The sequence below is a fragment of the Cornus florida genome, unplaced genomic scaffold, assembly GCF_030987335.1.
Source record: "Cornus florida cultivar Cherokee Brave unplaced genomic scaffold, ASM3098733v1 CherokeeBrave_3.0.0_Hap2_Chr03, whole genome shotgun sequence".
NCBI lineage: Eukaryota > Viridiplantae > Streptophyta > Magnoliopsida > Cornales > Cornaceae > Cornus > Cornus florida.
This window is the reverse complement of record NW_026775573.1, coordinates 52,228,355-52,300,443: the sequence shown is the minus strand read 5'-3', so window position 1 is coordinate 52,300,443 and position 72,089 is coordinate 52,228,355. Positions and strand designations below refer to the sequence as shown.

The window sequence follows — 72,089 nt, the reverse complement described above, 5'->3', positions numbered from 1 at the left end:
CATTGACTACCGGGCGCTCAACAAGGTGACTATCAAAAACAAGTACCCCATTCCTCTCATTGCCGATCTCTTTGATCAGCTTGGTGGAGCACGCTACTTCACTAAGCTTGACTTGCGCTCGGGGTACTACCAGGTGCGGATAGCGGACGGGGATGAGCCTAAGACTACGTGTGTGACGAGATATGGCTCTTATGAGTTTCTTGTTATGCCATTTGGCCTCACCAATGCACCTACTACTTTCTGTACTTTGATGAACAAGCTCTTCCATCCCTACTTGGATCGCTTTGTGGTGGTGTACTTGGATGATATTGTTGTGTATAGCACCACTCTAGAGGAGCACGTGCAGCACTTGAGGGCGGTCTTCCAGGTCCTACGGGAGAACGACCTCTATATGAAGACTGAGAAATGCTCATTTGCCCAAGAGGAAGTGTTGTTCCTAGGGCATAAGATACGGGATGGCAAACTGATGATGGATGAGGCAAAGGTGAGGGCCATTCAAGAGTGGGAGCAGCCCACTAAGGTGACAAAGCTACGCTCATTTCTTGGGCTTGTCAACTACTATCGTCGCTTTATTAAGGGTTACTCGACGAGAGCATCCCCATTGACAGACCTTCTCAAGAAGGCGCGTGCTTGGAGTTGGACAGAGTCATGCTAGGGGGCATTTGATGACTTGAAGAGAGCAGCTACAGAGGAGCCAGTACTTAGCTTGCCCGACCACTCCAAGCCATATGAGGTGCACACAGATGCATCAGACTTTGCTATTGGGGGCGTGTTGATGCAGGAAGAACACCCCATAGCTTATGAGAGCCGCAAGCTCAATGACACCGAACGGCGCTATACGGTGCAGAAGAAAGAAATGACGGCGGTCATCCATTGCCTACGTACTTGGAGGCACTACTTGCTCGGGGCATAATTTGTGACCAAGACGGATAATGTTGCCACCAGCTATTTCCAGACACAGAAGAAGCTTAGCCCCAAGCAAGCTCGTTGGTAGGACTTCCTAGCGGAGTTCACTTATCATTTTGAATATAAGCCGGGCAAGGCCAATGTTGTGGCGGATGCGCTTAGTCGCAAGGCCGAGCTCGCAGCTATTAGTCGGCCCCAGCACTCTCTTGTGGAGCGGATCAAAGAGGGGTTGCAGCATGACCCTTTAGCCAAAAGCCTTATTCAGCTGGCTAAGGAAAGGAAGACTCGGCTCTTTTGGCTAAGGGATGATTTACTTCTCACTACAGGGGACCGACTATTTGTGCCCAGGTGGGGCAACTTGCGAAAGGAGTTGATACGGGAGTGTCATGACACCAAATGGGCTGGTCACCCAGGTATGCGGCGCACACTAGCACTCCTAGAAGATTATTACTATTGGCCTCGGATGCGTGATGATGTGGAGACATATGTGAGGACTTGCCTTGTGTGCTAATAAGACAAGATTGAGCAACAGCATCCTACAGGCCTATTGGAGCCATTGCCTATTCCAGGGAGACCATGGGAAAGTGTCTCTATGGATTTCATTACTTGCTTGCCCAAGTCAGAAGGTTGTGGGAGCATTATAGTGGTGGTAGATCGGTTCAGCAAGTATGCCACCTTCATACCCGCACCAGTAGACTGCACAGCAGAGAGGGCAGCAGAGTTATTTGTTGACCATGTGGTCAAGCTTTGGGGAGTTCCGCAGAATATTGTCAGTGATAGAGACCCGCGTTTCACGGGTAGATTTTGGACGGGACTCTTCAAGAAGATGGGGACAGATCTCAACTTCTCTACGAGTTTCCACCCCCAATCAGATGGGCAGACGGAGCGCATCAACGCTCTCCTGGAGCTTTATTTGAGGCACTATGTGAGTGCTAATTAGCGAGATTGGGCCAAACTCCTTGGGGTGGCACAGTTTTCTTACAACTTGCAGCGGAGTGAGGCTACCAATCACAGTCCATTTGAGGTTGTTACCGGACGACAGCCTATGACACCCAATGCCATTGCTTCGACTTGCGATGGTAAGAGTCCGACGGCCTACAAATTTGCCAAGAGGTGGCATGAGCAGTCCGACTTGGCTAGGGCGTACCTTGACAAGGCGGCAAAGAAGATGAAGAAGTGGGCCGACACCAAGCGAAGGCGGGTGGAGTACATTGTGGGAGACCAGGTGATGGTTAAGCTACTGCCCTAACAGTTTAAGTCCTTCCGGAGTGTGCATAAGGGGCTAGTAAGGAGGTACAAGGGCCCGTTCCCCATCGTCAAGCGGGTGGGCAAGGTCTCCTACATGGTAGAGCTTCCACCGAAGCTGAAGATACATCCAGTCTTCCATGTCAGCATGCTCAAGCCTTATCATGAAGACACGGAAGACCTTACTCGGGGCATATCGCATAGGGCACCCACGGCCGTTGTCACATCCTTTGACAAGGAAGTTGATTGCATCCTTGCAGATCGTGTGATGAGCAGGAGAGGTGTGCCCAAATATACAGAGTATTTAGTGAAGTGGAAGAACCTGCCAGATAGCGAGGCGAGCTGGGAGCATGAGGATACACTATGGCAGTTCGCGGAACATATCCAGCGGTTCAAGCAAGAAGACGCGCAACCAAGAGGCTATGCCACGCAGGCGCCACGCAGACGCCCAGCAGACGATGACATGGAGCCTGCATGGACTGGAGCTTTCTAGACTTCTCTACACAAGTATGGAACTTTCCGGAATTCTCTAGATTAGTGTGGAGTTGTCTAGCCTTTTCTAGACTTGTCTAGAGTTGTATAGAATTCTCTAGAATTCTCTAGACTTGTCTTGTACATAGTAGATAGTTCTAGAGTTGTGTAGATATTTCTGGAGGATTCTAGACACTAAATCTAGGCCACACATTTGTACACATCTAGAATGTTCTTGTAAGGCCAAAGGCCTATAAATAGGCGGTGGGAGTTCATTTGCTCCTCACCAAGCAACCAAGTTGTAATCTCTCCTCTCAAGCAATACAAGTTCTATACATTTCCAAACTCTCTTGCTCACTTGCCTAACCTCTTCCTACACACCCAAGTAAGCAAAACACTTGTCTAGCCTTAGTCTTCACTAAGCTAGCACACTCGGGTAGGCTGACTTAGCGCTTCAAGGGGGCTTGAAAGTGTCTAAGGCCGCACAGGAGCTTGAAAAGGTTCAAGTCCGTGACATTAGGGTATTGTTGGTAAAGAGGTAACTCTTGCCATTAAGAATTTCTTCCGATCTGGAATGATTCTTAAACAGGTGAATGCCACTTACTTGACTTTGATTCCTAGAACTCTAAATCCTTCTCTTCCCTTTGAGTATAGGCATATTGCTTACTGTGATGTCTTGTACAAATGTATATCCAAGCTCATTGCTAATAAATTGAAGCCTATCATGCCTTCCCTTGTGGATAAAGCTCAAAATGCATTCATTTCTGGGAGACAAATTGGGGATAATATTATTCTTGCCCAAGAACTACTTAGAGGTTATCATAGGGAGCTTTACCCTCTAAGATGCACACTTAAGGTTGACCTTAACAAAGCATATGATAACCTTTGTTGGCAGTTTCTCCTGGATGTGTTGTATCTTATGAAGTTTCCAACTGTATTCATCTCATGGATCAAGTCTTGTATCTCAACTGCTAATTTCTTTGTTTATATTAATGGTGAGCTCTTTGGTTTTTTTGACAGCATTAAAGGGCTGAGACAAGGTGATCCTCTATCACCCTATCTTTTTGTTCTTGCCATGGATGTATTATCCAGCATCACAAATAATTTTACCTCCGAGAATCCCACCTTTTCATACCATTGGAGATGTAAAGCTACCCAAATTTCACACCTAGCATTGCTGCATCCTTATATTTTGTCAGGGAAATACCACTTCTGCCCAAATCATTAAAAACTCCATTGATTTATTTTCCAGTTTCTCTGGCCTTACACTAAACCTAAACAAAAGCAATCTGTTTCTTAATGGAGTCTCACCAACGATCAGAGAGGACATATACAACATATTTCATTATCCTTGTGTCACTCTACCAGTTAAATACGTGGGATCACCATTGATTACTTCTAGACTCACGGCCAGTGATTGCCAATCTTTGATTGATAGTATGCTTTCCAAAGTTTCTACCTGGATAGCAAGATCATTGTTATATGCAGGAAGACTTCAACTCATCCAAGCTACCATATTCAGCTTACACATTTACTGGACCAATCTTCTTCTCATCCTACCAGCTAAGGTGTGTGAGAAGATAAATCAAATTCTTCAAAGGTTTCTATGGACTGGCAATGTAATGAGTAGATACAGAGCAATGGTGGAATGGGAGAAGATATGCAGGCCAAAACAAGTAGGTGGAATAGTAATTTTTGATCTACAATAGTGGAACGAGACTGCCATTTTAAGACATATTTGAACACTTTGTTCTAATGAATCTTCAGGAATTTGGAAGGAATGGACTATACATTACTTGATCAAGCAGAAAAGTTTGTGGGACGTCAAAGTCCCAAATAATTGTTCTTGGTTTTGGAGAAAGCTTCTTCAAAATAGGTCCTTGGCTCAACCACTTGTCACACACAGCATCAACAATGGCTCATCTACTATGGTATTTTTTGATAATTGGCTTACCATGTGGTCCCTTATACCAGGTATTTTCTAACTCTTCCGATAGGCAAGGCTGGATGATCAACAAATTTATTAAAGTATTAGCACTTCTCACATCTACCTACTGGACTTAGCCTAGATACTTATCCAACCTAGTTGCCCCATACTGTGACATCAATAACCTACCCCTTCCTAACCTAAGCTTAAATGATACAATTCATTGGATACCATCCCCCACCAAAACCTACTCCCTGAAACATACACTCAATGCCATCACACAACCTATCCCACCAATTCATTGGCATAAACTGGTCTGATTCAAAAATGCAATACCAAAGCACTCGTTTTGCCTCTGGCTATCTGTTTAAGAGGGATTGCTCACCCAAGATAAGCCATCTCTCCTCTATAAAATGTAACCCAATGTTTATATACTATGCCTTAAAGATGCAGAGACCTATGAACACTTGTTTCACAAATGTGAGTACTCCAAAATTATATGGAGTGGCCTCCAACATAAACGTGGCTTGTACACTAACCCTAATTCATGGAAGGAGTTTCTGAATTGGGCATCATCTAATTGGAAGCAAAAATTGAAAAGAAGTGTGGTCATGATATGGAAGCTATCTTTGGCAAGTTCTGTTTACCATGTGTGGAGAGAGAGGAACAACATAATTTTCAGTGACAAATCCTCACCTCCTCTATATACTTTGCACATAGTAGTGAATGCAATTAGAATGAAGTTATTCTTTGTCAAAATGTGTGAGTGCCCCTTTGCTGAAGAAATTGCAACTGAATGGAGCCTCCCATCATCTTTCTTTGATATAACCCATACGAATCTCTTTTTTACATTTCCAAACAACAACCACAACCTCCCTGTACCACCTCCTCCACCCTCACAGCCACCCCCATAGCTGCCCCCACAGTACTTAGTGCTGTAATGCTTCTAAGTTGTTGATCTTTCATGCCCATGTCTTTGGTTGGGTTAATATGTGCCTGAGTGGATATATTTACTGTTGGGTTTAATCTTTATTTTGTATGGATTTATTTTCATATCTGTTGGGCCACTTTGTGGACTTCACTTCTCTCTTTTTTAGCCCAACCTCATTGAGCCGAGGGTATACCCCTCATTATCCCTGTAATTTTTTTCTTTTTTATGCAAATCCTTAATTATCGAAAAAAATAATAATTTTTATGAGAGATATGGTTATGGCATTTACCTATTTGTCTAGGTGGTTATGGAATGGAAAGCAACAAGAACCTAAAATCTCCAATGGTCTTATTTAAACTCTTCATCAGATTGGGGTTTGTGGGAGTCATATGCAATAAAATTCCATTTGGTTAATGCTGGTAGTATGGTATCCTCATCTAGGAGTGTTAAACGAAAATGGTGAAGCCGGGAAGAACACAAATTTGATAGGGAATATAGGGATATGATTGTGGCATTTACCTATATATATGTATTGCTACTTAAGTGTGACAAGTTGATACAATATCTTTAATGGATTTTTTTCAAACTTTATTTTATTAGGCATCATTAGACAAACAATTTATGCTTTCATATTTTTAGCGATCAGTCAAATTTTTTTTTTTTTTTTTTTTAATGATAATATCTTAAGCAATTTATTCCAAATGAGCCAATGAGTACAATTTTAAGCTCATTAACTGGATGCATAAGCATCTTAGGCTCTTAGACCTCTTTGAGTTCATATATGATTTATTTGTGGTAACTACATTAGAAAAAGTTATATCTTGATATGATAGAGCTTTGAAATTCCTTTCTATTATTTAGGTGGTATCAAACTCGTATTTAATATTGTCTTCTCTCTCAGTGATGGTCTGAAAAATAGAATATTAAAGAAATTTTTGTATATTACAACTGATATTTGATTTTCTACTTATGCATCCAAGGATCTAATGCTTAACATGATCTCTTAACTCATAAATTGGAAATTTAAAGAAGTTTTTGGACTTGTAAGGATATTCTTATTGTTTGTAAAAATTGTCGTGCAAATAAATTAGGACGTAATGGTGCTAATAAAATTTCCATGGTCATGAAGCAGAAGGTTTTGAGCTTCCAAATGCTGCTAAATTTGCAAGCAACCAGGGTTTTGGAGATTAAGGTGAACAATGGACCTGCTAAGTGAAGGAATAACGCATCATTGCAACCATCTTTCTATATAAGTTCTTTCTTTTTTCCATTTTTTCTCCCCACAATCTTTTTCTTCATTTTCCTAGGTTTTGGAAGGTTGCCATTTTATTGGTGTTAATTGATTATAATGTTGTAAGCCAATTCTTTATATGGTTTTGCAAGTTTGTAATGGCATTTCCGTTAGAGTTTTTACAATTTCAAATGAAATATATTGTACTTAATTATATTTAGAATCAAGAACGTTGTAACGACCCAGTCATTTGCCTTCCTTTCCTTTTTCCTGAAATTTTATGAATGAATTTTTTTCGTTTAATTTTCCTTTCTGAGCTTTGTTTCGTGTCGCTTAGTGTCATCTCGAGTGCTCGGAATTGGTTTCTAAGACTCTTTCATGTGAATTGACAACTTCCTTTGAGGACCGAGTCATTTTCGCATTTTTCGTTTTTGGACACTATGCGCTATTTCGTCTTTTTCCTATTCTGTCATTTTCCCTATTTCGTCTTATCTCCGTTTGTCAGTTTTTGGCACAACCTCACTTTTCGTGCTTGGAGTTAGTTTTTGACTTCACGTGTCTTCATCTTGAGTGATTTCCTCGAAATACGTATCTTTACTTTTGCAAGAAAGTACCTTATTGATATAGGAGCAACAAATCACATGTGTTATACTTTATCCTTATTTTCCTCTTATAAATCCTGTCCAACTCCATCTTTCGTTCAACGTCCTGATGGGTCAAATGCACTTATCACTTCATCTTTCATCCACTATTAAACTTGAGAATGTTTTCTTTATCCCCTCGTTAAAGTTTAACCTTTTATCAATGAGCCAACTTGCAAAAACTAACAATTGTTTAGTGACTTTTTCTTTTGAAAAATGTTTTTTTCAGGACTCATCAACGAAGAGGACGATTGGATAGGGTAACATTCATGAGGGATTATGCTATTTTCAAGCTGTTTCAGCAATGACAGTCATTAAACCTCCTTCCATTGATCTATGGCTTTAGCGGCTGGACACTTATCTTATCGTTCTTTGCAAAATTTAATTAAGGATGTTTCTTTTATTTCTTATTCACAGAATAAAGTTTGTGAAATTTGCCCAAAACCAAAACAAGGGCATTTACCATTTCCTTCTAGTTATATCACTACTAGTATACCTTTTACTTTAATTCATTGCAACATATGGGGTCCTTTTTCTCAACCATCTTTGAATGGTTCTCGCTATTTTTTAACCATTGTTGATGATTTTAGTAGATGCACATGGATTTATCGTATGAATGTTAAGTCTGAAACAAAAAAATATTTTACAATCTTATTTTGAAATAGTTTAGACTCAATTCCATTCTCGCATCTATTCTCTTTATTCAGGCAATGGTGCTAAAATTTTGTTACATGTACAATAAGTTCGGTCAGACAATGGTACCTAATTTCATTCCAATGATATGCAAAAAAAAAAAATTTAGACCAAAGCGTCATTCATCAACAAAGTTGTGTTGCCACTCTACAGTAAAATGGTGTGGTAAAGCACAAGCATTGTCACCTTTTTGAGGTTGCTCGTGCTCTCCATTTTCAAGCACACTTACCTTTAAAATTTTAGGGTGAGTATGTTCTTACAGAACATATCTTATAAATAAAATGCCAACTCCTCTTTTATCTGGAAAATCTCCACATGAAATTTTATTCAATTCAAAACCAAATTATTCTCATTTGCATGTTTTTGGTATTTTATGTTTTGATCACAATCATAATATTAAGCATAAATTTGACCAACATGCCAAACCTGGTATTTTTATTGGTTACCCTTATGCTCAAAAGGGTTATCAAATTTTTGACATTGCGACTAAAACTATTTTTACTTCTTGTAATGTCGTGTTTTATGAAAGAATTTTTCCTTTTCGTAATATATCTGAATCGGTTTCATCACCTTCTAATGTCACTCCTTTGCCTTTGAATGATAACCCCAGTTTTAATTTTCCAATTGGTGAGACTGATTCTTTTTATTCTCCCGTTGTACCACTTATGGGTGATACAACTATAGTTGAACAAAATAATCCATCAATTGTTGATCAAAGTTTTTCTGGTGATTCTGAGCCACCTACTGTGGAACCCAATCCCATCCTTTCTTCTGCAAGTACAACACCAGTTGCTCAACCTAGTCGCATTCGGTGACCACCACCTTACCTAGTTGATTATCATTGCTCTGTTGCCACTCATGAATGTATACTCTCTCAATCCGATTCCAAGTTGGCAGGTACACCCTATTCCCTTCATCAATATATCTCTAGTTCTAATTTTTCAGTTGCACATAGAGGTTCCTTTCTACAATTTGTTCAACAGATGAGCCTAGAACTTTCTCCCAAGCTGTGAAGTCACCACAACGGCAGCAGGCTGTGGAAAAAGAAATAGAAACTCTTGAGAAAAATTATACATGGACTCTCACATCTCTTCCACCCAACAAGAAACCCATTGGTTGTAAATGGGTGTACAAAATCAAGTACCGATTAGATGGTGCAATAGAACGTTATAAATGTCGTCTAGTAGCAAAGGGTTTTACCCAAATCGAAGGCGTGGATTATCATGATACTTTTGCTTTTGCACCTGTTGCAAAATTGGTCACAGTGCATGCTTTGTTTTCCATTGCCTTCGTCAAGAAATGGCCACTTCATCAGCTTGATGTTAATAACGCCTTTTTACAAGGCAATCTTGAAGAAGAGGTCTATATGGCGCTTCCACGTAGGATTACCCGACAAGGGGATACGAGGATTTGTAAACTGAACAAATCCATTTATGGGTTAAAACAGGCATTACACCAATGGTTTTCCAAATTTTCATCTGCTCTTCTTGAAGCTGGTTTTTCTCAATCAAAGTCTGATTATTCTTTGTTTACAAATTGCCGAGGTAACTCTTCAACCTTTGTTTTGGTTTATGTTGACGATATCATCATTACTGGAACTGATGATTTGGCTATTAAGCACATCAAACAATTACTTGAAGCCAAGTTTTTTATTAAAGACTTAGGCAACCTAAAATATTTCCTTGGCATTGAGGTTGCTCGTTCTCAGAAGGGTATTTTCCTTTCACAAAGAAAATATACTATAGATATTCTCAAGGATACCGGTTTAATTGGAGTGTGTGTCTCAGATTTTCCCATGGAACAACACTTACGGTTATCACCTGATAATGGGACATTACTTCTTGATCCCACTCCATATCGTCGATTTGTGGGACATCTTATGTAATACCCCTGATTTAACAAGGATAATTCTGAAATTTATTTAATTATTTAACTTGTGTTTTATTGATTTTAGTTGTGAATTTGTTGATTAAGTGTGACTTTATTTGTTTTTATTTATTTCGTGGTGGTTTGTTAACAAGGATAATTCTGAAATTTATTTAATTATTTAACTTGTGTTTTATTGATTTTAGTTGTGAATTTGTTGATTAAGTGTGAATTTATTTGTTTTTATTTATTTCGTGGTGGTTTGTGAATTACTTAATTAGTTTTTATTTATTTAGTGGTGGTTTATGAATTAATTAATTAGTTATTAAATTGTATTTTATTTTCTGTTTTACGTTAACTTGGAATTTTATTGTTTCTTTAATTGAATTAATAATTAAATGTTTTAATTAATGACTAGGTATAAAGGTGTGGTTAGGGTTTTAGTTCTGTTTAGGTTTAATGTAATGAGCCGACAGGGTTTATAAACTAGGTTGTGTTTATGGGCCGAGTTGCAGACTTTGGATATAATTAGACTTAGGTTTTTGGTTGCCTATAAATATGTAAGATAAGTCTGCTTAGGGTTTTAAGAAAAGTAAAACCTATACCCGTTGTGGAGACAGAAGAAACAGAGAGGAGAAAAACCAACGGGGCGCCGGGAAAACTTAGAAGAAAGACGTTGAGATTTCTGAACCGAGTCTCACAGGCAAGTTTTATAACTAGCTCTACCTCTTTGACCTGTGTTCTTTGCATCCTTAACACAATCTCAGGATGAAATAAGGATTAAAATAAATCTGGTTCGCATGCTTGCATTGTTGAATAAGCATATGTTTATGAACTGTTAAAGTGTTCGTTTTACAGTGTGTTCGTTTTACTGTTTTGTTTTACTTAATTCATGATTTTAATGGTTTCAATTGAAGGATTAAGAGTCTTATTAGTTCTAAAACATATTGGGAAATCTTAAAATTAATTCGGATCGCAAGGCTAAATACTTGAAACAGTATATGTTCTTGTACGGGTTTTAATCCGTTTTTAAATTGTTTTTGCTTGATTCTTGTTCCATATGATTTGGTTAATAAGTTATGAATTTAATTAACTTTGGAACACCCTAAGACTTAGTTATAATCAGTAATAAACTTAGTTGGAGGAATACAGATGCGGGACACCGCCGGAACTGGAGAAGACGACGCACAGGGGAAGGAGCCTGCTCTATTTCAAGTAGAACAGGCTCAATTAAAAAGTGGAGCAGGCTCTACTTTGTAGTAGAGCCAGCTCTACTTGGTAGTGGAGGCGGCTCCACTTTGTGTGGAGCCGGCCCCCTCAACAGGTTTCAGTTTTTCGCCTTTTCGGTGATGGTTTTGGCTACGGGTTTCAGAATTTGATGTTTTCAAATGCTATTAGGAGCTATGCAGGGATGTTTCAGTAGCATCTAAGTCCTATTAGAAATTCTGAATGTGTGATGATACATAATAAATTACAAAGAAATCGGTAGATTTAAGCCGTTATAGTTTCAGGTGAACTTGTGGACTGTTCTTGGAGGCAGGGGGTTTTAAGTGCATAACCCTATGAGTTGCAATTTATCTGGGAATGGTAATATTGTTAAATCATCTTTCTGTAATTTAAGTTAAGTTTATTAGATTACAGAATGATTATGTATATTCATAAGTGATAGTAAGACACTTTTAAGGAAGTTTACATGGTTGAAATTTTGTAGATGATTCAAGTTGATTAATTTTAAATTAGCAACTGAATTAGGAGTTTGATATGTAAATCATATATCAGTGGTATGGGATTAAGCCCATTAACTAACATAAATTCAGTTAATACTTAATATGAAACTAGTTGATGTTACCAAGAATCTGTTTATGTCAACTTGTGGGATGTTGTGGAGTAATTACAAGTAAGCATGTATATACTATGGTTATTATTATTATGCTTATTGTGAGTTACAGGATGATTATATTTCTTCTCTGCACTTAAAAATTTGTCAGAGAATCAGGTACTGGATGTATTGAACAAGCATGCTAATTAAACATTCTTGTTATGCTTATGATTGGATATGTTGATATTGATATGTTATGCTATCATATATATATTATCAATACTGGATGGATGGTTTGTATGCACCGGTATGGGACGGTGTCATACTAGGGGGATTAGCTCAAAAATGCTAAGTCCTACCTACTCTGGATTAAGGGACGGATTAACTACAAAAGTTAAGTCCTACCTCTATTTTGTGTCAGATCAATAAATAATTGAGTGGCACTTTGGTTTGGAATGGAATTTAAATATATTTTTATGATGCCACGATATGAGCCTGAGTCTCAGAGTCGTTGGTTAGGGAGCGTATATGCATTGGGATGCATAGCTGGCTATGATGGTTGGATGTGTACCCTGCTAGGATTAGGTAGTCATGCCCACCTTTGGGTGCGTTTTCGCATGGTGCCGACTAGTCAGGTTGAGACGGGCCTGTAGTCCAGTGAGAGTCCTGTAGTGTGATTATATATATATTTATCTACGGACTATTAGCTATTGTTGGATTGGTTAGGATGTACATGCGTATCGGGTCTCTGCTTGGGTAGTAGTAGTATAGAACTTGCATGTGGGCCTGACCCACTCATCATTTTTCAGGTATCGAACATTTCCAGTCTAGAGCTTGTTCGTGCTGAGCAGAGACGGTCTTCCATTCTACCGACGACGTAGGACTTCTTTCCAGATATTAGATTTGGATTTTATCTTTAGATATTACTTTCATTCAGTTTGGGATTTTTATTAGGGGTCTACTAGAGATGGATTCCCGAGTTGTTAAACTGATGGAGTTTTGGATTATCAGATTCTAAGTATTTAATTATAAAGGATTTTACTTTTAGTTTCTTCCAGCTTAAACTTTATTTCTGTGTTCATATTACATATTAATTGTCTGATATCCCTCGGGCTCGGGCCGGACCTGATCAACCCGTGTCTCGGATCCGAGGGGTGTCACAGTTGGTATCAGAGCACTCCAGGTTCAAGTGTCTCTAGGTTGTTTCGTATTAAGTCTTCCGCGTAGCGTTTCCTCTTGATTAAAGCTTAAGTTTAGGATTCGTCATATTCCTTTACGGTTCATTTAGAGGTCACTGATGTCAAGTTTATTCTGTAATTGCAGAATGTTTGGCACTAGGAGAAGGGTGAGGGCCGCGATGAAAACAAAGAAGGGCCCAAGGCCGAGGAAGGTTACTCCGGTAATTCCCCTACGAAGGCCGATCAAGAAGGCGAAATTGGAGACGAAGGAGTTGATTCCAATAGGTGTTGCTTCGGAGTATAAGTCAAGGAAAGTTTCTTGCGTGCGGGATTGGCCACCATACTGTGGACCTAACGCAACTTCGGTGGTGCTCGAAGCTGAGCCAAACGGAGAGGAAGACCCCGAAGAAGATAAGGATGGAGGAGATACCGGAGCATCCGAGATGGAGGGCACCGGAGTTCAAGGATGACTGCTCTTTTACGAGTACTTTTAATTACTCGTAGTGGATGAGGTATTAGTAAGAATGTAGTACGGATTTAATCACGTACATTAGGATTATGTTAAAGATCACCTTACGGTTATTTGTTTGACAGTTTTGGTTTGGAAAAGTTCTTAATAAAGTGAACTCACGGTTTTTGGTTATTTATTTTTGTGATGCATGCGTGTGATGTGTACATAAATGGTTTTATTAAACTATACTGGAATGTGTACATTGCGATCAAGAAGGAAAGTCACAGTAGAAGTGATTTGTATCTGAGTAAACATACAAAGCTTTGCTTAGAGGTTTGTGGTGTTAAAACGGAACGATTACCAAGGAGTTTATAAAAGAACTTGTAAATCTATATAGTAGGGTTGGTTTAGAAGGAGGAATTCCCAGGATAGAATAAAAAAATCTAAAAGGGAAGATTGCGGAGTATTTTTGTCTTCTTAGTGTGTTCTGCTCTACGGAGTATTTTGGTTACTTTAAGTGTTTTGCATTACGGAGTATTCAAACCAGGGATTTAGGATGGTGACATATGTATGTAATAAACCTCAATTTCTACATTTTTGGCAATACAGCCATTTTACATGGGAATAATAGGCCTGTGACACCAGATATTGGCAGACTTAGATTTCTAGCCAGTCTTTTGGTCTTGGACATGCACACTTATGATGTGATACATGGATAGATTGGTTATTTTATTACCATGCCCAAGTTAACTGTTAGGGTAGGTCTATTGTATTCACCATGCCTGGTTAGGATATGTATGTCATCGTGATGCCACGTTCTAGTGGAGGCATTAGCACTTACTTGTTCCATGTGAAGGAGGAAACGGAGGAGCAAGTTACTGTGTCATTGGATCGCATACCAATTATACAGGACTTTCCGGATATGTTTTTTTAGAGATTCCGGGGTTGCCACCTAGTCGCGAGATCAATTTGGTTATTGATTTAGCACCAGGCACTACGCCTATTGGTAGGGCACCATACAGAATGGCACCAGTGGAGATGAGGGAGCTGAGGGATCAGATTCAGCAGTTACACAGCCAGGGCTTTATTCGTAGGAGTACTTCACCCTGGGGAGCACTGGTTTTGTTTGTGAAGAAGAAGGATGGTTCGCTTCGTCTGTGTATAGATTACAGGGAGTTGAACAAGGTTACGATTCGTACCCAGTATCCGTTACCCAGGATTGAGGACTAGTTTGATCAGTTAAGGGGAGCCACATACTTCTCCAAGATTGATCTGCAATCTGGGTATCATCAGCTGAGGGTTAGGGAGCAGGATGTTCCTAAGACAGCATTTCTCATGAGATATGGTTCTTATGAGTTTCGAGTTATGCCATTTGGGACGACTAATGCACCTGCAGTGTTCATGGATTTAATGAATAGAGTCTTCCGGGCTTATTTGGATCAGTTTGTTATTGTCTTTATTGATGACATCTTGATCTATTCTCGGTCGGAGGACGATCAGGCTAGACATCTTTACATAGTCTTGCAGACGCTTCGTGAGCTCCAGTTATATGCCAAGTTCGAGAAGTGTGAATTTTGGCAGCGGGAGGTGAAATTTCTGGGTCACGTGGTGTCAGAAAAGGGGATAGCAGTGGATCCGGCCAAGGTTTCAGCGGTGGTTGAGTGGGGACAGCCTACATCACCTACTAAGATTCAGAGTTTTCTCGGTCTGGCAGGATATTACAGGAGATTCATCCAGGGGTTCTCCAAGATAGCAGGACCACTCACTCATCTCACCAAGAAGGGTGTACAGTTCGTGTGGGATGAGCACTGTCAGCGAGCTTTTAATGAGCTGAAAAGGAAGTTGACTTCTGCATCGGTTCTGGCTACTCCGCAGAGCAGGATAGAGTATCTTGTTTACACGGATGCTTCGTTGTAGGGTCTTGGATGTGTATTGATGCAGGAGGAGTGACCGATTTCTTTTGGATCTCGGAAACTTAAGCCTCATGAGCTTAATTATCCAACACATGATTTGGAGTTGGCAGCAGTGGTCTTTGCCTTACGTATTTGGAGGCATTATCTGTTGGGTGAGTCCTTCAGATTATTTAGTGATCACAAGAGTCTGCAGTACTTGTTCACTTAGCAGGAGCTGAATATAAGACAGCGCAGGTGGTTGGAGTTTGTAAAAGACTATCATTTTTCTATACAATACCATCCAGGGAAAGCGAATAGGGTGGCGGATGCGCTCAGTCACCGACCTATTGGTAGTCTTTCTACTTTATCCACCACTGAGTGAAATGCTTTGAAGAATGTGGATGAGTTGTCAGACGCTTTTATGGATTGCATGGTGGTTACACCTTCCATCATTTGCAAGGTTTATAAGCACAACTCACTGATCAGTAGTGTATCGACAATGTTGCAGAGATAGCTTCTGGGGAGGTTCCATTTTATCCTGTTGAGGCTGATGGAGGTTTAAGGTACAAGGGACGGTTAGTGGTACCTTCTGCTGATAATCTGAGGAAGGATGTGATGACTGAGACTCATCACTCTGAGTTCTCTGTTCATCCAGGAGGCGATAAGATGTATCAAGATATGAAGTGGCAGTTTTGGTGGGCAGGTATGAAGAGGGACATTGCTCTTTTTGTTTCTCAGTGTAGTACTTGTCAGATGGTTAAGATTGATCATCAGAGGCCGCCAGGAGCTCTACAGCCACAACCGATACTCGAGTGGAAATGGGAGAGCATTTCTACGGATTTTATGGAAGGGTTGCCAAATTCTTTCAAGGGGCATAATTCCATATGGGTCATTGTGGATAGGTTGACCAAGTCAGCTCATTTTTTGTTTATTTGCACTGACTACACTTCGGAGCAGTTGGCGAGGCTTTACATTTCAAAGATTGTGAAGCTACATGGCATTCCATTGTTTATTATATCGGACAGGGATTCGAGCTTTGTATCTGGATTTTGGAATAATTTTTAGCAGGCTTTAGGTACGGAGTTACACCTTAATATTGCTTATCATCCTCAGACTGACGGACAGATTGAAAGGGTGAATCAAATTATGGAAGATATGTTTCAGTCGTGTGTTCTGGATTTCAAGGGCCACTGGGAAGAATATTTGCCACTTGTGAAGTTTGCTTATAATAATAGTTTCCAGAAGATTGTTGGGATGGCACCTTTTGAGGCGTTATATGGTCGACCGTGTCGATCACCTGTTTGTTGGATGGAGGTTGGGAAAGAATCAATTCTTAGGTCCTGAGTTCATCAAGGATACCTCTGAAAAGATTGCTCTTATTCGAGATCGCATGCGTACTGCCCAAAGTAGGCAGAAGAGCTATGCTGATCGTCGCACTCGTGCTTTAGAGTTTCGGGTTGGAGATTAGGTTCTACTCAAAGTATCATCTATGAAAGGTGTTATACGCTTTGGGGAGAAAGAAAAGTTGTTACTGCGATTTGTCGGTCCATTCATGGTTACGGATCGACTTGGAGCTGTATTTTATAGGTTGGCATTGCCGGATAATTTGGATCGCATACATAACATATTTCATGTTTTCATGTTGCGGAACTTTCTGCAAGATGAGAATCGGTATCAGCATATCGATGTTGGGGAGATTGAGTTGCAGCTGGATGCAACTTATTTGGAGCCACTGTGTCGTATTGTAGCTCGTCGGGATCAAATCCTTTGTAATAAGGTTGTTTCTGTGGAGTCATCATAATGAGACTGAGTCTACTTTGGAACGGGAGGATGTCATTCGCTCGCAGTTTCTTAAATTACGGGAAGAAGGTAAGAGCGAATTCCGAGGATGGAATTCCTGTTGTTAGGGGGGAAGAATGTAATACCCCTGATTTAACAAGGATAATTCTGAAATTTATTTAATTATTTAACTTGTGTTTTATTGATTTTAGTTGTGAATTTGTTGATTAAGTGTAACTTTATTTGTTTTTATTTATTTCGTGGTGGTTTGTTAACAAGGATAATTCTGAAATTTATTTAATTATTTAACTTGTGTTTTATTGATTTTAGTTGTGAATTTGTTGATTAAGTGTGAATTTATTTGTTTTTATTTATTTCGTGGTGGCTTGTGAATTAATTAATTAGTTTTTATTTATTTAGTGGTGGTTTATGAATTAATTAATTAGTTATTAAATTGTATTTTATTTTCTGTTTTACGTTAACTTGGAATTTTATTGTTTCTTTAATTGAATTAATAATTAAATGTTTTAATTAATGACTAGGTATAAAGGTGTGGTTAGGGTTTTAGTTCTGTTTAGGTTTAATGTAATGAGCCGACAGGGTTTATAAACTAGGTTGTGTTTATAGGCCGAGTTGCAGACTTTGGATATAATTAGACTTAGGTTTTTGGTTGCCTATAAATATGTAAGATAAGTCTGCTTAGGGTTTTAAGAAAAGTAAAACCTATACCCGTTGTGGAGACAGAAGAAACAGAGAGGAGAAAAACCAATGGGGCGCCGGGAAAACTTAGAAGAAAGACGTTGAGATTTCTGAACCGAGTCTCACAGGCAAGTTTTATAACTAGCTCTACCTCTTTGACCTGTGTTCTTTGCATCCTTAACACAATCTCAGGATGAAATAAGGATTAAAATAAATCTGGTTCGCATGCTTGCATTGTTGAATAAGCATATGTTTATGAACTGTTAAAGTGTTCGTTTTACAGTGTGTTCGTTTTACTGTTTTGTTTTACTTAATTCATGATTTTAATGGTTTCAATTGAAGGAATAAGAGTCTTATTAGTTCTAAAACATATTGAGAAATCTTAAAATTAATTCGGATCGCAAGGCTAAATACTTGAAACAGTATATGTTCTTGTATGGGTTTTAATCCGTTTTTAAACTGTTTTTGCTTGATTCTTGTTCCATATGATTTGGTTAATAAGTTATGAATTTAATTAACTTTGGAACACCCTAAGACTTAGTTATAATCAGTAATAAACTTAGTTGGAGGAATACAGATGCGGGACACCGCCGGAACTGGAGAAGACGACGCACAGGGGAAGGAGCCTGCTCTATTTCAAGTAGAGCAGGCTCAATTAAAAAGTGGAGCAGGCTCTACTTTGTAGTAGAGCCAGCTCTACTTGGTAGTGGAGGCGGCTCCACTTTGTGTGGAGCCGCCCCCTCAACAGGTTTCAGTTTTTCGCCTTTTCGGTGATGGTTTTGGCTACGGGTTTCAGAATTTGATGTTTTCAGATGCTATTAGGAGCTATGCAGGGATGTTTTAGTAGCATCTAAGTCCTATTAGAAATTCTGAAGGTGTGATGATACATAATAAATTACAAAGAAATCGGTAGATTTAAGCCGTTATAGTTTCAGGTGAACTTGTGGACTGTTCTTGGAGGCAGGGGGTTTTAAGTGCATAAACCTATGAGTTGCAATTTATCTGGGAATGGTAATATTGTTAAATCATCTTTCTGTAATTTAAGTTAAGTTTATTAGATTACAGAATGATTATGTATATTCATAAGTGACAGTAAGACACTTTTAAGGAAGTTTACATGGTTGAAATTTTGTAGATGATTCAAGTTGATTAATTTTAAATTAGCAACTGAATTAGGAGTTTGATATGTAAATCATATATCAGTGGTATGGGATTAAGCCCATTAACTAACATAAATTCAGTTAATACTTAATATGAAACTAGTTGATGTTACCAAGAATCTGTTTATGTCAACTTGTGGGATGTTGTGGAGTAATTACAAGTAAGCATGTATATACTATGGTTATTATTATTATGCTTATTGTGAGTTACAGGATGATTATATTTCTTCTCTGCACTTAAAAATTTGTCAGAGAATCAGGTACTGGATGTATTGAACAAGCATGCTAATTAAACATTCTTGTTATGCTTATGATTGGATATGTTGATATTGATATGTTATGCTATCATATATATATTATCAATACTGGATGGATGGTTTGTATGCACCGGTATGGGACGGTGTCATACTAGGGGGATTAGCTCAAAAATGCTAAGTCCTACCTACTCTGGATTAAGGGACGGATTAACTACAAAAGTTAAGTCCTACCTCTATTTTGTGTCAGATCAATAAATAATTGAGTGGCACTTTGGTTTGGAATGGAATTTAAATATATTTTTATGATGCCACGATATGAGCCTGAGTCTCAGAGTCGTTGGTTAGGGAGCGTATATGCATTGGGATGCATAGCTGGCTATGATGGTTGGATGTGTACCCTGCTAGGATTAGGTAGTCATGCCCACCTTTGGGTGCGTTTTCGCATGGTGCCGACTAGTCAGGTTGAGACGGGCCTGTAGTCCAGTGAGAGTCCTGTAGTGTGATTATATATATATTTATCTACGGACTATTAGCTATTGTTGGATTGGTTAGGATGTACATGCGTATCGGGTCTCTGCTTGGGTAGTAGTAGTATAGAACTTGCATGTGGGCCTGACCCACTCATCATTTTTCAGGTATCGAACATTTCCAGTCTAGAGCTTGTTCGTGCTGAGCAGAGACGGTCTTCCATTCTACCGACGACGTAGGACTTCTTTCCAGATATTAGATTTGGATTTTATCTTTAGATATTACTTTCATTCAGTTTGGGATTTTTATTAGGGGTCCACTAGAGATGGATTCCCGAGTTGTTAAACTGATGGAGTTTTGGATTATCAGATTCTAAGTATTTAATTATAAAGGATTTTACTTTTAGTTTCTTCCAGCTTAAACTTTATTTATTAAATTCATTTTGTCATCTGTGTTCATATTACATATTAATTGTCTGATATCCCTCGGGCTCGGGCCGGACCTGATCAACCCGTGTCTCGGATCCGAGGGGTATCACATCTTATATACCTTACTATTACAAGACCTGATATTAATTATTCAATGCATGTTTTAAGCCAATTTATGCATTCTCCTCGTAGTGCTTATATGGATGCAGCGCATCGTGTGGTTCGCTATTTAAAGGGTTCTATTCGTAAATGAATTCTTTTGTCATCGTCTAGCTGTCTTCATTTGCGAGGTTATTGTGATTCAGATTAGGCAGGTTGTCCTGTCACTCGACGATCGACCACTGGGTATTGCACTTTTCTTGGTTCCAACCTCATTTCTTGGAAAACCAAAAAACAAGCTACAATTTCTTGCTCTTCTACTGAGGCCGAATATCATGCCTTGGCAACTTTAACATGTGAACTTTAGTGGTTGAAATACTTGTTAGGCGATCTTGGTATTTCTCATTCTTTTCCTATCACTTTATTTTGTGACAATCAAGTTGCACTGCATATTGCCAACAATCCTATTTTTCATGAACGCACAAAGCATATTGAACTTGATTGCCACTTTGTTCAAGAAAAGATCCCGTCCAAGCTACTTGTTCCTAGATACATCTCCTCACTGGTCAACTTGCGAATATCTTCACCAAACCGTTGGGGAAAGATCCGTTTCATGGTTTGATAGGTAAGTTGGACGTTATTTCCATACACGCTCCAGTGGAGTGTTAACGTATTACCATATATGTATTATATTTGACTTTTTTTGTAGGATTTATTTTAGGCATAATTATTTCCTTAATTGTTGAGATCTTGTTGATCAAGAATTCTTGTTGAACAAGAATAAGTGTAAATTAATTCTGATGGATTCTTTCCATATTGTAATATTTTTGTCTATAAAAAATTCAATGAATATTGATTTACTCCTCAATTGTGAAAGAAATCACAAAAATTATACTGTGTTCTTTCACACTTTCGTTTCTCTCTCATTTCTGTCTCCTCCATCTATGTGAGTTCACATAGTAATAAGATCGTACGACTCCACAATGACATTGAGAAAGACATCAAGAGATGATATTCGGATGAAAATATACACACATAATTTTTAATGTGTATAGTGTATACACGAATCTATAAATGTATATATGTATACACACACATGAATGAACAGATTTCAATTGCAATATGAAAAAGTGACTAAACTGAACTCTCGAACTAGAAAAATAATTTAATGACTTCAAAAGAATTAATCGAGGTCCAAGGAGCCATATGAGATCAAAATATCATGTTAAGTTTGAGTTATCTCTCAACTATTCCACAGTCATCTCCAGAAAAATAAAAATAAAAACTTGGTCTTCCTCAAAAGTCACAACCAAGTCAAGCACAAGTGGTATCAAAATGTTACAAGGGGAGACTTGTCCCACATCAAATCCGGATGGGAAGTGATATGGGTATAAATGGGTAGGTATGCAACACTACCTAACAGTTCGAGTTTTTGGGTAAATGGGCAAGCGCCCACCGTTTACAGTTGGTATCAGAGTCAGACCAATCCTTGCGTCTGGGTGAGCCACCCCAGGTAAGCAGGGTGGCGCGACCGCAACGAGGGCGTCGCGAGTTTGGGTGAGGGAGAATGTTACAAGGGGGGACTTGTCCTACATCGGATCTGGATGGGAAGTGATATGGGTATAAATGGGTGGGTATGCAGCACTACCCAACAGTTCGAGCTTTTGGGTAAATGGGCAAGCGTCCACCCGTTACACAAAGCATACCCATGAGTGGCTTCATGGAATCTTAATTTCATTTTTTTATTTTTTATTTTTAGCATTCCTACTAAATTAGTTTACATTTCTAACATATTTTTTTTACTAATTTTAAATATAGAAATGGATTTATTAAAACGATGTGAAAACATATTGCGTTTTGTGTGTGTGTGTGTGTGTGTGTGTGTGTGTGTGTGTGAATTCTTTGTTATTAGAGTGAAGAACGGGGAGAAAAATACACGTCCTAATCTGTATTTTCGCAATTTACTAAATCCTTTGGGAAATATGTGATTTGTAAATTAAATTCTCCATAAATATATATGTAGTATATATTGTTCAAATGGGTGTGGCACCGACACTTGCTTAGTTGCTATCAAGGAGATTACTTGGAAGGAAAAATGGACCTCAGAGTGTCGATACAAGTGAATAGATGTAACAAGAGTCATTTTTTCCACATCAGATTCGAATGGAAAAATGATTAGGTATTAATGGGTGGGTATAAAATACTACCCAACAGCTTGAGATTTTGGGTAAATAGACAAGCGTCACCCATTATAATTGGTATCAGAGTGTAACTCAGTTCTTGATCCGGTGTCACATCAAGCGTCTGGCCGGAGGGCGTCCGGATCTTCACCCCGGGTAGGCAGAGTGATTTGACCACAACGAGGGTGTTGCCTGGGTTCAGGTGGGGAAAAATGTAACAAGGGTCATTTGTCCTCCATCGTATCCGGATAGAAAAGTGATTGGGTATAAATTGGTGGGTATGCAGTACTATCCAACAACTTGAAATTTTGGATAAATGGATAAGCACCCACCCGTTACAATAAGCCAGGAATTGCATCAACAACCCACGAAGAGCTAGCTAACCCTCCTCGTGTGTCAATCTCATTGATCATTTATATATATATATATATATAACTTAAACGCTTCACCTTCAATTTTGAGAGCCAAGAAAGTAGTGGTAAATATTTTTAAAGGAGGGTTTTTTTTCTCCTTTCTTTTTTGGATTTATAATAGAGAACAATGTGAACTCAAAGAGTTTTAAAATGTATGTGAGTTTATGATGAGGATAAATGAGCTAACCACTTGTATCTATAGATTTTTTACTTGAGGAGGAGTAATTTCATTATTTTACGCAATTGAGAAATTAAAAAAATTGAGGAAAATTGATTAAATATTAAAATAAATGATGTTTTACAAACCATACATTGAGTGTTGAAACTTTCATTTTTCTTTTCTTAAATATTGGCCCAGTGTTATGTTGAGGTTCAAGTTTCCAATGGAATAATAATACATGGGTGTATGACTTACAATCCATTATGTGTGACTTCTCAATATTATATCAGTCATGTTTCTTTTTTGTGTTTTTTTTTTTAGTGTTTAATAGAGTATTTAAAATTGTTGCTCAAGCTCATGTTTATTAAAGATAAAGTGCATAGAAATAAATTAGATCAACCGAGTTTAAGTTATTCATGGAGATTTTGTCTCATATTGCAGTCCTATGTCCTAGCTTATCTTTCCACCATATCCTTTCTCAAACCCGATTCTTTATATAAACAAAACCTTATTTGTGTGAAACATTGATTTACATAAACTATATATATATATATATATACAATTAGATGAAATATGCTTGAATATATTAGATTGAATCCAACCACCAACTGAAGGCAGCATTTGGTATCTATGTGTTAAGTTTATGATGTGGAAATATAAGACACAAAATAAGAAGATGATATAGAGAAAGAAAAGATTAAGAACACAATATATACGGCACCAAGGATTATATTCATGGATTAAGAGCCGTTGAGGCTACATTCTTCTTGTTACTTTCTAAGTTTACATTGTATTGATACACAATATATAGAAAAATAAAGTTTGACAAAAAGAATAAATCAAAGAGGAAAGAAGGGAAACAATATGAATAAATCAAGGAAGAAAGAAAGGAAACGAAATTTGGCAAAATATTTGGCAAAATACACATGACAATTCAGGTAAGTAACTTTAACAATTAAAAAAAATGAAAGAAAATAAAAAGAGAAACAATATACGCGTCCATAGATTTATCTTTCCCAGGCTGTCAAGTTCTAGGGTAAGTTCTTCTCTTCTGATAGTTATCAAATCTCTCCCCTTCGTTTCATCTCTTCAAACAATATTTTTTACCATCTTAACTTGAAGAGAAAAAGAACTTTTAATCACCGGAAAAAAAAAGGGTGAGAAAAAACTTTTGATTTTTAAAGTATAGTTACAACTTTATATCATATATCATATTCATATATATTTATATATATTGTATCATATGTGTAATTTTTTTTTTTGGAAAGTAAATATGTGTATTTATTTGTTTGATTATATTGTTCTTCACAGTCTTTAAAAAAATTTTAAAGAGATGTTAGAGAGAAAAATAGAATCAGAAAAAGAAAGAAAAGAGAGAGAAGAGATGAGAGAGAGAGAAAGAAGTGGCTTTGCTGGACAGCCACGTAATTTATGTCAAAGTACTCGGTCAAATACTTCGGCTGAAATATTATTTTCTATATAATATATATTTCAATACTATGCTGTCAATATATCATATTCCATATAATATATATTTCAATACTATGCTGTCAATATTTTGATTGTTAGTACACTGACAGTTGAGGCTTCTTTGTTCTCATTATTTCATTTAATACGAAGAAATTAATAACATTAGTGATGTATGAAACTAGAACATTCTGTTTTTCTTAACTGCAAATGTGACCATTATTTAATAGCCTAAGAACCAACCAACTTGCCTCTTTTTGCTTCCTTCTGTGTTTTATATACACTTTTTCTTTAGTGACTTTTTAGTTTTTCCACAAAAGCATTCTTCTCTTTAGTGGTATTGTAATTTTATTAGATCTTTTGGACCTATTATCTCATTGATAATAAGGTCTTCTCATTAGATGACCTTAAATCACGTAAAGGAGGCGTGAAAGCAGTAAAATTAAGTCACTAATAGTAAAAATAGAAACGAGAGTGTACCAGAACGTGAGAGCTACATCACCAAGTTACTAGCCCTAGCCCTATGACACGAGTGATCGGTTCACTAAATTTGATTCGTCCAGAAACTAAAAATCCATTCTACCACCTAACTGCACTACGCCGGCGATTCTGTATCTTACCCACTTTGCTTCTCAACTAATACAATTCGGGGATTCCTCTTTTGCTTGACACACATGCCCTGCCCTAACTGTCCAAGGTCCCCCTACCCCATGTGGCTTTGGCTCACAAAGTTACAAACCTTTTGTTTTGCTTGCTTGCCTCAGTGTGATAGCACCCTTACCAAACTATGGAAACAAATTGGAAGCTCTCTCTCACACACGTACACAACATGGTTGGTGGTTCAAAAAGAGAAAAAAATAAAAAATAAATAATAAACTGTGGAGATTAATAAGCTCTCTCGTAAGGTATTAGCACAATTACAGAGACTTCTCCTGTTGATGCAAAATTACAATTATCCTCCCTTGTATATGTATATTTATAATAAATTCCCATCTACTTAAATGTCAACAAATTCAAATGACAGAATGTGCTTTCCATCTTTACACCATCCAACGGAAATGCTGGACAAAGATAGATTAGTGCAATCTTTGAATCAACATCAAATATATGTTTAATGACATGCATTGGGATATACATTTTTTTTTCTTTCTTTTTCACATACCTCAAGAAAGATGAGTATCATTAGGGGCACAATTTGTGTTGGAGTCATATTCATGTCCCCTGAACCCAAAATAATATTCTGTTACATAGCTCAACCTGAACACCATTTTAATAATGGTGTCAAGACCTTCATCACAAACATGACTGATGAAGGTTGTTCATACTGACCGTAGAGTAAGGCTGTGAAGACAGTATGCTTCCGCTGAACCAAATACTTGACGATATTTTGTATGAAACCCTAATTCCTTGCAGACGTTCGATAAAATGCCACAATCATGAACCCATAAAAAAAACCCCAGTATCGAGTAAAAACCTTGGAGCTAATGGAGCTCGCCAAAAGTCCACTGTGAATGATCTGAGATTATACACTCACTGTCTCACTCAAATCACTCACCAAAACTCACTACTTGAACTGAAAACACCTCACAAACACAAAATAAAGATACAGAAGATGATATATAATTTACACTCAACCTATAAAAGACTGTAGGAACTGAGGTGATGAAGATGGAACCTCAATCCTTGCTTGTTAGCAGCTTCATTATGTTGGATTACACTTCCTTGAATAAAGTTCTCAGTAAGATGCAGCAAGGTTGTATTAGACTTGAAATTCGAAGCGCTTTGCTGGATGTACAGCAGCAGTGAATGGTTTGACACAGAAAAACTTGCTGCAGAGTGAATACAGGCGTGATGAGAACTTCCGCAAACTTGCTGCAGAGTACGGAAAGTTTGCTCAAACCATTTCTGTGATCAGATGGAGTTATGAGTGATAACTGGATTGCCATACACCTGAGCTCTAGTTGGTTGCTGTCAGCAGCTTCTACAGCTAGCTGAGAGGTTGCAGCTACTACTAATACTCAAGAATTTCACAAGCAAAGTCATTCTTGGGTTCTGATAAGCTAGATAATCTGGATCTCAGAAATTTTTTGCTCTCAAAGGCTCAGGTAGCTGTGGAATGCGCTCACTCTATTCTGCTGCTGCAAGGCCTTCTAAAATAGGAAGAAGATGATGCATCTGTTGGAGAAAAAAGGACCTAGCTGTCTCAGAGAATTGCCTGCAATTTTCTGACCATTTGCATCTCTGAAGAGACCTTTTTTACCCTTGCTTTTTTTAAAAGCAATTTAGACTTGGCACAAAAGATCTCGTAACTCAAATTGTGCTGTGCATCAGCAAGGGACACAAGACATTCTCTGAGAATACTAGACTCAAGAATTTAGGATACCTATTCAGCACATGACTGGTCACCTGCATTCAGAGGTAAAAGACAGAAATGCCCTTCGAGGGCTGTTAGTGCATAGCTGCCAATGTACATCGGAAAAACGAGCACAAGTGAATAATATTGTCATAGGGACATATGAAAGCTTAATTATGCAGAATCACTTTGCTGGACAAAACAAAACATGAATGAACTAATGTAGTGCAGTGAGCCTATAAGAGATGAGATATGGATGACCTGGAGTAATGCATTTTATATGAAGGACCAGAAAAAGCATAGTGTGACTAATGCTTTGACATTAAAAGGGCAAACCACACATAGGGCATAGACCAATACTGACTTGTTTATTAAACAGGTAATTGACAGGACATGTAACTAGTTTAATAATAAGTCATGTAATTTACAATACAATATGACCTGCTTAATAAACTATTTAATCCGTTTAAATTAAATGGGTCATGTAACTTGTTTTTAAGTATAAAAGGCAACTATATATGGAAAATAATAACATAATGGATGATTTACTCAATGAAAATGAAGACAATTAGGACAATACAATTGTCACAAAAAAAAAAATGAAGAAGAAGAAGAAGAAGAAAGAGAGTACAATATTCATATAGGGTTTATATTGAATATCAAAAATGCCCATTGTAATTGGGTTAAACATGTTTAATTGATCAAGCTAAATTGAAAAGTTAATTAAAGAGTCAAATCGGGTTAAACATGTTGAGCGCCGAATATGATATGATCAATTAAATGAGTTAAAAGATTGACACGATGATGACATAAACACAACTAAATTCAACACAAACCCACTAACTTCATATGGGTGGATTTGGAAGGAGAAGGAAGGCAAACCAAGCTCTTAGCATTTTCATGTTCTTATGAAAGTGGATAGAAAGGAAAAGAAATATTAGTATTTATTAATAATTATCGATTTCGTGTATTTTTTATTTTTTTATAGCAAGTTAATTTCAAAAGCCCTTATCACTTTCATAATATAGAACAATTTCTACTTCATTTTCTCTCGACTACTTTTTTCAATCTCAAAAATAAAATAAATAAATAAAATATGAATTATGGCGGCCATCTTTGCTGCCAAGAGATACAACCATTCCAAATCCAAGGCACCAATTCGATGCTCCCAAACACAGCATAAAGGTATTTTCAGTAATTTTATACAAGGCGAGACTATATCACAAAAAATTGAACAGTGCTAAACGTCTCGAAAATAATTTTGAGATTATATCATGAATCTACATGGCAGGGATGTGTCCATCAACGTGGCAAAGATGGGGCGTTTATCATTCAGGGCATATATTTTTTTTGAAAGGTTGTTTTCAGGACATGTATATTTTTTTTTTGAAGGTTATTTCAGGACATATATTCTAGCCAAAATACTCCACCGCCGGCCATGAAGCCCTTTGCCGGAGTCTCTTACATTTGTCGACAATGATCACTCCCTCTCTCCTTCGCCCATAATGATCTCTCTCCCTCTTGTTTGATCAAGTTCAAAACCTTAGACTCACATTATGTAAACCCTAGCTATAGTATGTGAACCCTACCTCTACCCTTGTATCCTCTATATTTGATCTCACCGTTTAATAATAATTTCAGGACATATATTCTTGCCAAAATACTCCACCGCCAGCCATGAAGCTCTTCGACGGAGTCTCTTACATTTGTCGACAATGCTCACTCCCTCTCTCCTTTGCCCACAATGATCTCTCTCCCTCTTGTTTGATCTAGTTCAAAACTCTGAGTCACATTATGTAAACCCTACCTCTCTACACTTGAAACCATTAATACTCTGCAATTGTATCCTCTATATTTGATCTCACCGTTTCAAGTAATAGGCTAGATTTATTGATTTCATAATGAATGGGTCCTCTGTTTCACATTGAATTGAACTAGCATGAATAAACAAGTTTAAATGAAGGAGATACGGTAAAGACGACGACTTTTCCGACCTATTAATCATCGTTTCCAATTGAATTCAAATTATGCTAGGATTCTGACTCAATAATGATAACTACCTTTCCTATTTAATAATAATTACTTTTTGGGTAAATTGCACAACCCCCACTCCCCCCCCCCCCCCCCCCCCCCCCCAAAAAAGTTTGGGTTAAAGACACCCAGCTACAACTTAAGACACTGTTTGGACAATGACACCCCCCAAGTTCGCAAAATTGAACAATCACCCCCCAACTACCTTTGACATAAGGTAAAAGTCCCTTATTGCCCTTTTGACTTAGGAATTGACTTACAATTGACCCATTGGAATGTTAAATTACCCATTTAACCTTCTAACTACTCATCACTACACAGAATACATACGTGTGTGTGTATATATATATATATATCATCTCCTTCTCTTACACATATACATATATATATATATATATAGAGAGAGAGAGAGAGAATGGGGGAGGAAAATGTAACCATGTATCAATTATGTCACACTCGTTTGGTTACATTTATGTTGAAATTAAACAAAAATAGGTCAGTTTTGTAGAATGGAAATGGAAGGAAAATAAAAGAATGGTAATGGAAGAAAATAAAAAAAATGTCTTTGATAGGAAATGTTGGATGGAAAGGAAAGAGAACAATTTGGAGGGATAAAATGATGCATAAATAGTAGCTTTTGTTATCCTCCCAAAGTGGGAGGAAATGGAAGGAAAGGGAAGGAAAAACTAACATTTTTAATGAAACTTTGTTAATACCAAATTTGCCTTAATTTTTATAATAGAAAATTCTATGAAAAAGGGTATGGTTGTAAATTCATTACAATAGCTTTCATTCATTTCTTTCCCCAAACATGATCACTATCATTTCCTTTCTTTTCCTTTATTAATCAACCAAACATGACAAGTAATTAACACTATCATGTCCTTTCCTTTCTCTTTTTTTCCTTCCAAACTAATGTTATCCTTTCTTTTCTTTTCCACTATACCAAACATAGCCTTAATGTTCAACTAACATGTGACGTTTCGCAATTTTTCATTTTTCGGGCATTTTTCAAACTTTTGAATTAATTTATTTTCTCGCCTCGTTTTGTGTGCCACCCCCCGGTTAGCATGCCACGTAAGTTCCAAGTGTGGTTTGGGACATTTCTTTGAATTTAGAGCTCTTAGAAATGCATTTCTAGTCTTTTTCCCATTTTTCGGATTTTTGGTCTGGGAGGTCCCGTATGAGTCCCGCACTTGGATTTTTGGTGCTCGGGGCTACATTTCGAGATCATTATATTTCATATATCATTATTTGTAGTGTATCGACGTGGTTGTGTGTTTTATTATATATTTGTGGCATGTTTAATGTATGCATATGCATAAAGGGGCGAAATGTGTTGAGGTAGTGGTTCCTAAAGCCCACAACCTTTGGTTTTTTGTGAGTTAATTCTCTTCTTCTTTACTCTTCTTCTTGAGGTAAGGGTTCCTTAAGCCAACAACCTTTGGTTTTTGTGAATTAATTCTCTTATATTTGTATTATAGAATATATCATGCCCAAAATTGTGATTTTAAGGCATGATATTATGTTTTATGTGATGAAATGTGTTGAATTACATGCTTATGTGAGCTATTGTGAAGATATATGCTTGATTGATATTACTACATGCTTTACATGCTTAAAATGTCATGGTTGAGAAATTGATAGCATGATAATTGTTGTATTAATTATCTCCAAAGCATGCAAATATGATTCTAGTTGATGTAAAAAAAAAATTCATATTGGCATGACGTTGAAATTCATAAAACATTCATGCATTGGCATTGGGTGAGTAATGGGACATTGATTTTCAAATGAAAATTGATTTTGGGAAAGGTTTTGAAAAGAAGTTTGCAAAAACCAGACGGCAAGGAGTCGCCTTATGTCCATGGGGTTAATGAAACCTAGAGGGAACGTACAGAGACTGCCCTATGTGTAGTTGAGTTACCTAGGTCCCAAATGACACTAAGGAGTTGTCTTAGGTTAGGAATCGTTAGTCAATTCTTCTCTCGTGATGCCGGGGAGTCGCCCCAGGCCAGGTTACATTAACGGTTTGGCGGTTGTTGTGTTGGTAAAGGTTTTGGAAATGGGGAGTGGGCATTGCATCGCATTGGCACTGCATATCATTGCATTGATTTTACTTGGATTTGTGTGACATGAATCATATTGATTATTCCTCTCCAAATTGAGCATGACCCCCTTTCTTTATTCCATTCTTTGCGTGTAATTCACGGGATCATTAAAGAGTGCGTTTTAGGCATCTACTGAGCTGTTGTGCTCACATACCATTTTCAAGTCACGGAAATGAGGTGGTGGATTATATTCCCCCATAAGCTTATAGAGGGACCTTTGATTTTTTTTTTGTAATCAATGTAATAATTGATGTTTTGAAGAAATGTAATGTACATGTATCTATTTTGCTATAAGCTTGTATAAGACCGGTATATGTATTCATCTTACAGATAGAAATAGTTTTGACCATCTTTGTATCTTTTGTGATCTCATTAGGATTTCTAGTCCTATGTAGGACCGTAGGGCCATGTTATGATGTAACCGGATTCATTTGACTATATATGACACACCAAGCTCGTTTAATGATTATATAGATACATGGATGTTTAATTGTGTTGTATGCGATAAAATTTATGTTTTTGAGACATATTTAGATCATGTTTAAGGTTGCAAATGGACCAATAAGGGCGCCGGGGACTTAAACCATCGAAAACAGGCCTTAAAGGCTAAGGAAGCACAAACCGGTAGACGTGTGGAAGCCTAGGCGTCAACCGGTATCTCGACAGAACCATATTTCATGTGCAGAGCCAAACCGATCGACACGTCGACCGAAAGGCATGAACCGGTCAACGTGTAACTTGCACACGTCGACCGATTCCTGCTACTTCCCCATTTGTTGTTCTTTTCCCATTTTGTCCAATCCCGACCTACTTCATGACACTAAGATGTACTACAAAGACAGGGAATGCATTCTAATTATACTTCAACCTTGGAAATGATCGTATTGCCCTTAGATGACTTCGGGTTCGATTAAGGACCCGGTTAATGATTCGGACCCTCAAGTTCGAATCGTTACATAACAGTGATGTCAGGTATAGCAAAACTATGACATTTGAATATTTGTATAAAGTTACATAATTTTAAATTTTTTCTTTGAATTGTGAGTTTTTTTTTTTTTTTTTTTTCAATCCGTTTTATATTAAATTTATAAATTTTATTTTGATGTTTAACTTCTAATAAAACCAATGTTAAGTATTTAAGACGAGTGCAACACAACATTTCCCCGACCGTGGAGTACTCATTATACAATTTGAAATCCATGTTATTATTCTTCAACAAAGAAATATGTGAAGAAAAATTAAATTTCTCAATAGTTTAATCTCAACTTTGTTGTTTAATTAAGTTTTTTTTTTCCTAGTTAGTACTCACGCACCTATGCCTTTACTAATGCTTGCAGAAGACATGACTGGAAGTTCATGTGAATATTTTTCAGGAATTAAGCTTATAACTCTATTTTTGAAGTCTAACATAAGACTTTATTTGTGCTTTTCTTTCAAAAATTGTATTAAAAAAATTAGGACAATTCCTAGAAAAACATCTATTGTATATGTATAAGAGAAGGAGATGATACGTACATACATATATATATATATACATATCTATATGGATTCTGTATAGCGATGGAGATGTTACTTTGGTAGATTAAAAATAGTTAGAAGGTTAAATGGGTAATTCAACATTCCAATGGGTCAATTGATAAGTAAAAGGGCAATAAAGTAATTTCACTTTGTGCCAAAGGTAGTTAGGGTGTAATTGTTCAATTTTGCAAATCTAGAGGGTGTCATTATCCAAACAGTGTCCAAGTTGTAGCTAGGTGTCTTTAACCTAAGCCTGGGGTGTGAGTGCAATTTACCCTTACTTTTTTTCTCTCTTTGTTATATACTAAATTCTCTAAAGGAAATTGCTTTCACACTAAACACATTGCCATATCATTAGCTACACCATTGGCCACCTAATTCGAGTTATTTTTGTGAATAATTTGTGATGTTTAGCATTTTCCCAAAAAATTATTAGATATGGTTATCAATTACTAATAGTTCAGTTCAATTTAAACCTACATTGAACTAGTTGACTGGTTGGTTTTTTTTTTTTTTTTTTTTTTTTTTTTAACAAAATAAATGTAAACCCAAACCCTAACAAAATTTATTCCCGAAGACAGAGAGAGAGAGAGAATGGAGGCGGCGATTCTGCAAACCACTTGTAGGTTCACACAGATGAAGGCAACGGATTTCACAACTTTATATCAATCAATCGGAGCAAGAAACGGATTACTGGATCTTCAAAGAAACCTCCGTATCAAGAGAGGTATATTTGTTGTCCAGATTTGTTTAAATCGTATATCAATATATAACTGTTTTTTTTATTATGAAATTGTGCATTTTGTCCAGACCTGTTTGAATCGTATCTAAAGAATCAATAGATAACTGCTCCTTTTTTAATGAAATTTTGTGATTCAAGACAAAGTACTTTCGTACATTTTGTGCGTATGTGCCATTGATCTGATTATTTAACTTGGTCTCTGAATCTGTGCTCACTAATATAAATAAATGTGTTTGAATTGATCTGAATTTGCATAATTGTTAACTCATCTAATTACTTTAGATTCATTTTAATTTTCAGGGATGATACCTTGGAAAGGGATCAGCATTCAAAAGGGCAAAAATCATCTGCTTGGTAGTTTTATACCAACTTAATGTTCCAACTTATATTTTATATACACAATTTATAATGAACAATGTTATGAATGCAGGAAATTCCAAGTTAACCATGAAAGCCAAAAAGGATGATAATGATGAGGATAATGGAAAAAAGAGTGATAATAAGGATGCTAACAAGAAAAAGAGGGCCGATAAGGATATGATTCCTGGAAGAGAGGGGATAGATATATCAATAATTTATGTCAATGTATTCTAAGCACCTTTTCTTTTACAGATCTTGTGTTGCTCTTGCAACTGTTACCCTTTGTCTTTCTAACCTGGAAACTCAGAAAGCCAGCAGAAATTCCTGCACCTCCAGTTACTGTGGTAATGACTGAACAACGAGTGAAGGAAATTGCCCCCCTCATCATTTCTAATCAGAAAAAGGATCGAAGCAATTGATCAGAAGCATATAAGCTGGTGAGGATTTAATATAATTAAACTTTTACTCTCATAACTACGTACTTTTCTGCCGTGCATTTCAATAATAACTCATCAAGTGATGAGAAGAAGCTACATAAGCTGATTACTGATGGGATTTAAAAAGATAGAAACTTGTACTGTCATAGCTATTACTCTACTTTTCAAGTGATGAGAAGCTTATGCTTTCCCTAATTTCCATTCTGTGCTTTTCAAACCTAATATTATCATAGATAGGTTTTGATACAGGACATACATGACATAATATAAAAAATAAAAAAAAAACAGCTCACTAGGATAGAGGATTCTCTACCCATATTAAACTAGTAAAGAACTTTGTCAAGGTATTGCCATGCAGTACCTGGGGTGGAACATCCCCACCCGGATGTTACTTTGCCCAAATCCCTGGATGGGAGACCAACAGGTCATCAGCCCTGTTGTGCTCTTTATTGGAGTTTCTCTGTAAATTCCAAGAAAATCTATCCTATGTTGTGCTCTTTATTGAAGTTTCTCTGCAAATTTCAAGAAAATCTATCCTATCTTTAGGTTTACTTGTATCTTTAAAAAAGAAAAACAATCAAGCTCAACAAATAAAATCTTTCCAGTAGGGGGAGCACCTCTATAGAACCTACCAAAAGAAATTACCTTATAAACTTGTGGAAGCAACAGCTACCATGCTCTGGAAAAACTCTCGGCTTGTGAAACCTCTGCTGATGGAAAAGGAGCCTTTTATTTCCAATTCACCAACCCTGCAGCTGCCTCCTCTGTCCTCTCTAAGGGACCATGGTCCATCTCAGGCAACCAACTCAGCTTGAGGAAATGGAGCGATGGGCCAGCTGATAGCCTGCAAGAAACATCATTTTCTACTTGGGTTAGGTTCTACATCATTCCTTCGCAATTTCTGGACCTCAAATGGACTGAGTTACATTGCAAGTGGGATTGGAACACCACTTTATGCTGATGATGATAATCAGTCAAAAAAAACAAAGAAAAAAAAATTTTGAAGTTTGCTAGAACATGTGTTTAGATTGACAAGAAAGGGAAATTAACTGACTAAATTCACCTCAAGAGCAAGGACAACAAGATCACAGAAATCAGAGTGGAGTACCAATCGCTCCCTAAGGACTGTCACTCTTGCTCATACCTGAACCATTCAGAATCAAACTAGCCTCTCATTCAACCCCCTGAGCCCTCAACCCTTGCAACTGACGCTCCCAGCCCCAAACTTTACCATCACCATGCAAATGATGATGCCCATCCCAACCATGAAGGTCAAACCAACATTCTGACTGGCAGGTGGGGTCACCTACAAGAAAAGCCCTCTCAAGCAAAATCAAGAGGAATTAATCCATCTATGCACAATAGTGATTCTAGAGACATGAACAGGTACCATAGTCTTAGCCCTACCAGATCTTGTCCTATCAACCCTCCCTCTCAACCTACTGTGTCACCTCTCGTTCCCACACCACACCCTCAAGCCCCAAAAAACCAGCAAACCACCACAGAGTTGCCCTGCTGTCTCACCATCTAACACTATCACTGCCTCCATCCCCCCATTTCCATTATGCCAATTTCCCAAGTCCAAGAAAACCAGAACAGAACTCACCAGCCACAAACTTCTTATTGACCTCTCTCCATTCAAACCACACATGTTCCAGTCAGTCCAAACCAATAATATTTCCCCTACCCAAGCCAATGACATGTCAGTTGTCCCAGAAAGCAAAGGTAAATCCAATGATGATGCTCAATGCATTCCCACTGCCCATGTTCCAAATGATGACCTTCAGAACAAGATGGAAACCAGCTCCAATGGAATCACTTCTGATGATTTCACCCTGACAGCAAGCACAGCCAGTAATATCCAGAAACTCAAAGCAAAGGGCAAAACGAAAAAGGGACTGGAGTCTTGAAGTGCTCAATTCCGGTGACTAGTTGGCTCCAGCTCCGTAACATCCTTCCATTCCTGCCAAGATTACGATTACCACATGAAACATTAGATGGCTTAATGCTCCCTCTAAACAACAAAAAGTTGAGGATCTCATATGTGATCAAAAGGTTAACATAGTGGCCATCTTAGAGACAAAAGTGAACATTTCCAATTCTGACCAAATTCAAATGTTTATAACAAATTCCTGGCCCTTTGAGCATAACTATTCCTTCTCCCCTCTAGGTAGGATTTGGATCATGTGGAATCCAAACAAAGTCTCGATTAGGGTTACCCATACCACTAAGTTCCACTAACCAAGTAATCCACAAAGTCTCACATGGGTATGTGCACGCTCCCCCATTTCCTGGGGATATTATTTAAGAGAAAGGATATTCAAATTATTTCTATAGTGGTAATCTGACTTAAATCTTAACTTTTAGGTATAGGGTCAAAAGTAAACTGCAATAAAATTACAGAAAGCTGCCAAATTCTACCTCAAATCAGCTGCTGAATTGCAGCCATAGTAAATGGCAGCAATCAAGTAAGATATGATCTTTATAAAAGATAGAACACCAAGTATTGAACACTTTCATTGAGAGAAATATTACATAAAAGGTTGAGAGAGACAGAGCTGCGGAGAGGGGGGGGGAAAAAAAACAAAGACCACTTGTGCCGGGTCTACACAAATTGCTACCTTTTATATATTTAATCATGTTAGCATGTGGAAAAATATGTTTGCTTTAAAAAACAACTTCTGACGTGTTTACTACTCTATATATGTGTAATTAAGTTCTCTAAAACTATTATAACAGATTTGATGTAGAGATTTTTATGGATGTCAAATATAATGATAAAAAATGAAAACTGTTAAGAGACATGTTGATTTCCAGTTGGGAAAAGGTAGTTGACCTTGAAATCGCGGAAGCCTAGTGTGACGAAATGTTGAGTGGGTCGAATGCCACCACCTCTAGAGAGGCACAGTAACACCCTTGAGGGGCGCATAGGGCTGCAACGACTGGAATTGAAACACTCAAAATGCATTGCCCGGTTGGTGATACATGATCTCTTGTTTCTTGATTAATGTTCTATGACATAGAACTGAAAGTTGTGATTGTTAGATTACTTATTGTCTCATGAAATCTTGATAAACTTGGCACTATGATTGGTATGGATTTCTGATTCACTAAACTGTTTGATTCTTCAATTATTTATATTATTAAAGATTTTAAAAAGTATAGTACCATGATTTTGTTTCTTCCCATGTTTGATATATCTTGCTTATAGAGTAGTAGCAAATCTTCCTACCGGCTGTCACGCTCACTCTTTTATACAATTTTCAGATTATGATGCTAAAGGAAACCAAAGAAAGGAGGGCTATTAGTTGGAGAAAGGGTTACGAGATGTTGGCTTTAGGACTTGCATTACAAATTTCTATTATGTTTTTGCAATTAATAAAGTTCAGACTCTAGACCATTTGAAGAAATTATGTGAGTGGTTTGATTTCTGTAAGCTTGGGGACTACTGTAGTTTTATTTAAATATTTGAAATTGTGGAGTTGTTTGTGATATAATGACTGATAGTAAACATATGTTTAACTTTGTGGCATTAACATACATATTTTCAATAACACTCCATGCTTTGGATTTTGGATTTTGAGATTGATTCAGATTTTAGGGCTTTTCAAGTTTTCGGGTGTGACACTGTTCATTCTTTTTCTCATTCTATTTCCCCTTGGCTCTGCCTTGATGACTTCAATTCTATTGCTGATACCAATGAGAGTCATGGTGGCAGAGCTAGATGGAATCAAGCAGCGCTTGATTTCAAAAATGGTTTACAAGCTGCTGAACTTGATGGCCTTAAATTCAATGGTATTCTCCATACCTGGAATAACAAGAGTGAGGGTCCAGCATGCATTGCAAGGCCCTTGTTAACCCCCAATGGAACTCTATCTTCCCTCTCTCTGAATGTTCCTTTCTCCCTCAAGTAATATCTGGTCACAGCCCTATTGTTGTTAAACTGCAGAGTCTTTTTCCTAGAAGAGCCACTCCCTTTAGTTTCTTCAATGCATGGAGCAGCCATGCTCACTTCATTCCTACAGTTGAGAAAACTATTATCAAAGGCACTTCCATGTATCAAGTCTCTCAAAAGCTTAAGTTGCTAAAGCATGATCTAAAAAAACAATTGTAGAAGAGAGTTCTCTGATTTGTCTAACAAAGCGACTGCCTCTAAAGCATGAATTGGACAAATGCCAATTTGACCTTGACAAGGAGCCTTCCAACTCCTCTCTGAGACTTAAGGAGAGACTTCTACTAAACTCTTAAGCAAATTAGTTAATGTTGAGGAGAACATCCTGAAGCAAAAAATCAAGGATCAATTGGCTCAAATTAGGGGATGCCAACTCTGCCTTCTGCAGATATATCAGCTCCAGGCTGAACAAGAAAAAAAATCACTTGTTTCGCAAACAGTCAAGGAGCTCAGATCACTGATCCTCTTGCAATCCAGCATGAAGTTATTGAGCACTTACAGAACCTACTGGGAAACTCTCCTCCTTGCCCAGGAAGTGCTGCTCTCCCTTTTCATCACCAAGACCATTCCCCCTAACCTCCTTTAGTCCTTCACATCCATTCCCACTGACCATGAGATTGTCCAGTGTATGCACTCTTTCAACCAAGACAAAGCCCCAGACCCTGATGGCTTCAATGGGCATTTCTTTCAAAAGTCCTAGTGTGTTATTGGTCATTCCATTGTTAAAGCCATCAGAGACTCTTTTTTTTTCCTCAATGGAAAACTACTGAAAGAAATCAACTCATCTTACATCTCACTTGTTCCCAAATGCCCTAACCCTACCTCTCTTAATGACTTTAGACCAATATCCTGTTGCAACATTATTTATAAATGCACTTCCAAATTAATTGCTAGGAAAATTCAGATTGCTCTACCTCATCTCATTGACCACACTCAGATTGCCTTTGTGCAAGACAGGAAAATTAGTGATAGTGTTTTGCTTACACATGAACTTCTCCATGGTTACCACAAGCATGCATTCTCTCCTAAATGTGCTATGAAGGTTGACATCGAAAAAACATTTGCCAGTGTTGTGTAGGACTTCATTCTTGACACTCCACTCTCTTGGGATTCCCTACTGGTCTTATTTCTTGGGTGAAAGCTTGTTTTACCTCTCCTTCCTACATATCTCTTAATTGTTAGTTCAATGGTTACTTAAAAGGACTTAAGGAATCATACAAAGGGGACCCTCTCTCCCCATTTCTGTTTCTCATCCATTGTAAACATAATAGAAGTGTACTGAAGCTGGTTTTTTTTTCTAATTTTCATATAAAGTAAATAACTTTTACTTTTATAACTCACACACCAAAAACTTTTCCTGATCGACTATATCATCAACTCATAGAAGAGCAGGTAGCAGCAGTTTTTGGAAAAAGTGATTATACCTATTTGTGGGTCTTTTTGTTGGGTATTGTGTTAATTGTCACACCTAAAGTCCTGCAAAATGTCCCAATACAGAGCTGTGCTTCAACACAAAACTGAAAATCATCAAGTGAAAACATTCGGGAATGAGGAAAAAGGGCATGTGCACACAGAATGCATTATTTAGGCAATCCATGATAATTGAATCTTCTTCCAAGTTTTAAAAAAAAGGAAAAACAAAATTAGCAGTAAGTATTATCTTTTTATACATAAAAATTAATAAACATTATTTTATTAGCTATAGTTTTAGTTTTCCTTCATTTTTATGATAATTTTAATTTTAACAACATTTTTGTTATTATAAGTGTCAATTAATTGGTCTATACTTAGAAACCCCTGCACTTTTCGGCTCAATGACAGGACCCTTTATTTGGTCTATTATCTGGGAATATACTTGGTAGTCCTTGGTAATTCAATCTAATCAAAACAAAGCAAATTTACCATGTACACAAGAGTATCCTCTTGTCTAGCATTTCAGAAATTCCAAGATATGCCTAAATATATAGTCAAGTGTTCCAAATTCTATATGTATTTGAAAATACAATATCTATATCAATGCTCCAAAATATAGCTACAAAGTTTTTTCTTCGTAAATTTGTGAAAGGTAAGTGTTGAAGGCAACAAGAAGGTCGAGGCAGATATCAGTCTGCTATTTTTTTCTTGTGTTATTCCTCTTTAGTAGTCTTAATGAATGATTCACAAACATTCATTCATGCAAAACAACATCAATTTTAAGGCAAGGTTTGTATTAATCAGTATAAAAAAGTGGAAACATGCACTGTTTTTTCGTTATACCAACACAAACTGAATCATATGAATGATATAGTGAAAAAAAATTAAACTAAATTTTAAGTGCTGAAGTTTAAGTGGTAAATAAAAGGTAAGTTCTTATTTTTTTGAAATCTTTTTGAATATTATGCGCTCTCATTTTTTTTTACTTTAATAATTGTTTTTGTGTGTGTGTGTATATTTATATATTCTGGACAGGCTTGGATTAAATACTTCGAATTAATTGGGTTATTCTGCCCACCTGCTCTTGGGCCTAGTAAAATAATCTGCAAACTATGGGCCTAGTAAAATAATCTACAAACTATTGAAAATGGCCACAAAAGAAAATAAATGATTCATGGCCTCGAATATGGATTTAACAGTTGTAAATATCTCTATAACCTGATTATATATATATATATATATATACTGTAAATTTGAACTTCTTATGCAAAAAAGGAAAGGAAAAAAAAAAAATTGAAGATGCTTCCTTCAAACTAATTTGCGTACCCAGAAACGCCATCAGCAACAGCAATGACTCCTCCATTGCAGCTGCTCACAAAGAAAACATATTGCCCACCTCTGTCAACCCTAAAAAACAAAGAGTTATAGAATGTGGAAAATTTAAAATTAAAAATTGACATTTGGCAAATTCGTAGTGGCACTAAACTTAATTACCAAAAAATAGTAAAAGCACTAGACTTAGATTCTAGAAATGAGAAGATAGACATAATGGCATACAAATCATAGATTAACCAGTGATTTGAAAGAATGAAATAACTTTATGGGGTGTCGAATGAGGTGAGTTCCACAAAAGTACACCTATGGTCTGGACCAAAGCAAAATAAATCAACTACACATTAATCCAAATGTCTTTACAAATAATAATCCAGTAATCCCAAATTATTGTGATATCAAGAACCCAGGAGACTAACTAATTGGTTACCAAGATTATCTTTTTCTTACATAACCTTTATGTCAATTTGGTGTATGTATATGAAATGAACACCTACAACAACTTCAAAGCAAAGGAAGGCAATAAAATTGAGTATTCAAACTTAACTAAGGGAATTGAATTCCGATGTAACAGAGCAATGAAATGTCCTTGCCTTTGTAAATGACTCTTTATTTGGAAAGTTGGGAGAGAAAAAGAATGGGAGAGCCGGTGAGAGCGAGAAATGGAAAGCCTGGAAATGGGGATGGCCATTTCCCGCTTCCACTCTCTATACATACACACTAACAGTTTCGTTGGATGTTTGCTGGTTTGTTGTTGGATGTTAGCTGGTTTGTTGTTCTGTTGGAGAATCGGGCCGCATCAGAACCATGTGGCTTGATACCATCTTTCTTGTACAATCTTTTGCAGGATGCATTCCCCATTGGAATGCCTTATAAAATCTTACCTATCAAAAAAAATACATATTTATTAGTATTCACGCACGCGCGCGCGCGCGCACACACACACACACACACATATATATATGTGTGAATATAAGATATTGATATATATATATATATATATATATGCAAAACAATAATAATTTTTTAGGTAAGGTGTGTTTTAATCAGTAAAAAAAGTGGAAATAATCTCTGTTTTTTTGTTTGACTATCAAATATATGATATTTATATAATATAATTAAAATTTTAAGAACAAAATTTTAATAGCGGAAGTTTTTAAGTAGTAATTAATAATAACATATTCTATTTTTGAAATCTTTTTGAATTTTAAGCGCACTCTTTTTTTTTCCCCCGGATTAATTGGGTTAAGCTTTTTTTATATATTAGCTAGAAGAACATTTTCTAACTGGCTTCTGATCTTCTAGCCATTTTTAACTCTCGTATGTATTCAAAATGTATGCTGACCAGAGGAGGTCGAAGTTCTAATTTCCTCAACCCATCTTTGTAATCTAACCAACATGAATCTAGAAAAGAAAATAGAAATTATTTTATAAAAAAAATGGTGAACAAAATTCTAAACATTTTGAAAATTACCAATAAAATGGAATATACAAAAAACTTCATAAAGATCCAAAACTAGATCTTGTATGAATGATTTTGCTTGTTTCTTAAGACTTGACTGGATCTACCCCGTAGGAGTTGGGGGCAGCTGGATAAATCCATTTCTGAAAAAAGTCTCCAACTTTTTTATTTCCCACATCTATTCCATAAAATGAAGAATAGAATTCAATAAACAAAAAGAAATCAACGAATTGAAAGGAATATATATACACACACAAATGCATAAAGCAAAACTCAGTTTCATCCAGAACAAAAAAAAGTATACAAAGGGATCGATAAGTGGAAGTCATAGAAACTACCGATGTTGTTACATGTTTTATAAAAATAAAAAAAATAGTTACATATTTTGTAAAAGAACCTAAATCAAACACTACCAACGTTGTTACATGTGTTTATGAAATGTTGTTACATATTTTATAAGAGAACCTAAATCAAACACTACCGGCGTTACTGCATGTGTTATGAAAAAATCGTTAAATATTTTTATAAAAGAGCCTAACTCAAACACTACCGATATTGTTGCATGTCCTATGAAACTGGGCTTGAATGCCATTTTCTGAGCATACAGATTAAGTCAAAGCAGAAGTTTGGATTGCTCATCTGACAAATATTTCTAACTTGCTTACTGAATCTATCAGGTAGAGTTGTTGATCATATCAAGCTCGATTCTCAAACTCCATCGAATCCTGCAAATCAATAGTTCAACGAACCCACTATTTCTTCGTCATCAGCCAAAACTGCGACTAGCTGTGAACCTCCCTTGACACCCCCACCTTGGCCCTAAAGTTTGTATTGGAATCCCTTTTTTTGTTCTTTTCCAATCTCTTTGACATATGAACATCGTTGGTACTCCTCAACCAGTACTATGTACTGAGATGAGAATTCAGGCTGAACTATCAGCATTTGGCATCGAGTAACATTAGTGCCATTGAGTTCACTTGGGACATCCTAACCGCAAGCGCTTACGAAGGCAAAGCAAAGGCACCCCACTTGGCTTCAAATGACTTTCTTTCCTCCAAAAGCCATTATTTCCGTGGATTATTAACCTAAATCATACACTAACGGCATTGTTGCATGTGTTATGGAAAAATGTTTACATACTTCATAAAAGAACGTACATTAGACACTAACGGCGTTGTTGCATGTGCTATGAAAAAATGTTTACATACTTCATAAACGAACGTACATTAGACACTAACAGCGTTGTTGCATGTGCTATGAATATATGTTTACATACTTCATAAAAGAACTTACATTAGACACTAATGGCGTTGTTGCATGTTCTATGAAAATGTTTACATACTTCATAAAAGAACGTACATTAGACACTGACGGCGTTGTTGCATGTGCTATGAAAAAATGTTCACGTAATGAAAGAACGCGCTTACGAAGGCAAAAGCAAAGGCACCCCACTTGGCTTTGAATGAATTTGTTTGCTTGGATTATTAACCTAAATCAGACACTACCGGTGTTGCTGCATGTTTTATGAAAAAATATTTACATACTTTAACCTAGATCAGAGACTAATTGCTATGAAAAACATCTTAAAATCAGACACTAACAGCATAGTGACGCACCCATAGTGACGCACCCAGAAACTCACTAGCAATATTGAATTTTTTTAATAATTCCAGAGTACCTACGGGAGCGAAAGCGTCAAAGTTCAAATTTTTTGAAACCCGGAGCATCTGTATATTAAGTTTAAGTAAAATTATGTCTGTTCATGACATATATATTTTATATTTTTTTATTTATTTAAATTCATATGCAAATATATTCATTATTATTGATTCCTATATGTAATAAATAAGCTAACTTCGTGATTCATTTGTAATATTCTCCGATTGGGAAGTTTTTTGGTGGTATATTTTCAAACATGTATAATTAATTAATATATATATATATATATATATATATATATGGTAGTATAACAATGCCATACAACGCATAAATGTGTTCCATACTATTGGGACTCTAACAAATTCAATTATACAAAGTGAACAAATTCGAGAATTGCAAAAATTGAATTGCAAATTCGCGTGCAGAGCTTGAGAGCAAGGCCTCTTTGAACGAATTGTGTGACTTAGCATATAAACTCAGTTAAATATTTCTATAAAAGAACACTACCTTGCAACATGAACCGGAGAGGCCTCAGTTGATTGTGCACGAACAAAATACAAGTACAAAGGCAGAATGCCTCCTTGCTCAAAATCTGACACATACTTGATCCATTTTCTGAATCATGTTTCAAGCTTATTTCCTAAAATCAAGAATAGATTGAATAAACAAAAAGAAATAAAAAAGAACAATTAGAGAGATCTACCAGATCTCAGTATAGATCTGATCGCTAAATATGGAGTATTGAGTTTTACGGAGAAGGATTCAAACCTATTGTGTGAGAGAGAAGCAGGAATCCCAGGTTTTTAATTAGTCAGCGCTGGATTTCACCCTCCGGTTGAACAAAGTGCTTTATACAAAAATGAAAGACAAGAATGCGTCACCTTAAATAAATAAACAAATAAATAAATACGAACTATTCTTTTATTATTCTATACAGAGTGTACGTTATGTATAATGAAAGTGGAGCCCACAATAAATGTATGTCATCCATGACATCACCATGCAAAGCTTACAAAGGAAGATTTCAATTCCGGCTTCCATTAGAGCGCCTATATACATATGGGCATTCATGTACACAGCGAGGTGTGGGTGTTGGAATAAAACAAAAATTCCATTCTCTCTCTCTCTTTGGTTATCTCTGTCTCTCCGTCTCCTTTTATATATATATATATATATATATATATATATATATATATTCACATACACATATTTATTATACGCACAAACTATCCATATGAGATTTGAAAAAGAAAGCTTTCTCTCCCTCTTTTTATCCCAACTATATATCTATTTTGTAATATTAGTTTTGATAGCTTGTTGGGTTAGTTTGCTTTATCGGAGAAAATAATATTTCTGACTCCAAACGATAAAGAAATTTTAATTATGGATTATTGTTAGTAAAATAAAGTTGTTCACTTAAATGATATATATACTTACACTATGGTCGGTTCTACCACCTTTATTATTTAATAATTTACTAATTATAGTCGGTCTTATCACTTTTATTATTTAATATTTTATGGCTGGTTTTACCGCCTTTATTATTTAATAATTTATTTATAATGACAAGATTGACTATTATTGTTATTTAAATAATTTATATTATATTATTATTTCATTTTAATTCCATTTTATTTATATGCTAAATTATATTTTTATATTGTTGTCACATCTAGTTATTCTGAAAATGTCAAATTTGTCAAAGCTGAAATTCGTGACCCTGAATATTTCTAGCAAAAATTATTTATCTTGAATTCTGAATGCTCAGATCCATTTGGATGCCATGGGCGTTGGTGACACAATTAAAGAAGACAATGAGGCATCATTGCAAGATAAAGCAAAGGTCATAATTTTTCTCCGGCGCCATATTAGTGAGGAACTGAAAACTGAATACCTCACTGAAAGAGATCCACTTTGTTTGTGGAATAATTTGAAAGAAATATATGATCATCAAAAAACAGTCATCCTCCCAAAGGCCAGGGCTGATTGGCTGCAACTGAGGTTGCAAGATTTTAAAATTCTGACTGAATATAACTCTGCTCTATTCAAAATCAGCTCTACATTAAAATTATGTGGTGATACTGTTACTGATGAATTTTTGCTAGAAAAAACATTCACCATATTTCACGCCTCGAATGTACTCTTGCAACAACAATATTGAGAGCGTAGATTTAAAAAATATTCAGAGCTGATATCATGTTTGCTTGTGGCAGAGCAAAATAATAAGCTTTTGTTGAGAAACCACCAGTCTCGTCTAACTGGATCGACACCGATCCCTGAAACATATGTTGCCTCATCCCGTGGTTGTAGACACGGACGTGGACGTGGTCGTGGTGGTAGAAATGAATATAGTCGTGCTAAAAATAACTACCACAATAATGAATATGGTCGTGGTAGAAATCATTCTTATTATCATGAAGGATATCAATTCTCACATTTTCGCAATCAGAGATCCACACTATATCCTCAAAGGAAAGATTATAATGAAATGAGACAAGTAAAAGGGAATGATGTGGCTCAACCTTTCAAGGCTCATGATAATACTTGTTATCGGTGTGGCATGACAGGGCATTGGCAAAGTATTTGTCGTACACCAAAGCATCTGGCTGATCTTTACCAAGCCTTAATGAAAGAAAAGGGAAAACAAAATGAAATGAATTTCCTTGATCATGATGAGTCAGTTGACACCATAAATCTGGAAATGAATTTCATTAATCATGATGAGCCAGTTAACATCACCAATCTGGATGTATTAGATTTTTTTGATGATCGTGATGGAAGGATAGACTTCCTTATTGGTGATGGAAATGTCCACACCAGTTAATCTTATGTTTTTTTTCATATTCTATCTACTATGTTTCTATTTTCCTTGTATTAAAATTTTTATTTTTTAGTTTGTATCAAAGTTTCCTTTGTTATAAAAGTTTCTTTTCTGATAAAGAAATTTGCATGAATAGGAATGGATCTGACTAGTCCCAAAATAAATGGTGAAGATATATGTCTTGCAGATAATGGAACAACACATACAAATCTTCGAGATCAAAAATATTTTTCTCACCTAACTCTGACATATGCCAGTGTCAGTACCATATCAGGTCCCACCGACTTTATTGAAGGCTCCGGACGAGCTAACATCATTTTATCACATGGAACAAGATTACAAATCGATGATGCCTTATATTCTATAAGATCTCGGAGAAATCTGTTGAGTTTTAAAGATTTGCGTCCTAATGGGTATTATATTAAGACTGCAAATGAAAGAAATGTGGAATACCTCTACATTACTTCCATTACCTCAGGCAAGAAACTGATATTAGAAAAACTCCCTGTTTTCTCTTCTGGGTTATACTATACAACCATTAGAACAATTGAGTCAAAACTTTTTATGATCCATAAAAATCTTGTGACCCAAAACTTTTTATACTTTGGCATGATCAACTTGGTCACCTAGGGAGTACAATGATGCGTCAAATTATTGAAAATTCGCATGGTCACCCACTAAAGGATCAAAAAATCATCTTACCAAATAATCATCTATGCACCGCTTGCTCACAAGGTAAGTTGATTATCAGACCATCCCCTTCAAAAGTCATTGTTGAGTCTCCTCCATTTTTACAACGAATTCATGGGGATATATGTGGGCCAATTCATCCACCCTCTGGACCATTTCGTTATTTTATGGTCTTAATTGATGCATCAACACGATGGTCACATGTTTGTCTACTTTCTACTCGTAATGTTGCATTTGCTAAACTTCTTGCTCAAATCATCAAATTACGGGCACACTTTCTTGATTACCCAATTAAGACAATCCGTCTTGATAATGCTGTTGAATTTTCTTCTCAAGCTTTTGATGATTATTGCATGTCAGTTAGAATTAATGTTGAACATTCTGTTGCACACACTCATACTCAAAATGGTATGGCTGAATCTTTTATTAAAAGACTTCAGCTAATTGGTCGTTCTTTGCTTATGCGGACAAAATTACCTATTTCTGCCTAGGGTCATGCCATATTGCATGCTACATCATTAGTTTGTATATGACCAACTGCTTATCATAAGTACTCACCATTGCAACTTGTTTTTGGTCAACAACCAAATATCTCCCACATACGAGTTTTTGGTTGTGCTATATATGTTCCAATTGCACCACTCCAACGCACTAAAATGGGTTCTCAACGTTGATTTGGAATTTATGTTGATTTTGATTCTTCATCTATTATTAGATATCTTGAACCCCTGACAAGTGATGTCTTTAAAGCACAATTTGCTGACTGTCATTTTGATGAGACTGTTTTCCCACCATTAAGGGGAGAAAAGGCACATCAACAACGTGATCTTACTTGGAATGCCCTGGAATTGTCTCATTTTGATCCTCGTACAAACAAATGTGAACGAGAAGTTCAGAGGATTATTCACTTGCAAAATGTTGCAAATCAATTACCTGATACATTTACTGATACAAAGAAAGTGATAAAATCACATATACCAGTTGCAAATGTGCCAACACAAATTGTTGTCCCTGAGGAACCTTCTGTCAGTAATGCAGCAAATGCATCTAAAACACGCTTGAAGCGTGGTAGACCAGTCGGTGCAAAAGATATTATTCCTCGTAAGAGGAAATCACAAAGAAAAGCTGGCACTCCTGAAGAGGCCACAAAAAGAGTAACAGATATTATTGATCAATCTGAGATAATAGCTTTTGATAAAGCAGAGGCTCTTAATGAGTCTCAGGTACCTAAAAATGATGAAATCATAAATATTGATGAGGCAAAAGCAACAAATGATGATATGGCCCTTGATGAGGCACATGTCCTTGATAAGGCAAAGGTACCTGAAAATGATGAAATCTCATTAAATTATGAAACGAGATGGAATAGAAATGAAATTGTTGTCGACAACATATTCTCATATCTCGTTGCTCTTGATATTGAAAATGAGGATCTGGAACCTCAAAACGTCGAAGAATGTCGACGAAGAAATGATTGGCCAAAATAGAAAGAAACAATACAAATAGAGCTAAATTCATTAGTTAAATGTGAAGTATTTGGACCAGTAGTCCAAACACTTGATAGCGTTAATCCTGTTGGGTACAAATGGGCATTTGTTCGAAAGCGTAATGAGAAAAATGAAATCGTGAGATACAAAGCCCGACTTGTAGCTCAAGGTTTCTCACAAAGACCTGGTATTGATTCTGAGGAAACATACTCCCCTGTGATTGATGCAACTACTTTTAGATTCATAATACACTTGGCAGTCACAGAAAGATTGCATATGCATCTAATGGACGTGGTTACAACATATTTATATGGATCACTAGATAGTGATATTTATATGAAAATCCCAGAAGGATTTAAAATGCCTGAAACAAAACCACGTAATATGCACTCAATAAAATTATAACGATTCTTATATGGATTGAAGCAATCTAGACGAATGTGATATAATTGCCTTAGCGATTACTTACTCAAAGAAGGGTATGTGAACAGTCATATTTGTCCATGCATTTTTATTAACAAATCAGAATCTGGTTTTGTTATTGTTGCAGTATATGTTGATGATCTGAACCTTGTGGGAACATTGGACGAGATCGAAAAGACAGCCAATTATTTAAAGAAAGAATTTGAAATGAAAGATCTCGGAAAGACAAAATTCTGCCTTGGGCTACAGGTTGAACATTTTTCGAATGGTATTCTCATCCATCAATTAACATATACAGAAAAGATTCTGAAACGTTTTCATATGGATAAAGCCTATCCATTGAGCTGCCCAATGGTTGTCCGATCACTTGACATCAAGAAAGATCATTTTCGTCCTTGAGAAGATGATGAAGAACTCCTTGGTCCTGAAGTGCCCTATCTCAGTGCGATTGGTGCTCTTTTGTATCTTGCAAATTGCACAAGACCTGATATAATTTTTTTAGTCAATTTATTAGCACGGTACAGTTCTGCACCAACTCACAAACATTGGAATGAAATCAAACACATACTGCGATATCTTCGTGGCACAACTGATATAGGCTTGTTTTATTCGAAGGCACCAAAGTCTCCATTAGTTGGATATGCAGATGCCGGTTATCTTTCTAACCCACATAAAGCTTATTCACAAACAGGATATATGTTTACTTGTGGCGGCACTGCTATATCATGGTGATCAATGAAACAGAGAATGATTGCAACTTCTTCAAATCATTCTGAGATACTCGCAATTCATGAAGCAAGCAGGGAATGCTTTTGGTTGAGATCAATGATCCAACATATTTGAACAACATGTGGTCTCTCATTAATAAAAGAAAGCCCAATAGTATTATATGAAATAATGCGGCATGCATTGCACAAATGAAAGAAGGGTATATTAAAAGTGATAGGACCAAACACATCTCACCAAAATTCTTTTATGCACATGAACTCCAGAAAAAGGGTGATATTGATATTCAGAAGATACGTTCATGTGAAAATCTAGCAGATCTATTCACTAAAACGCTTCCAACAACAACATTCAAGAAGATGGTGCACAACACTGGAATGCGTCAACTAAAGGATCTTCAGGGTTGATTTAATGAGGGGGAACAATTGATCAAAGAAGTGTTGACATGCTGTACTCTTTTTCTTTCGTCCAGGTTTTGTCCCACTGGGTTTTCCTGGCAAGGTTTTAATGAGGCAGTTTTACTCTATGCAATACCATTTTCAGATACATAAGAATACTGTACTTTTTTTCCTTCGCTAGGGTTTTGTCCCATTGGGTTTTCCTTAACAAGGTTTTAACGAGGCATATTCTTAATGTAATATTGTGGACCCCAAGGGGGAGTGTTATGTATAATGGAAGTGGGGCCCACAATAAATGTATGTCATCCATGACATCACCATGCAAAGCTTACAGAGGAAGATTTCAATTGTGGCTTCTTTAGGAAGCCAATTACAGCGCCTATATATGTGGGCATTCATGTATACAGTGTGGTGTGGGTGTTGGAATAAAACAAAAATTCCATTATCTCTCTCTTTGGTTATCTCTCTCTCCATCTATATATATATATATATATATATATATATATATATTCACATACACATATTTATTATACGACTCTCTCTCTTTCTCTTTTTTTAACTTTTTATTTTTATTTTTTCCGGACACATTTATCTCTCTTCTCCATCTTTTCTGTTCTCTCTTCTTTCGATAGTATATCACCGCTCTTTGTATATCGGGTGTAGTAAACTAATCAATAGTTTGGATTTTTAGTTATTGATCAAACAAAAAACGTATTAGAATAGATCAAAATTTATCCTTAGTAATTGGGAATTGCTCTTGAATCAATGGAGGTGTTTAGGGCTCGTTTGAGAAGTATTGTGTAGTGTAGTGTAATGTTCTATCTTAGAACAGAATAAGTATTTTATAGTGTGGTGTTCTGAAATAAGAACAAAATATGTTTCGAATGAAAATTTTAATTGAGAATTTTAGAATAAAAATTATTATTATTATTTTTTTTTGTGATGATTAAAATAAATTAACTAGATTAGTTTGCAATACAAGAATTACAGAGCTTGGTTAGTTAATTTAGAAAAAAAATTAAAACAAAACCCTTACACATAGGTTAGCAGTTGCAAAGAGAGAATAGAGATGGAGGCGTTTGGGAGGCTGAAATGATTTGCCCTAAAAAAAATTAAAACAAAACCCATACATTTGCAGTTGTAGAGAGAGAGACAAAGAGAATAGAGGTGGAAGGTTTGGGAGGCTGAAATGATTTGCCCTAAAAAAAATTAAAACAAAACCCATACATTTACAGTTGGAGAGAGAAAGAGAGAACTGAGATGGAGGCGTTTGGGAGGCTGAAATGATTTGCCCTAAAAAAAATTAAAACAAAACCCATACTTACAATCTAAAACAAAACAAGCTTGCGAACAGCGAACCAGAACTAGAATAACGGACCCATACACACAATCTGAAAAAAAAATTAAAACAAAACCCATACACACAATCCAAAACAAAAACCATACACAAAATCAAAACCCATACAAACAAGAATTACAAAGCTTGCGAACGGCAAACCAGAACTGAAACAGCGGGCGATGGAAGCTGAAAGATATGGGTTTTGATTTTTTGAACAATCTGAAATGATATGCCGATATGATATGGGTTTTCAACTTAACAGATCTGAAGATTTTGAACTTCTGATTCTTGTAGATTTTGTAGTTTACAGTTGCACAGAGAGAGAGAGAGAGGGGGGGGGGGGGGGGGCAAGTTCCAGAGTTGAGAACGAGAATACAGATTGAGGTGGGTTTTGAACTTCTGATCCTTATAGATTTTGTGTTTGCAGTTGCACAGAGTAAGTTCCAGAGTTGAGAACGAGAATACGGAGGCGATTGGGAGGCTGAAATGATTTGCCCTAATAAAAATTTATCATTGTCTCCGCTACAGTAAAAAAGATGGGCCTGGAACAACATAAAACACCAAATTGTTGTTTTAGCTTTTGGGCCAAATATTGGATTTGTTCTGAAAGTGTTCCACTAGGCAGACCAAACAACATGTGTTCTGAAAATGGGCTACTGTAGCACTGCAGAGAACAACACAGAACACTACACAACAAAAACCAAATAGGGCCTTAGTCATTTTTTATTCGAGGCAAATTTCAAATTGTTCCAACCACGCAATCGTCAATTACTGATATTGGTACACGACCCAATGCAAATTGATAATAATTCAATTCGTGACGATCATATTCTTCATTCATCGATAAAATATACAAGTACCGAAATCAATACTGTTATTCAGCAATCATTTCTTTCGAATATCCGTCTCCAATTTCCAATTTCCAATCAACAACAGGTAAATCTATAGGACATACGCGAACACATATTTCACAAGCAATGCATTTATCAAATTCAAAGTGGATTCAGCCGCGAAAACGCTTCCGATGTGATTAATTTTTCATCATTGAATAGTTACCGGTAAACTGGGATAAGGTAATCATGAAACTTTGACCAGTGTATCTTGCAGCCAGTAGTATTGTTTGTTGACTAGTTCATGAAACCCAGTTACCATAGGGAACGTATGGCTAATATCTATAAAAAAAATTTATTTCGGAACAATAAGTAGAGCAGCACGCTCAAGTTTAAGGCTGTTTGTATTTTAAATAATTTTATATATTTATTTATTTTATTAATAAAAAATTACTAATAACTAAGTTAATATTAAATTATTTATCAAATTAAAAGCATTGAATTGAAAAATAATTATGATGAGTAAAAAATTTGTGAGCATTGAATTAAAAAATAAATATAGTGAAAACAAGATTTAAGAGAATTAAGTTGAAAAATGTAGGTAATGAAAATGTATTTTTTTTATTATTATTATTATTAAGTGTGATTTTAATGTAATGATAAATGTCCAATAAATTTTTTTTTTTTTTTTTTAGCACAATGTCCAATAAATCACAGAATTGAGAGAGCCTAGTTTGACTCCCAACAAGAGATTCCCTGTTTTTAAAAGAATAAAATAAAATGAGTTTGGCAGGCACGTTAGGTCGGCTGATGTCGGACGTGGAACACGAATAGTTAATAAATTATTAATGCGGGTAAACAAAGGGCTTTTAAATAAATATTGCCTAAGCTCTTGATTAGTGAACACATTTAGTGGGCTTTTAAATAAATATTGCCTAAGCTCTTGGTTAGTGAACCCACTAAGTGGCATTTTAAATAAATACTGCCTAAGCTCTTGGTTAGAGAACCCACTTAGTGGGCTTTTAAATAAATAGTGACTAAGCTCTTGGTTAGTGAACCCACTAAGTGGGCATTTTAAATAAATACTGCCTAAGCTCTTGGTTAGAGATCCGGGCTTTTAAATAATTTCTAGTGGACTTAGTGGGCTCTTATATAATTACAGTTAGAGCTCCCACCCAGTGGGTATATAATTATTGCGTAATCAAAACAAAGGAGATTCGACCAAGTGAGGTGTAGGATAACCTGCCTTCGATTGCAAGGAAACTCATCCACCTTCATAGGTATAAGCAACTGTCCCCGCTTTCATGTAGTAGAAGTATATACAGAATCTTTGAATATGTTTATAAAAATTTTGAAAAGGGTTTCACTCGGTCCGGATTCCTTTTAATACGGAACACGTTGATCAATTCATGTTCAGTTGTCGGCGTCGAACGGTATGGAGGTTGGTGCCCTACGAGGGGGTGGGTGAGAGCTTGATGCCCTAGCATCTAGCTTATGAGAGCTTTATACCAAATAGATTAGGGGTACGGAAAACAATTCACGGGGCACCTAGGCATATACCAAATAGATTGGGGGTACGGTAGTCAACGATTGTCGTCGTTTTTTCACTCCATCCAAACCCTTTCTAATACGGGACACCCAGGCATGGTGTGCATAGTCCTTGGTTATACAGTTTCCGTTGGATGTTAGCTGGTTTGTTGTTCTGCTGGAGAATCGGGCCGCATCGGAACCATGTGGCTTGATACCATGTATTTTTGCAGGATGCATTCACCATTGGAATGCTTTCTTATAAAATCTTACCTATCAAAAAAATATACATTTATTAGTATTCACGCGATCGCACATATATATATATGCAAAATAATAATAATTTTTTAGACAAGGTGTGTTTTAATCAGTAAAAGAAGGGGAAACAAGCTCTGGTTTTTTTGTTTGACTAATACAAACGGAATCAAATATATGATATTTATATAATATAATGAAAATTTTAAGAACAAAATTTTAATAGCGGAAGTTTTTAAATGGTAATTAAAAATAACATATCCTATTTTTGAAATCTTTTTGAATTTTAAGCACACTCTTTTTCTTTTTCTTTTTTTCCAGATTAATTGGGTTAAGTTTTTTTTATATATTAGCTAGAAAAACATTTTCTAACTTGCTTCTGATCTTCTAGCCATTTTTAACTCTTGTATGTATTTAACATCTATGCTGATTGCTGACCTCTCCCATCAGAGGAGGTCGAAGTTCTAATTTGCTCAACCCATCTTTGTAATCTAACCAACATGAATCTTGATAAGAATAAAAATAATAGGCAGTTTGAATGTAGATAATGAGCAACTCAAATTCAAATTAGAAATAAGATAAGGGTAAGGGAATTATCCTCCCCAAAATCTAAGTGGAATCATCAAAAATCTCTCCGGTTTCCAAATGCAACGACAGTTAATTACTATCTCCTTTAAGAAGGTAAATAATTGATTTGAATGGGATGAGATAATTAATATATTAAATCTTGTTATTATTTCAGAGTTCCGGTGACTAACTTGAACGTCGAAGAGCTCTTGGCAGGCACTACACCAGTGTTATCAAGGTTCATTGTTTCTCTTTGTAGGAAAGAGTGTCATCTGGATCATACAGAATCTCATTTCAACAGATCTATAAAAGAAAATAGAATTTATTTTATAAAAAAAATGGTGAACAAAATTCTAAACATTTTGAAACTTACCAATAAAATGGAATATACAAAAAAACTTCATAAAGATCCAAAACTAGATCTTGTATGAATTGTTTTGCTTGTTTGTTAAGACTTCACTGGATCTACCCGTAGGAGTTGGGGGCAGCTGGATAAATCCATTTCTGAAGAAATTCTCCCAACTTTTTTATTTCTCACATCTATTCCATAAAATGAAGAATAGAATTCAATAAACAAAAAGAAATCAACGAATTGAAAGGAATATATATATATATACACACACAATCATAAAGCAAAACTCATTTCCATCTAGAACGAAAAAAGTATACAAAGGGATCGACAAGTGGAAGTCATAGAAACTACCGATGTTGTTACATGTTTTATAAAAAAAAAAAAAATTAATAGTTACATATTTTGTAAAAGAACCTAAATCAAACACTATCAACGTTGTCGCATGTTTTATGAAATGTTGTTACATATTTTATAAGAGAACCTAAATCAAACGCGACCCGCGTTATTGCATGTATTGTGAAAAGGTCGTTAAATATTTTATAAAAGAGCCTAAATCAGGCACTACCGGTGTCGTTGCATGCATGTCCTATGAAGCAGGGCTTGAATGCCATTTCTGAGCATACGGATTTAGTCGAAGCCGTGCGAAGTTTGGATTGCTCATCTGACAAATATTTCTGACTCGTTTCCTGAAGCTCGAACTCCATCGAATCTTGCAAATCAATAGTTCAAAGTTCAAACGAACCCACTACTTCTTTGTCATCAGCCAAAACTGCGACTAGCTGTGAACCTCCCTTGACACCCCCACCTTGGCCCTAAAGTTCGTATTGGAACCCCTTTTTTCGTTCTTTTCCAATCTCTTTGACATATGAGCATCGTTGGTACTCCTCAGCCAGTACCATGAACTGAGTTGAGAATTCAGGCTGAACTATCAGCATTTGGCATCGAGTAACATTAGTGCCATTGAGTTCACTTGGGACGTCCTAACCGCAAGCACTAGGCTTCCAATGACTTTCTTTCCTCCAAAAGCCATTATTTCCGTGGATTATTAACCTAAATCAGACACTAACGGCATTGTTGCATGTGTCATGGAAATTTTTTACATACTTCGTAAAAGAACGTACATTAGACACTGTTGTTGCATGTGTTATGAAAAAATGTCACTATAAGAAAAGTGTGTTTTTACGACTAGCATTTACGAGGCTTATTTATTTTGCCTCGTAAAAACTGCATTTGACGAGGTTCAGAAAGGGTTCCTTGTAATTGTTTCACGCTTTTACGGGTCAGGAATAGAATCCTCGTAAAATATTGCTTTCACGGGTGTTAAAGGTGCTCGTTAATATATTAACGAGGCAGTTGTCAACTTTAACGGGATATAAGCGTCTCGTTAATAAAGGTCAACTTTAAAGGGGTGTAAGCGCCTCGTTAATGAAAGTTAATTTTAACGGCATGTAAGCGCCTCATTAATGAAGGAGGCTAAAATTTCACCTTTGCCACACAGTTTCGCGGGATAAAATAGGGTAAAATATCACTTGAAATAAGCACCTCATTTTCCCACCCACATAATTTCCCACTCTCGCGCCAAAGTTGATAATCAGTCAAAGCCCGCGTGGAAAAAAAAAAATTTAATTCCCTTTTCATTTAGACGAACCCTAGCGGCTTTTATCTGTATTTGCTCTCTAGCGCAACCTCTGAACCCACCACGCCCACCGGAGAAATTGAGCTTCAACGGAGTAGTTTACACTCGTTTCTACTCAACCCAAAGGTTCCTACTCAAATTTCCCTACTGCCTGACAAATTCGACCTAGACTAAGGCTCTAATCAGTTTCTTTCTTCCTTTATTTCTACGAGGTTGAAGTCAGAGAGTTGAGAGAGAAACCATCTCAAACTATTCCGACCCAGACCAAGACAGAGCTATATCTTCAACCCTCTCTCTACCCTCTAAGGATCTGAACGCACATTCATTCTTCAGGTAATCTGCAATCCCTCTTTCTCTTAAGGCTTTTTTCAATCTCTCTTTCTCAAAAATTTTAGGGGTTTCTTCAATCTCTCTTTCTCTAACATTTTTAGGGCTTTATTCAATCCCAACTTCTCAAACATTTTTAGGATTAACGCATGGGTTTTTTTTATTTTTTTTCTCTGGTTTTATTGTAAATTGTGTTGGTTGAATTTGGTTTGTTTTTGGCTGAATTTGGGTTTTATTATTTTCCATTTCCTAATTGCTTGTGTTTCTCTTTTTATTTGTATTATGTACTATATATATATTGTTTGTGCTATATATAATCATTTCTTGATTCTAGTCCAGCATTATGATTCACTATTTTATTTATTCGACATATTTTGGATGGTGTTGGAAAACCTTCTTATTGAGTGTATCACAAGAGCAAAAATAGTTGGCAATCATGAGCCTTTACTTCCTTCATGTGAGTGAGACCGGGTTTGCCACCTGGAAATGGATTGTTAGAATTCCAAAAAGAATGAAGAGGCTATTCTCCGGAATTAGGAATTCGTCTTATCAAAATTTGTGAACATAGAAACTATATATATATGGATTATTTTTTTTCCTTGTGAATAAAGAACTTAACCACAAAATAATTTTCACAAGTTTTAAAAGAGATATGATGACACGAATTAGTAAATAGTCAAAAGAAAAATATTGCTTAATGCAGGAAAATGAATCTACATTTTGAATGAAAATAAAAGTTGAATGAAAATAAATTACTTAATCACAAAAAAATCTACTGTTATTTTAATGTAGCTTTTCAATTTTTGCCTGACAATGAAGATAATAAAATAATTTATGTATAATTGTATAATAAATTTGAATTATCTAACGTGCTTGTTAGGTGTATGTCCAACCATACATTTTGGATACATATCACACATTAATGTCAAGGCGTCGTGTGTTTGACAAGGATATGCCATGTGCTTTTTAAGAGTTCATGTAAATTACTCTAGTTTGATTTTGCAAAAAGTCATGATTGTGGCCTTCATTGAGCTTCATCTTCAATGTGATTTGTCAAACCTCATCGTAACGGTATATCCGATATCAAAGCAGTTGGTCCGATAATGAGACACAAGTCAGTTTTTTGTAAAAAAAAAAAAAAAATTCTTTCTAAAAGTTAATGCAAATACACACACTTACCATATATTTTTGCCCCTACTAAGACTCATTGAACATTTGATCTCTCAAAATGAAAGAGAAGCTTATATCATCTAAGCTAGATTTTATTGGTGACACGGGTCAAAATTATCAAAGCATTCCTCAAGCTTTTTATGTGACATAAGAGCCACACTTTCTCTCAAAACTACAATAGAGATGAATTTGCTTTCTTCTTGTTCACAAGTTTTTAACAATATTGTTAAAGGGCCTGGTATTTGCCCTTTAACAATATTGTAAAGGGGCTACATACCCTTTAACAAACAGGCAAATGCTTGTACATGGAATACTCGTATCTCTAGACATTGTAAAATGGGAAGTGTAATTTTATCCTTTTCCCTAGTTCATCTGGAATTGTATAATATACTTAATTTAGTTGAAAAATTAAGTTAAAATGAAATCATAAGGACAAATTTGATGTCTCATTATATTTTTGTTAATAAGTTGACTCTATTGACAATATCTATGGGAGAAATCCAACACATAATAGCCAGTATATATATATATATATATATTTAATGAATAAGAGATACTCGACCATGTAATTCTGTTGCATGTATCACCTTTTAATTAATCTCGTAGTTTCTGCCATGCAAACCATGAACTACTATTGATGTGACCTACTTGACTGATGGTTGAATTTATCAATGGGGCTAAGAGGGAGTTAAGCTACATTAGACTAACAGTAAAATCTAAATAAATTACTTAATCACAAAAAATGAAAATAAATTACTTAATCACAAAATAATTTTCAGGCAATTTCCAATGAAAACTCATTATGGGCATTCTGCTACTCTACATGGCCAAGCTCTAAGTTGTAGAACAGGGAATTTTTTTCTATCTATGCTGATAGTTGTGTTGCGCAAATAGAAAATTAGTTCTGAATTTTTTATTTCTAGCTCTTTTGCTTTAATTGTTTGATTCTTACACTTTGTTTATTTCCCATGCCCCATTCTCCAGTTACATTCATAGATGTTAATGCATTCATCAGTGATATTCATGCGTTACATAGTATGTCTATTAGTTTTAATCCTTTGGCAACCTTGTATCACTATTATACTCATTTGTTACTTCACTCACCAGAAAAAAACATAAAAAATAATGTTCAACTACAAAAGATTGGTTGGCATAATTGATTTTAATTTTTTTTTTTTTTTTTATTGTTAATCTTGATATTGTTGAAACTATGACAGCAAGAGAGTCATGGTAAAAAATTTAATTTATCATAAAATGGACATTTAAGCTGTAGAAATAAAAAGTGAAAATGTGTAGTGTTTTTTTTTTCAATTTAAATGAAGATCTAGAAAGTAAAGTAATTCTACTCGAACCAGTTCAAAGATCTGAAAATTGTTTAATTCTTTCTATCTAACTTGAAATGCTTCTATATTTAAATGCAGTTCCATGTCAATATCTAATGGAAGACACAAATAAGGAAGTATCATATGGTGATGGTTACTTGAAAATATCTTTACTAGCATTAGAATTTTCATTTTTAAAGTTGATTGTTTGACCCATATGGCTTTATCTGTAGCAAGAAGCATGAATATTTTCAACAATTAGAAGTTTTAATATTGTTCTTATTTATTTGTACAAGGGTAATTTATGCTGGAATGAAGTTTAGGTGATGGATAAAAAATGGATGCACATCGCTAACAGGTTCTTATATGTAATAGATTGTATTTATAAGAGTTAATATTTTTTACATTAATTATATATTTAATTAAAAGTTAAAGATTAAATTTTATAGAGGTGATCAATAAGCACCTTTTTAATTTTTTTATTTTAGAAAGTAGTCATTATTATATGATTTTATTTTATTTTTAGATTTGTTGGCATTACATTTTTATTTTTCTTTTTCCTCATAGGATTAATTTTCACAAGGTCATTAGGAGCATGCTCAAAGGTAATATATTTAACTCATAAGTTCCATTTTTTCATTGTTGTCTTTTTTTTTTCTTTATAAATTGTCAATTATATATTTGGATGAATTATGCATTTCTACCTCCATGTTAGACTCATGTTAAGGGGATCACGGCCCTTAAAGTGACCAATTTTATGGTGTATAGGGGGTCACAAGCCTAAAGTGACCATTTTTGTGGTGTATAGAGAACTTTTTAATCTTTTCAGGTGTGATGTCAAGGAGTACTCCAGGCTGTCAACATCAGTACAAATATCCATTAGAACAAACTAGAAAAATAAAAAATTGTGTCTGACAATGTTAAGAGTTTGAACTAAGTCCTTTAGAATTGTGTCCCTTTTTCATGTGTTTAATTAAGAGTCAACACAAGGTTTCTTAATTAACTGCAACATAAGCTAATTAAGTTAGACAATGCAATCAAATTAATCTTTGTGAGTTTAAGATTGAAGTCTGACAATGTTAGAGTTTGAACTTTGGTGCAAAATTTTTTGGGTCATAGATTTATCATATGTTATAATTTTTTTTTTTTCTAAAACCCGTGTGACAAGATTAAACATTTCAGTGTAAAATATCATAGGAATATCTGAAATTTGGAGATTATAGCTTATATCCTTTATGTGGTAAGTTGGTGACATGAAATGGGATACCACTACATAATACTTTCTATAAGCATCCAAAAAAATCATTATTTTTGCCAAAAACATAACTGTCCATACATAGAAAGCAAGATAGATTTAAGTTTTCTACTAAACCAATTCAAGTACACATCCAGATGCTGCATATAATGTACTGAACTAAGTAGCCCATAATAGAGTATAAAGATGCAAATGATTTTTATCCATTCTTTCTTTCTTTTTATTTTTTTTTCCTAACAAAAATAAAAAATTGAATCAATAGTTTGGACAAAACTATGGCCATGCAGGAGAGTTTCTGCTTCTGCACGAAGGTTGCATTTTGATCCCTAGAGGGGTCTGTTCAATTCCACATGACACCACCATGGCCATAATTGTTGTCTCAAAAGGGCTTGGCCTTGATATAGATGAGGTATATGGTATTGTTTACTGATTTCTTGCTGAAACAATATGGTATTTAAGTTTTTAATCTTTTTGGTATAATTAGGGAATGATGTCTAATGTTTCTCTTTAGTGGAGTTGGGACATATTTAGGTGTTATCAAATCCACAATAAACTTCTTAAAAGTTTTAAAAAATGTGGCAAATTAGTTTTAAAAAATCATCAACAAATGGCCTGAATAGATACAAATATTTTTATCGGTTGGTCACTGGATTTGCTAGCTTAAAGAAAAAATTTATTGAACCTTGACTGTACTGTAGTATTGTGGCATTTAATTCGATGGATAGAATTTTCATTGATTGAGCTTTTATTGGTCCACATGATTGATATTAATTACATTTCACCATGGTTAAAGGAAGCAGAAGGGGTGTGTACATATTTAATCACTTATAGATACTTGTATAGATTTTATGTTCACACCACCATTGATAAACTTTTACTTATTTCTGGAAGTTGTGTGAATCTATCATGTATAGCGCACATATTTCTCGTAAACCATGGGTAATTTTGATCGACAAGGGTGAGTCTGCAAGGACATTTATGGTAATCATCCAATTTATTAGCTCCCTTTGAACTAGAGCCAATCACACATTTACATAATTCCTTGAATTTTAACATAGATTTAATAATTCATATTTGTAAATTGTGGCTGGTAGGTTACCTCTTTACTATGTAATTGTTTCGCCATTCATCAACTTGCTGCTTGCCCTTTTATATTGTCATCAAATATTTATCCACAATATAGACATGTCACATGAATAAGACTACAGTACTAAACATGGTTTTCTTTATGTTGGATTCACATGTAAGTGTACTTGCATCTCTCTGTTCAAATTATGATGCATTGCCTATTGTGCCATTGCAAACTTTTCAGGGCAAAATTGTTCTCGGAATCTTAACGAAATCATACACCATTCAAACATGAATCTCTTGACTTTAAAGAAGATACGGATCAAGTATGTTCTATTCTGTTCTTCCACCACTTGCATTACTTGTTATATAGATGCTCATATCTCCCTGACATGGCATTTGTTTGTACTGTCTAGACATTTTTTTCCCACCTTGCCAACTGCCTTACCTGCTTATACTTTGAATATTATAGACATGCAATTTTCATTTTCTATTATGGCTTTTCATGATAACTATGTCCAATCAGTTGTCTCATTTGATGTGTTCTTAACCAAATTTTCTCATCAAATAAGAATTTGGAGTGTCAATATTCTCCATTTTGCATTCGGGCTGTGTCCTTGCTTTTATATAGTAAATGGTGTACTTACTAATGGCAAAAAATAATTAATTAACACTCATATAAACAAATCGAAGCCGTCAATGGGACACCAGAAATCTCAAGGATCACCCACTGAAGAAAATACAGGCAACTAAAGTATTGCCACTTCACATATGAATACCTCTCTCTCTTTCTCTATATACCTAAGTAATTCACATGGGGAAAAACAAATGATAAATCCATGTTACATGCTTTCATATTTTTGTTTAATTTGTATCGTCTCTTGAACATGCATGGTGATTATTGAAAGTTAAGGGAAGGCTTGTTTTCATTAAATTTTGTTGTTTGCTGAAGCCATGTTCAAATTATAACACTGCCAATGCACCTTCATTTTGATCAGCATATATAACTAGTTGAGCAGCATATATTGATTAGCAATTGACAATTTTATGTAGTTGTCTCTCTGTAATACCCCTAATTTTAAAAGGATAGTCTCGGCATTTATTTATTATTTTTATTGTATTTTTGCATGATTATTTGGTTTAATTATTTTATTTAATTGTTTACCTGTGTGACGTGTATTTAATTGGTATCTATTTCTTTGTTTAAATTGCATTCTATTTATTTAATTGATTATTCGTGTATTTAATTGGTATCTATTTATTTGTTTAAATTGCATTCTATTTATTTAATTTATTATTAAAGGTTTTAATTTAGGAAGTAATTTAGGAAGTATTTTAATTAACGATTTTTCAAAATTGAGGGTTTAGTTCTTTAGCCGACACAGGATTTATTAAGTTCTATGGGCCGGTTAGGATTTAGTCAGGGCTCTAATTAATTTAGGGTTTTGGTATAACTCTATAAATATATGGGTATACGTCTGCCGAGGGTTTCTAAAACCCTATTCACCATATTCCCGTATACAGTAAAGAGAGAAGTTGAGAGAACAGAGCGTCGTAACGGTCTGTCAAGGAGACTAACAGAGAGGACCAAGGGAGGTGTTTGGTGGATTAGATCAGAACCGGAGGAGGCTAGAAGGTAGTCAGTGGTTGCCGGAAAGCTTAGAACAACGGCGTCAAGGTTCTGTTTATAAAACTGTACAGGCAAGTTCTTCTCTTTCTCCTTCCCTCTGGCTTGTGTTCTGTGCACCTAGACAGTCTCTAGGAGATTAATTGGCCTCAAACTGAACCATGTATGTTTGATATATGATTTGCTTGATCGTTTTATCTGTGCAAAATTTATTTGCAAAATAATTATAGCACGTATGTTTTCTTGACTCTGTTTGGCATAACGTCCCACTGTTCTAATTTTTATTTTGAATCTTACTGAAATCAACCAAGGTCTGACTGGATACTAGACGTAAATTAAGACTTCAAATTTAAATTGGAGAAAGAACAGAGGGGTTGGGATAAAACTGATCTTGCAATTTAGTTTCAGTGCCGTTCTTCAACAACGCTAGTTTAAATGGCCTGATTAAACTCTGTAATTGCTTTCAAAACTATTGTAAACAATCTTGGGGAATGCTTCTAGACTAAATTACGAGTCCTAAGGTTGGTTTTTAAAAATAACAGAGGGTTAGGAATAAGCCGGAGAAGGAGCACAAGAGCTGAAACACGCACCGGGGACGAAGGCTCACACAGGAGGTGAGAGCCGGCTCCATGGAAGTGGGAGCCGGCTCCCACAACAAAGTGGAGCTGGCTCTAGGGAGTCCTAGAGCCGGCTCTAGGCTGGAAAAGAGCCTGCTCCAAATTCTGGAGCAGGCTCCCTTGGTATTTTTGATTTATTTTACGATTTTTTTTAATTTTCTACATACTATGTTCACTGTTTGAGCATGGAGACTGTTTGAATGGATTTGGAACTTTACAGAGGGATCAAGGAATGAATTTTGAGTGTTATTATGACCCTAAATTGAGTAAAGTTTAATTCTAAGTTGTCGGGACAAACAGTGTAAAAATTAAGACACTTAACAAATGGAAGTTGAATTAATTGTTGAATTAAAATTCAGCAATTTGATGGAACATAATGTGTTTATAAAACTTGTTTTAGAATGCATTCAATTGCATGATAAGGTCATTTAATTATTAATTTTGATCTATGCATGCTTAGGAGGCTAGTTGCTGAATTATTAAATTGTTTACTGCAACTATATGATTAATGTTTGGATTTAAACTGCTGAAATATTTAAACGACCTTCTGAATTGTTTTAGCAATTTATTGGTTAATAATAGGATTATTTAACCTATTCACATGCATGATGGAGTCCCTGACATATTAAATTTGGTCTATGCATGCTCTGGATGTTAGTTGTTGATTTGTTAAATCGTCTCCTGCAACTATATGGTTAAATGCTTGGATTTAAATTGCTGAAGCTTTAAATATTTTTCTGCAATTATTTGGATGGTAGTTTTTGGTCTGTAAATTATTGAACTGTTATATATGTTGTAATTTACATGGATATGGAGGATGGTATGTACCGGTATGGGACGGTGACATACTAGGGACGGTTTAGCTCAAAACGCATAAACCTAACCTAATGGATTAATGGAATGGATTGAAAGATATCGAATCCTAATTGTGACTAAGTCAGATCAGCTGTAAACAAGTTGGATGACTTCCTGGATTAACGGATGGTAGTTAAGTCATATCAACTGAATAAGTTGAATGACTAACTAGTTGGTTTATTGTATGACAGTTTAATAAATAGTTGAACTGCATACCCTGGATTTGGACGGACTTTATATATATGGTTATGGTACCACGAGTTGAGCTTGAGTCTCAGACTCGTTGGTTAGGGTGCGTATATGCAGTGGATGCGTAGCTGGTTATAATAGGTTGAGGTGTACCCTGTTAGGTCTAGGTACTCATGCCCACCTTTGGGTGCGTATTCGCATGTTGCCTTCTATTCAGGTTGAGACCCCTATTATAGACTAGTGAATGTCCCTTAGTGTGGATATATTTATACGTATGGACTAGATAGATATTGTGAGGTGTCTACGGTGTATCTGCGTATCGGGTCACTGTATGGATTGCAGTTAGATTAGAACTTGCTCGTGGGTCTGACCCACTCCTTTATTATTCTTTTCAGGTACAGGACGGTTCCAGCCTTAGAGCTTGATCGTGCTTGTCGAGGACAGTCTCACTTTCATCTGAATACGTAGGACTTCTCTCGATGTTTCTAGCATTATCTATTTTCAGTTTTCAGTTTCAGTTGAACTTTTGGTTAGGGGTCCATCAGTGGATTCCCAAGTTGTAACCTTGAAGTTTTGGAGGATTGGAGTTTCATTTTTCAGTTGTCCATGGAGGATTTTATAATGAATGTTTCTTTCAGTTTTATTCTATCTTTATTGTTCTTTTTGTCATCTGTGTTCGTTTTAAAATACTTTAATTGTTTGATATTCCCTCGGGTTTGGGCCTGGGCCTGATCAACCCGTGTCTCGGATCCGAGGGGTATCACAGTTGGTATCAGAGCACTCCAGGTTCAAGTGTCTCTAGGACGTTTCGTATTAAGACTTCCGCGTAGCGTTTTGTTTATATAGAGCTTATGTTTAGGACTCGTTGAATTCTTTTACGGTTCGGTTAAACTCGTACTGATGTCTGTCTTTCTATGTTAACAGCATGGTTAACACTGGAAGACGATAGAACATGAACAGTCGACAGAGGAGAGCGGCACGTAGACAGCAGGAACGTCTACAACGTCGACAAATGGAAGAGGAGCAGCAAATGCCAGGGTTTCAGGAGGAGCTGGAGGAAGTTCAACAGACTCAGGGTCAGGACAGAGATTCAGAGATTCCTCCACACCTCAATGACCTTGTTGCTCTGGCTATAGAGGCTGGGGTAATAGCTGCACTCCGGAACCAACCACAGGTTCAGCAGGCACTTGTACCAGCACCAGTGGTTCAGACGGATTCTTGGGGAAAGGCAAGGAGCTCTTTCACAAAGGGGAGTCCACCTGTGTTCTCAGGCTCCACCGATGCGAGAGCAGCTCACCAGTGGAAACAAGACATTGAGCGTCATCTTCGTTTGGTTCAGTGCACGGAGATTCAAAAGCAGATGCTTGCTACTTTCAAGCTAGTTGGGGATGCACTACAGTGGTGGGAGTCAGTTACTACCCCAGAGGAGAGGATGACATTGTCTTATGATGAGTTCAGTGTTCGCTTTGACGAGAAATATTTTCCCTATGCAGTCAGGGCAGCTATGAAGACCGAGTTTCTAAGTCTGCAGCAGGGAAACATGACAGTGGCGGAGTATGAGCAGCAGTTTACACGCTTGTCTCTCTTTGCACCGGAGGAGGTGGATACAGAGGAGAAGAAGCGTAACAGTTTCGTCAAGGGACTGATGTGGTCTATCAAGAGAGCTATTACAGGTAGTCCAGCCTATACTACCTATGCTCAGGTGGTAGACGCCGCGCTCCAACAGTATCAGTTGACTGTGGACATCAGACAGGCTCGTGGTGAGAAGCGGGGTGATAAAGACTCTACTAACCAGTCAGCTGAAAAAGGGAATGGCAATGGTCACCGGCAGAATGACAAAGGCAAGTTCCAAGGGCAACAGCCTTAGAAGAAGCACAAGGGTGGTTCAGATGCTCATCGGAATGGGGCACCTATTCAGAGGCAACAGAATGGAGGACCACAGGCAGGACAGGGTCAGCCACAGGCTAACCGACAGAGGAGGCCATTTGGTACTTTCCAGGGTAGTTATTACACTTGTGGAGAGTATGGTCATACCACCAGGCAGTGTCCTAAAGCAGGACAGGGACAGGGACAGTATGTGCAGCAGGGACAGAGGGCGCCAGTGCCTCTAACAGCTCCACAGGTTCCACGGATTCAGGGACAGACACATCTGGCTTTACCGACACCGCCGCAGACTCAGGGACAGGCACCACAGCAGTTGCACTATGGCAGGGTGTATAACCCCAAGCAACAGGATGTTCAGGCACCTCAGACTATTGAGGGTAAGTTTTCTATTCATGGGTTACATGGACGTGTTTTATTTAATACGGGTGCTACACACTCATTTGTAGCTAGGACTTTTGTTGCTTTATCTGGGATGCGGACGAGGGTATGCACTAGACCTCAGGGTTTTTCTACACCATTGGGTGATACAGCTATTATACATGAGAGTGATGGGCCTGTGACACTAGATATTGGCAGACTCAGGTTTCTAGCCAATCTACTGGTCTTGGCCATGCACACTTATGATCTGATACTTGGGATGGATTGGTTGTCTCACTACCATGCCCAAGTTGATTGTTTTGATAGATCTATTATTTTTACCATACCTGGTCAGGATATGTATGTAGTAGCTATGCCACGTTCTAAAGGAGGCGGTAGCACCTATTTGTTCCATGTGGAGGAGGAAAAGGATGAGGGGATTACTGTGTCATTGGATAACATACCAATTGTATAGGATTTTCCGGATGTATTTCAGGATATTCCAGGGTTACCACCTAGTCGCGAGATTGATTTTGTGATAGACTTAGCTCCAGGCACTGCGCCTATTGCTAGGGCACCTTATAGGATGGCACCGGTAGAGATGAGAGAGCTGAGGGATCAGATTCAGCAGTTACTCAGCCAGGGTTTTATTCGTAGGAGTACATCACCTTGGGGAGCACCGGTTCTGTTTGTGAAGAAGAAGGATGGTTCGCTTCGTCTGTGTATAGATTACAGGGAGTTGAACAAGGTTACGATTTGTAACAAGTATCCTTTGCCCAGGATTGATGACTTGTTTGATCAGTTAAGGGGAGCCACATACTTCTCTAAGATTGATCTGCGTTCTGGGTATCATCAGCTGAGGGTTAGGGAGCAGGATGTTCCTAAGACAGCGTTTCTCACGAGGTATGGTTCTTATAAGTTTCGTGTTATGCCGTTTGGGACGACTAATGCACCTGCAGTGTTCATGGACTTAATGAATAGAGTCTTCTGGGCTTATTTGGATCAGTTTGTTATTGTCTTTATTGATGACATCTTGATCTATTCTCGGTCGGAGGACGATCATGCTAGACATCTTTGCATAGTCTTGCAAACGCTTCGTGAACACCAGTTATATGCCAAGTTCGAGAAGTGTGAGTTTTGGCAGCGGGAGGTGAAATTTCTGGGTCACGTGGTGTCAGAAAAGGGGATAGCAGTGGATCCGGCCAAGGTTTCAGCGGTGGTTGAGTGGGGACAGCCTACATCACCTACTGAGATTCGGAGTTTTCTCGGTCTGGCCGGATATTACAGGAGATTCATCCAGGGGTTCTCCAAGATAGCAGGACCACTCACTCATCTCACCAAGAAGGGTGTACAGTTCGTGTGGGATGAACACTGTCAGCGAGCTTTTGATGAGCTGAAAAGGAAGCTGACTTCTGCACCGGTTCTGGCTACTCCGCAGAGCGGGATATAGTATCTTGTTTACACGGATGTTTCATTGCATGGTCTTGGATGTGTATTGATGCAGGAGGAGCGACCGATTTCTTATGGATCTCGGAAACTTAAGCCTCATGAGCTTAATTATCCAACACATGATTTGGAGTTGGCAGCAGTGGTCTTTGCCTTGCGTATTTGGAGGCATTATCTGTTGGGTGAGTCCTTCAGATTATTCAGTGATCACAAGAGTCTGCAGTACTTGTTCACTCAGCGGGAGCTGAATATGAGACAGCGCAGATGGTTGGAGTTTGTAAAAAACTATCATTTTTCTATACAGTACCATCCAGGGAAAGCGAATGTGGTGGCGGATGCACTCAGTCGCCGACCTGTTGGTAGTCTTTCTGCTCTATTCGCTATTGAGTGGAATGCTTTGAAGAATGTAGATGAGTTGTCAGACGCTTTTATGGCTTGCATGGTGATTACACCTTCCATCATTCGTAAGGTTTTACAAGCACAACTCACCGATCAGCAGTGTGTCGACAAGGTCGTAGAGATAGCTTCCGGAGAGGTTCCATTCTACTATGTTGGGGCTGATGGAGGTTTAAGGTACAAGGGATGGTTAGTGGTACCTTCTGCTGATAATTTGAGGAAGGATGTGATGACTGAGACTCACCACTCTGAGTTCTCTGTTCATCCAGGAGGCGATAAGATGTATCAGGATATGAAACGGCAGTTTTGGTGGGCAGGTATGAAGAGGGACATTGCTCTTTTTGTTTCTCAGTGCAGTACTTGTCAGATGGTTAAGATTGATCATCAGAGGCCGCCAGGAGCTCTACAGTCACTACCAATTCCGGAGTGGAAATGGGAAAGCATATCTATGGATTTTGTGGAAGGGTTGCCAAATTCTTTCAAGGGGCATAATTCCATATGGGTTATTGTGGATAGGTTGACCAAGTCAGCTCATTTCTTGCCTATTTGCACTGACTACACTTTGGAGCAGTTGGCGAGGCTTTACATTTCAGAGATTGTGAAGCTACATGGCATTCCATTGTCTATTATATCAGACAGGGATTCGAGCTTTATATCTGGATTTTGGAAGAGTTTTCAGCAGGCTTTAGGTACGGAGTTACACCTTAGTACTGCTTATCATCCTCAGACTGACGGACAGACTGAGAGGGTGAATCAGATTATGGAAGATATGCTTCGGTCGTGTGTCCTGGATTTCAAGGGCCACTGGGAGGAATATTTGCCACTTGTGGAGTTTGCTTATAACAATAGTTTCCAGAAGACTATTGGGATGGCACCTTTTGAGGCGCTATACGGTCGACCGTGTCGATGACCTGTTTGTTGGATGGAGGTTGGAGAGAATCGATTCTTAGGTCCTGAGTTTATCAAGGATACCTCTGAAAAGATTGCTCTTATTCGAGATCGCATGCGTACTGCCCAAAGTAGGCAGAAGAGCTATGCTGATCGTCGCACTCGTGCTTTGGAGTTTCGGGTTGGAGATCAGGTTCTTCTCAAAGTATCTCCTATGAAGGGTGTAATGCGCTTTGGGAAGAAAGGGAAGTTGTCACCGCGGTTTGTCGGTCCATTCATGATTACGGATCGAGTGGGAGCTGTGGCTTATCGGTTGGCACTTCCGGATAACTTGGATCGCGTTCACAATGTATTCCATGTGTCCATGTTGCGAAAATTTCTGCAAGATGAGGATCGGTATCAACATATCGATGTTGGGGAGATTGAGTTGCAGCCGGATGCAACTTCTTTGGAGCCACCATGTCGTATTGTTGACCGTCGGGATCAAAACCTTCGCAATAAGGTTATCCCTTTGGTTCGTGTGCAGTGGAGCCATCACAATGAGGCCGAGTCCACTTGGGAACGGGAGGATGTCATTCGCTCGCAGTTTCTTGAAATATTGGAAGAAGGTAAGGGCGAATTCCGAGGACGGAATTCCTTTTGTTAGGGGAGAAGAATGTAATACCCCTAATTTTAAAAGGATAGTCTCGGCATTTATTTATTATTTTTATTGTATTTTTGCATGATTATTTGGTTTAATTATTTTATTTAATTGTTTACCTGTGTGACGTGTATTTAATTGGTATCTATTTCTTTGTTTAAATTGCATTCTATTTATTTAATTGATTATTCGTGTATTTAATTGGTATCTATTTATTTGTTTAAATTGCATTCTATTTATTTAATTGATTATTAAAGGTTTTAATTTAGGAAGTAATTTAGGAAGTATTTTAATTAACGATTTTTCAAAATTGAGGGTTTAGTTCTTTAGCCGACACAGGATTTAATTAAGTTCTATGGGCCGGTTAGGATTTAGTTAGGGCTCTAATTAATTTAGGGTTTTGGTATAACTCTATAAATATATGGGTATACGTCTGCCGAGGGTTTCTAAAACCCTATTCACCATATTCCCGTATACAGTAAAGAGAGAAGTTGAGAGAACAGAGCGTCGTAACGGTCTGTCAAGGAGACTAACAGAGAGGACCAAGGGAGGTGTTTGGTGGATTAGATCAGAACCGGAGGAGGCTAGAAGGTAGTCAGTGGTTGCCGGAAAGCTTAGAACAACGGCGTCAAGGTTCTGTTTATAAAACTGTACAGGCAAGTTCTTCTCTTTCTCCTTCCCTCTGGCTTGTGTTCTGTGCACCTAGACAGTCTCTAGGAGATTAATTGGCCTTAAACTGAACCATGTATGTTTGATATATGATTTGCTTGATCGTTTTATCTGTGCAAAATTTATTTGCAAAATAATTATAGCACGTATGTTTTCTTGACTCTGTTTGGCATAACGTCCCACTGTTCTAATTTTTAACCTATTCACATGCATGATGGAGTCCCTGACATATTAAATTTGGTCTATGCATGCTCTGGATGTTAGTTGTTGATTTGTTAAATCGTCTCCTGCAACTATATGGTTAAATGCTTGGATTTAAATTGCTGAAGCTTTAAATATTTTTCTGCAATTATTTGGATGGTAGTTTTTGGTCTGTAAATTATTGAACTGTTATATATGTTGTAATTTACATGGATATGGAGGATGGTATGTACCGGTATGGGACGGTGACATACTAGGGACGGTTTAGCTCAAAACGCATAAACCTAACCTAATGGATTAATGGAATGGATTGAAAGATATCGAATCCTAATTGTGACTAAGTCAGATCAGCTGTAAACAAGTTGGATGACTTCCTGGATTAACGGATGGTAGTTA

The 72,089-nt window shown here is 36.7% G+C and overlaps 1 protein-coding gene and 1 long non-coding RNA gene across 2 annotated transcripts; one reads left to right on the top strand and one right to left on the bottom strand.

Moving 5' to 3' along the window:
- Positions 1-28,904: 28,904 nt before the first annotated feature.
- On the bottom strand, positions 28,905-44,594 carry LOC132300525 (uncharacterized). Its single transcript, XR_009480473.1, has 6 exons — positions 44,500-44,594; positions 44,239-44,371; positions 40,605-41,494; positions 34,977-35,876; positions 34,559-34,757; positions 28,905-34,425 (listed from the first exon to the last, which is right to left on the bottom strand). It is a non-coding gene; the product is annotated as an uncharacterized LOC132300525 (long non-coding RNA).
- Positions 44,595-45,514: 920 nt separating this feature from the next.
- LOC132301600 (uncharacterized) lies at positions 45,515-46,555 on the top strand. The gene is made up of 2 exons (XM_059798841.1): positions 45,515-45,806; positions 45,945-46,555. Exons 1-2 carry the CDS (start codon positions 45,515-45,517, stop codon positions 46,553-46,555), a joined length of 903 nt encoding a protein of 300 aa, XP_059654824.1.
- Positions 46,556-72,089: the final 25,534 nt, after the last annotated feature.

Bases quoted from the DNA above. Each gene is read 5' to 3' on its own strand.
- LOC132301600 (XM_059798841.1), top strand. From the start codon at position 45,515: ATGGGCGTTGGTGACACAATTAAAGAAGACAATGAGGCATCATTGCAA. The intron at 45,807-45,944 runs GTGATACTGTTA...TGCTTGTGGCAG, and splicing joins CTCTACATTAAAATTATGTG to AGCAAAATAATAAGCTTTTG.